The sequence below is a fragment of the Panicum virgatum genome, chromosome 2K (assembly GCF_016808335.1).
Source record: "Panicum virgatum strain AP13 chromosome 2K, P.virgatum_v5, whole genome shotgun sequence".
NCBI lineage: Eukaryota > Viridiplantae > Streptophyta > Magnoliopsida > Poales > Poaceae > Panicum > Panicum virgatum.
In genome coordinates, this window is record NC_053137.1 from 56,919,465 (window position 1) to 56,988,484 (window position 69,020).

At 47.1% G+C, this 69,020-nt stretch overlaps 6 protein-coding genes across 11 annotated transcripts; 3 read left to right on the forward strand and 3 right to left on the reverse strand.

The window, feature by feature from the left end:
* The first annotated feature begins 1,699 nt into the window (after positions 1 to 1,699).
* LOC120688438 (LRR receptor-like serine/threonine-protein kinase GSO1) lies at positions 1,700 to 6,257 on the forward strand. Its single transcript, XM_039970763.1, has 2 exons — positions 1,700 to 5,578; positions 5,683 to 6,257. Exons 1-2 carry the CDS (start codon positions 2,158 to 2,160, stop codon positions 6,033 to 6,035), a joined length of 3,774 nt encoding a protein of 1,257 aa, XP_039826697.1. The 5' UTR covers positions 1,700 to 2,157; the 3' UTR covers positions 6,036 to 6,257.
* Positions 6,258 to 6,446: 189 nt separating this feature from the next.
* On the reverse strand, positions 6,447 to 9,389 carry LOC120688447. Of its 2 annotated transcripts, none has more exons than XM_039970776.1 (3): positions 9,163 to 9,389; positions 8,535 to 8,672; positions 6,447 to 6,722 (listed from the first exon to the last, which is right to left on the reverse strand). In XM_039970776.1, exons 1-3 carry the CDS (start codon positions 9,251 to 9,253, stop codon positions 6,709 to 6,711), a joined length of 243 nt encoding a protein of 80 aa, XP_039826710.1. In that variant the 5' UTR covers positions 9,254 to 9,389; the 3' UTR covers positions 6,447 to 6,708. The 2 variants fall into 2 exon arrangements, with proteins under 2 accessions (XP_039826710.1, XP_039826716.1); XM_039970782.1 differs by lacking the exon at positions 6,447 to 6,722 and adding an exon at positions 7,539 to 8,058.
* Positions 9,390 to 16,659: 7,270 nt separating this feature from the next.
* Positions 16,660 to 18,344, forward strand: LOC120696166 (myb-related protein Pp2-like). The gene is made up of 3 exons (XM_039979306.1): positions 16,660 to 16,899; positions 16,989 to 17,118; positions 17,228 to 18,344. Exons 1-3 carry the CDS (start codon positions 16,770 to 16,772, stop codon positions 18,126 to 18,128), a joined length of 1,161 nt encoding a protein of 386 aa, XP_039835240.1. The 5' UTR covers positions 16,660 to 16,769; the 3' UTR covers positions 18,129 to 18,344.
* A 3,792-nt stretch (positions 18,345 to 22,136) lies between these two features.
* On the reverse strand, positions 22,137 to 30,174 carry LOC120688469 (peptide-N(4)-(N-acetyl-beta-glucosaminyl)asparagine amidase-like). 2 transcript variants are annotated; one of them, XM_039970807.1, is made up of 16 exons: positions 29,892 to 30,174; positions 29,609 to 29,779; positions 28,896 to 28,997; positions 28,719 to 28,805; positions 28,393 to 28,475; positions 27,419 to 27,532; positions 26,611 to 26,665; positions 26,419 to 26,505; positions 25,722 to 25,777; positions 25,576 to 25,635; positions 25,387 to 25,474; positions 24,527 to 25,264; positions 24,385 to 24,445; positions 23,501 to 23,603; positions 22,651 to 22,794; positions 22,137 to 22,561 (listed from the first exon to the last, which is right to left on the reverse strand). In XM_039970807.1, the coding sequence occupies exons 1-16, from the start codon at positions 30,051 to 30,053 to the stop codon at positions 22,477 to 22,479; spliced, it is 2,196 nt and encodes a 731-aa protein (XP_039826741.1). In that variant the 5' UTR covers positions 30,054 to 30,174; the 3' UTR covers positions 22,137 to 22,476. The 2 variants fall into 2 exon arrangements, with proteins under 2 accessions (XP_039826741.1, XP_039826748.1); XM_039970814.1 differs by having other exon boundaries at positions 22,651 to 22,782; positions 29,892 to 30,173.
* A 2,760-nt stretch (positions 30,175 to 32,934) lies between these two features.
* On the forward strand, positions 32,935 to 51,779 carry LOC120688456 (protein CHROMATIN REMODELING 4-like). Of its 2 annotated transcripts, none has more exons than XM_039970792.1 (11): positions 32,935 to 33,311; positions 34,513 to 34,758; positions 35,667 to 35,768; positions 35,863 to 36,546; positions 43,200 to 43,250; positions 43,416 to 46,061; positions 46,518 to 46,672; positions 47,326 to 47,440; positions 48,205 to 48,272; positions 48,392 to 48,998; positions 49,308 to 51,779. In XM_039970792.1, the coding sequence occupies exons 2-11, from the start codon at positions 34,540 to 34,542 to the stop codon at positions 51,372 to 51,374; spliced, it is 6,714 nt and encodes a 2,237-aa protein (XP_039826726.1). In that variant the 5' UTR covers positions 32,935 to 33,311; positions 34,513 to 34,539; the 3' UTR covers positions 51,375 to 51,779. The 2 variants fall into 2 exon arrangements, with proteins under 2 accessions (XP_039826726.1, XP_039826732.1); XM_039970798.1 differs by having other exon boundaries at positions 43,206 to 43,250.
* Positions 51,780 to 53,113: 1,334 nt separating this feature from the next.
* LOC120688484 lies at positions 53,114 to 56,652 on the reverse strand. 3 transcript variants are annotated; one of them, XM_039970837.1, is made up of 3 exons: positions 55,162 to 56,511; positions 54,103 to 54,436; positions 53,114 to 53,497 (listed from the first exon to the last, which is right to left on the reverse strand). In XM_039970837.1, exons 1-3 carry the CDS (start codon positions 56,207 to 56,209, stop codon positions 53,482 to 53,484), a joined length of 1,398 nt encoding a protein of 465 aa, XP_039826771.1. In that variant the 5' UTR covers positions 56,210 to 56,511; the 3' UTR covers positions 53,114 to 53,481. The 3 variants fall into 3 exon arrangements, with proteins under 3 accessions (XP_039826771.1, XP_039826764.1, XP_039826760.1); XM_039970830.1 differs by having other exon boundaries at positions 53,114 to 53,500; positions 55,162 to 56,209; XM_039970826.1 differs by lacking the exon at positions 53,114 to 53,497 and adding an exon at positions 53,522 to 54,005 and having other exon boundaries at positions 55,162 to 56,652.
* Positions 56,653 to 69,020: the final 12,368 nt, after the last annotated feature.

Sequence of the window (69,020 nt, forward strand, 5' to 3'; positions counted from 1 at the left end):
CTCTGGAGAAACTAAAGTTGAGTGATAAACTTAAGCACATATTAACACTATATATGCATATATAAAAGTTTTTGGGCCTTACTAAATTTTAACCTGCCCCATTAGCACTTTCGTTTGAACGAGATAGTGCTAAAGTTTACCAGTATCACCCATTAACACTTGGATCCAAACGGGAGACCTCAACCAACACCATTGTCGCACCTTCCTCCTCCTGTGTTTCACGATGCCATTTTATTGCACATTAACCTCATTCGAGTAGACGCCCTCATCCAGCCACCGCCTACCAATGGTACTTCACTTTGTTGTTGCCACGGAGGCCACCCCATTAGTACTCTCATTTGCCAACCACCTCTAGAACAACCTACCCATCATTTCTTTTCACCCAAAGAAAATCTGATCTTTATATCCCAATCTTGAAATCCTAATCTTTAAACTTAACCATAATTGACTGTCCGAGTCTCACTAGGGTTGAGGGAAACCCACCTTGACAAAAATTACAACAAAGATGAGAGAATTATTTCCTTGGCCCCCAAAAAAGTTGTTCTTAGTTTCTTGGCTCCTTTTCTCTTGAACTTGGCTATTTGGCCTCAAAACGAGTTAGTGATTTATTAATAACATTATCTACTTTTTCAGCAGCTCAAATGACATGTTAGTGTTTTTTGGATCCAACATGCTTAGATATGACTCCAGTGAATTTTTGGTTATTTTAACATGTACCTGTGATTTTCTATAATTTAAAAACTGAAAATAGATTTATAAATGGCAAGAAATTATTTTACTAGTGGCAAAAATACCAAAAATTCATGAAAAAAATCCTTCATGCTATAGTTTTCCTAGTTAAAAATATAAATGATTTGTTTGAATATAATTAGACTGTAGACCTAACTGCAACTGACGGAAGGGCCAAGAAACTAAACAAAACTCGTTTTTGTCAAATAGCCAAGTTCAAGAGGAAAAAGGCCACGAAACTAAGCATAACTTTTTTTAGGATCAAGGAAATAATTCTCTCAACAAAGATTGGATGGAGTGAAAATCTAACTCTAGAAATAGATGAGCACTGAGTGTGAATATTTTCTATATTTTTTTCAATCCAGAAATAGACAAAATAGTTCATTTTATAACTTTGACCTACAACCTCTATTTTAAAATGTAAGTTAAACTTCTATAACTTTGACTAGAGATACAATAGATGCATTGAAGCCTACAATACCATAGATGCATTAACTATACTTATATTTAGTGAAGATATAACAAAATCGATATGATGTTAACTTAGGCCGTTCTGGGTGGAGTTTTGTGGGCATTTAATTTTGCTTATGTGGCAGGATATTTATGAGTAGAAAGAAGGAAGAGTTTCATGAGATGTGATAAAAGTTTCATCCCATCACAATCATCCATCACATTCATCTTGCTTGGTTACCTAGTTTTTTTGCTTACTAAAACAATCCGTAAGCTTTAAAATGGATAAATATTTGTTTGTACAATTTTCTATGAAAACATATAAACGACTTGTATGCGATCCGTAGCAACTACTAACGCGATGAACATAACAAATGCTCCGTCGCAATGGCCCCATGCAGCAGATCAAATCGTTACCACAAGTCCCAACCATGGCGGGAGGAAGGCAGGAAGGATTCTGAATCCATCACCCATAAAAGGGAGGCCAACCACTCTCTTTCTACGAACTCCATTTCTCTCTCTCCTCCGACCCCATCTCCCTCCCCCGGCCCCAATCTACTCTGCCCTGCTCTACTCTACTCACTCCCCCAACTGCCAGCCGAATCCTCCCTCTCTCTCCTCCTCTGTTTATCGAGCTCGGCCGAGCAGCTCCGCCATTCCCCAAGCACACCAACTCCTTCCAGAGGCCGACGCGGTCGGCGCCATTCAATGCCCCCCTGCCTCCCCATGCTATTGCACTGAGACGGAGGGCGTCTCTGGGCTCTGGGCGCCTCTGCTCTCCGAGACACGACGCAGACACCGCCACCTCCTTTAACTCGCCCTGCCTCATCGCTTCCCGACGCTGACTCGCCCGGGAACCCATGCGCCCATGCACCCGCACGCCTGCCCGCCGCGTTCGTGCGCCGCCTCCCTACAAGTCGACACCTAGCGGAAGCTGTCGCTGCCAGTGAGGTTCGGTGCGGCGCCGTGGAAGCGGCAATGGCGGCGGGGCGGCGGTTCCTGGTGTCGGCATGGTTTCTCGTGGCGCTGGCGATGCTCTCCTGCGCGGCGGAGGCGGATGACGGCGACGTGCTGCTGGAGGTGAAGCGCACGTTCGCCGGCGAACCCGAGGGGGTCCTGGCGGGCTGGAACGCCAGCGGTGCCGGCGCCGCGGCGGGGTTCTGCGCCTGGGCCGGCGTGGCGTGCGACGACGCGGGGCTCCGGGTGGTCGGCCTCAACCTCTCCGGCGCCGGGCTGGCCGGGCCGGTGCCCCGCGCGCTGGCGCGGCTCGACGCGCTCGAGGCGATCGACCTGTCCGCGAACGCGCTCGCGGGCCCCATCCCGGCGGCGCTCGGCGGGCTGGCGCGCCTCCAGGTGCTGCTGCTCTACTCCAACCAGCTCACGGGCGAGATACCGGCGTCGCTGGGCAAGCTCGCGGCGCTCCAGGTGCTCCGCGCCGGCGACAACCCGGGCCTGTCGGGCGCCATCCCGGACGCGCTCGGGGAGCTCGGCAACCTCACCGTGCTCGGCCTCGCGTCCTGCAACCTCACGGGCCCGATCCCGGCGAGCCTCGCGAGGCTCGCCGCACTCACGGCGCTGAACCTGCAGCAGAACGCGCTGTCGGGGCCCATACCGCGGGGCCTCGCCGGCCTGGCGAGCCTGCAGGCGCTCGCGCTCGCCGGCAACAAGCTCACTGGCGCGATACCGCCGGAGCTCGGGGGGCTCGCGGGGCTCCAGAAGCTGAACCTGGGCAACAACTCGCTGGTGGGCGCCATACCGCCGGAGCTCGGCGCGCTCGGCGAGCTCCAGTACCTCAACCTCATGAACAACCGCCTCTCCGGCCGCGTCCCGCGCGCGCTCGCCAAGCTCTCGCGGGTGCGCACGATCGACCTGTCCGGCAACATGCTGTCCGGCTCGCTCCCCGCCGAGCTCGGCCGGCTGCCGGAGCTCACTTTCTTGGTGCTCTCCGACAACCAGTTCACCGGCAGCGTCCCCGGCGACCTGTGCGGCGACGGCGATGAAGCAGAGTCCAGTAGCCTCGAGCACCTCATGCTCTCGACGAACAACTTCACCGGCCAGATACCGGAGGGACTCTCGCGGTGCCAGGCGCTGACGCAGCTCGACCTGGCGAACAACAGCCTCTCCGGCGCCATCCCCGCCGCGCTCGGTGAGCTCGGCAACCTGACGGACCTGATGCTCAACAACAACAGCCTCTCCGGCGAGCTGCCGCCGGAGCTCTTCAACCTCACCGAGCTCCGGACTCTGGCATTGTATCACAACCAGCTCACCGGCCGGCTTCCGGACGCCATCGGCCGCCTCGGGAACCTCGAGGTACTGTACCTGTACGAGAACCAGTTCACCGGCGAGATACCGGAGTCCATCGGGGACTGCGCGAGCTTGCAGATGATCGACATCTTCGGGAACCGGTTCAACGGGAGCATACCGGCGTCCATGGGGAACCTGTCGCAGCTGATGTTCATCGACTTCAGGCAGAACGAGCTGTCCGGCATGATCCCGCCGGAGCTCGGCGAGTGCCAGCAGCTCCAAGTTCTTGATTTGGCCGACAATGCTCTGTCCGGGCCGATCCCCGAGACGTTCGGGAAGCTCCGTTCGCTGCAGCAGTTCATGCTCTACAACAACTCGCTCTCCGGCACCATCCCGGACGGCATGTTCGAGTGCCGGAACATCACGAGGGTCAACATCGCGCACAACCGGCTCACCGGCAGCCTCCTTCCGCTCTGCGGCACGGCGAGGCTGCTGTCCTTCGACGCCACAAACAACTCCTTCCATGGCGGGATCCCCGCGCAGCTCGGCCGGTCGTCGTCGCTCCAGCGCGTGCGCCTGGGGAGCAATATGCTCTCCGGGCCCATCCCGCCGTCGCTGGGCGGCATCGCCGCGCTGACGCTGCTGGACGTGTCGAGCAACGCGCTCACCGGCGGCATCCCGGCGATGCTCGCGCAGTGCAAGCAGCTCAGCCTCATCGTCCTCAGCCACAACCAGCTGTCCGGGCCGGTCCCGGACTGGCTGGGCTCGCTGCCGCAGCTCGGCGAGCTGACGCTCTCCAACAACGAGTTCACCGGAGCAATCCCGGTGCAGCTCAGCAATTGCTCCAAGCTCCTGAAGCTCTCCCTCGACAGCAACCAGATCAATGGAACAGTGCCGCCTGAACTCGGCAGTTTGGTGTCCCTCAACGTGCTGAATCTCGCACACAACCAGCTCTCAGGTTTGATCCCGACGGCGATCGCAAAATTGAGCAATCTCTATGAGCTGAATTTGTCGCAGAATTACCTGTCCGGTCCGATCCCTCCGGACATTGGCAAATTGCAAGAGTTGCAGAGCTTGTTGGATTTGAGCAGCAACAATTTCAGTGGCCACATTCCTGCATCGCTCGGCTCACTCTCCAAGCTGGAAGATTTGAACCTCTCTCACAATGCTTTGGTCGGAGCAGTGCCGTCGCAGCTCGCCGGAATGAGCAGCCTGGTGCTGCTGGACTTGTCCAGCAACAAGCTGGAAGGGAGGCTGGGAGCAGAGTTCGGCCGGTGGCCGCAGGGCGCGTTCGCCGACAATGCCGGGCTCTGCGGCAGCCCGTTGAGAGGTTGCAGCAGCGGAGGTGTCCGGTCGACGTTTAGCTCGGTGACCATCGCGCTGGTGTCTGCTGCGGTCACGCTGGCGATTGTGCTCCTGATCATCCTGCTTGCCCTGATGGTGGTGCGGCGCCATGGACGGCGGTCACGGGAGGTGAACTGCACGGCGTTCTCGTCGAGCTCGGGTAACACGAACCGGCAGCTCATCGTCAAGGGCTCGGCGCGGCGCGAGTTCCGGTGGGAGGCGATCATGGAGGCCACGGCGAACCTGAGCGACCAGTTCGCGATCGGGTCCGGCGGGTCGGGGACTGTGTACAGGGCGGAGCTGTCCACCGGCGAGACGGTGGCCGTGAAGAGGATCGCGCACATGGACAGCGACATGCTGCTGCACGACAAGAGCTTCGCGCGGGAGATCAAGATCCTGGGCCGCGTCCGGCACCGGCACCTGGTCAAGCTGCTCGGGTTCATCACGTCCCACGACGCCGGCGGCGGCGGCAGCATGCTCGTCTACGAGTACATGGAGAACGGCAGCCTCTACGACTGGTTGCACGGCGCCGGCGACGGCCGCAAGAAGCGGGTGCTGGGCTGGGACGCGCGGCTCAAGGTCGCGGCCGGGCTGGCGCAGGGCGTCGAGTACCTCCACCACGACTGCGTGCCGCGCATCGTGCACCGGGACATCAAGTCCAGCAACGTGCTCCTCGACGGCGACATGGAGGCGCACCTCGGCGACTTCGGCCTCGCCAAGGCCGTCGCCGAGAACCGGCAGGCCGCCTTCGGCAAGGACTGCTCCGAGTCAGCTTCCTGCTTCGCCGGATCATACGGCTACATCGCTCCAGGTAATCTCAGCCCCTGAAACAAAATGTGGCAAAGTTCAGACGCGATTGCAGATTAGCAGATGCAGTTCCTGACACTGTGGAACGCGTTCACGTTTCCTCTGCAGAGTGCGCGTACTCCCTGAAGGCGACGGAGAGAAGCGACGTCTACAGCATGGGCATCGTGCTCATGGAGCTGGTCACCGGCCTCCTGCCGACGGACAAGACCTTCGGCGGCGACGTGGACATGGTGAGGTGGGTGCAGTCCAGGATGGAGGCGCCGTTGCCGGCGCGGGAGCAGGTGTTCGACCCGGCTCTGAAGCCGCTGGCGCCGCGCGAGGAGTCGTCCATGGCGGAGGTGCTGGAGGTGGCGCTCCGGTGCACGAGGACGGCGCCGGGGGAGAGACCGACGGCGCGGCAGGTCTCCGATCTGCTGCTCCACGTTTCGCTCGATTACTATCGCGCCGGCGAGAAGCGTTAGGATTTCCAAGACTGGGAGGGAAAACTAGTTCTAGAGCTGCCTTTTCTCTGTATCGTGATTCAGCTAAAATGCCTAAATTAGCTTATTTTTCATGAAATTAGCAACAAAGGTTGTGGTTTCAAGGGTTCGCCATTGAATCAGATCAAGAATGCCCTTTGTTTAATCATAAATTTTACTGAGTATGGAAATCGCTTGAAAAATTATTTGAAAATGGTTGAGATCCCTTTCATGTTACTCATTCTGCAAGTAGCTGTAACAGTAATGTGATTGCGAAATGAGAGACGGCACTAGAGTGCTCATAGGACTGATATGGTTCTATAACCTTTAAATAGGAAAGATTGGCAAATAAAAATCTAGAGAATCATTATGTTTAACAAAGATAAGGAAACAAATGCCACCAGACAGGAAGAATGGCGGACATGCAAAAGCACAATCACTATAACTGAATAATTTTGCATCAGAGAAGGTAAGCCATCAGATTCTGAGGCCATGATTGACATTTCTTACAGAAGCAAACCATCGAATCCATTGTGAAACAACACTTATTACAAGGCCACAGCTGAAATGTGGAAGCTGAGACAACAACTAAGACGACGGGGGTCTGCAGTCCTGACCATGTGTACTGACAACAAAGTTGCAAAAATACAGGTTACTGGCAAACAAATTTGAACACCTATTCGTCGTCATCTGCACAAAAGGTGGAACGAAAAGTTGTTATGCCACATGGCTACCAAACAGAATGAAGACTGCAAAAAATAAAAGTGGTCAAGTTTGTTGTTCCCAAAGCTTTGTGTACACAAATAAGCGCCTGTTAAATGGTCAACTGCACATGTATTTCAGTCACCAAAATGGCAAAACATAGATTTTACAGCAAGAAATTAGCATCATCCAGATATAGGTTAGTCATGCTCCCCCATTGTTGCAGCTACTCCTCTTCACATTTTTTGGTAATAAAACCATCCAATCTGGAGTCATACTCCGAAATTTTATTCTAGCTTCATCGGGTTTCCCTTAGCAGCAATTTATGGATTCCATTATTTTGATTTGGACCTAAGCTTTATGAGATATTTTGTTGATTTTCCAAGTAATGCAGACTCCATTTAACATTCATAGTTTTCAGCTCCTATCACATCATCAGTTTGACTGTCAGATATGTAATGGTGCCACCAGACTTTTTTTCATAAAAATCGACTTATGTACAACTATCTTAGTGTGGCAAAGTTAGATCATGTAGTGCAACAGTTTACAGACATTAAAGAACATTATGACAAAATGAGATAAATATCTCAATCTATTCTGGTTTATTAAGGGCTCCACATCGATAGAATCAGAATGAAAACGAAGAAAAAGAACGAAAGCAGTGAGCTAAAATCCATCACAAATAAGGTTGATAACACTCTTGTCATAGTGACAGTAACACATACACGCAATGATTTTTTGGAGGTTTATAAGGGAAAACAAAATAAGAAAAAAAAATCAACAAAACACTAATGAGGCCGTGCAAAATCTCTATAGAGTATTAGAGTTAAAACAAGAATACAGAATTACATTTCGACCGAATGCATTTGCAAGTTAAGGAATGATGCCTAATCCAAGTACTGTATTAATAATAGATAAGGCCAAAGGTAGCAATGAACTCCTCTCTCCATCCCCATAGCGAATATGAATTTTTGGGATCCCAAAATGGTGTGGCCACTCAGCATGCTACTCGAGGATCAAGGCTACATCTACAGTAAATGTATTTCAAACAATTTGCCAAAGAAAAATACAGATTTGTTGAGTCCATTGGTTTGAAACATCTTGTGCGAATGGATACTGTGCAAAACACAGTAAAGACAAATAAGAGTAAATTGCCAATATATAACTTGTTTGTACTACATTTGCTATCCACATCACACAATAAAAATGGAAGCAAATTCAGTCATGCTCTTACTCCCTATATGTCGTCATGAAAATTCTTCAGGCATCCACTTTCAGACACAACAGGCGACAGTGTAGCAGTTTGGGTCAAATCAGCATAGCTCTACATGTTCCAGGATGAAGATGAATCAATATTTTTTGGGGGGAAATGTTTTAAGTCCATCATTCATCCCTGCTACCATCAATGAAAGTTTTTCTAAAAAAAAAATAAAATGCTTGAAATTCATATGCTTTTCCTCTGTTTCAAACAAAGCTGAAGGGAAGTTTGCCAACGTAGCTCCTGGATGATGCATTAGTTTGTCTGCCACTAGGAAAGCCAACTTATAAAATAGTGTGTCTGATAGTGCTTGAAAGGGTTCAAAAATCGACTGTAGGAATATACTAGTAATTCCTCAAACACTCTAACATCAGTATCCAGATCAGGAAGCACTACCAACTCTTCTAATAGCATTGCATAACAAGGAGCAGCAGTGTTAAGTTTTTTTTTTTATTGTAAGTGAGAAAACCTGGCAACAGTGTGGCAAAACAAAGAACACAAAAATTGCAATCATGAAATATCAGAGCAAGTAAGCACAGTACCAATGTAGCGCCGTTCATTGGCTTCCCTGGCGCGTTCAAGCATCTTGTCAAGGTCCTCCTTGAGCTTCTCATCAAACTTTACTAGCTGGTTCACAAACACTGCACCAATACCCATCCCCAACACATGCTCCCAGGGATCTAGAAAAATTATGAAAGACAACCTCATGAGAATGAATCATCATACCTAAACGGATGCTGATGCAAAGCAGCATAAAACAATCATCAATGGTAAGGGGGAATTGGAAATCAGACGGACTATCAAGTTGACAGTATGACCCGCTAAATCAAGTGATATGGTATCTCATAGCTTCATAAACTGAACTAAAGACCCAAAATTGCGTGCGTGCTTTCTAAATAATATCATAATATTTCGCCTACTTCAGGAGAAAGCCAACAGCTAGGTCAAATCTACAGCCCGCAGACCTAAATCGCATCTAGGACTCGGAGGACCCAGGAAGGCGCCCAAACCAACCGAAATACCACGGGGCAGGTGGAGCCGCCGCAGATCAGGCGGAATCAAGCGCCCGGACGGCGCACGGAGCGCGGGACGCAATGCGGAGACAGATCACGAAACGGAGAATCGAACGGGCGATGGGGAGAGCGGGGAGGGAAGGGGGAGGGGCTATACGGCGCATGTAGGGGAGCTTGCGGAGGGCGTTGGAGTACATCTGGGTGCCCAGCCCCAGGAGGGCGCCGATGATCGTCGGCGTCGCCGGCATCCTGCCGCTCTCCTGCCCTGTCGGGGCGGACGGCGCGGCTGCGGGGGGGGCTCGGGGAGAGGAGTGGACGGCGACTGCGAGGGTCGGGAGGGAGAGAGAGTGCTGTGGCGAATGCGTGAGCGGAGAGGGGCCTTGCCTGACCTTCTTACCTCAGTTCCTGCAGTGTGGGCCGAGGGTGCGCGCGGAAAGAAAGAAGCCCATGGGCCTAAGTACATGTTACCCCGATTTGAAATTATTTTGTGGCATTCACTGATTCACAGCTTCCTTTGTTTTGCGACTTCCTTACCATTTCTCAACTAGCTAGATTATTACTTGTCCCAAAAAAATAGCTGTATTATACCTCCCCCAAAATAAAAATTTGTACTATTATAACACAAACCTCGGGAAACACACGAAAAATACTCATGTGGTATGGTAGTGTGGTGTAATTCAGCCCTGGGAGCTGCTTTTGTCAGCAGGACAAATAAGGTCAGAGTAGAAAATTTATTTATTTTTCGACAACTAAGATATCTTATAAATTTAAGGAACTACTATAGTAAGAAAATTAATCTAAAATTAAAAAAACATGATGGTAGAATTAACATGTTCCGATTCATATGCTTTTTTCCCCTAAAAAATTCAACTGCATCCTGGTAAACCTGTAAATTTGCACAGGTTTATCTAGGAACATAGAGAATTAAAATATTTTTATTAAGTTTTGAACATATATTGTCACGGAAACAGTGTTGTTTGAGAAGTATCTGTGTTATTGATGTCCAGATGCGGCTTTTTGATTGTTTGGACACTTGGATTCAGGGGCGTAGCTAGGATTTTGGGTTAGGGTGGTCCAGAGTATATACATAATACAAGTTTAGAATTGCTTAAACAACTAATATTGTATTAATAAAATATTTTACCACTTCAAACATCTTAAAATCAATAAATAAGTCTGAATTTTGCATACATGTTGGATTGTTTGATGGATAATTACTATACTTATACCTTGAGCTACTAATTTTAAGGTGGTCCATGGCCCACCTGTCCACCTAGCTAGCTACGCCACTGCTTGGATTGGATATAAATAGAGCACCAGAGTCCAAACAGCAGCCTGCAGGTACAAACGAGATATCGACGTCCAAGTTAATAGAAAATGGGAACAGGTGCGAGGTGGCATGTGTTAACTACATTGTTACTCAACCAACAAATATGACTTTTTGTGATCGTAACGTATGTGGCTTAGCGTGGGACATTCGATGATACACCCCGCCGCTTCCGATCCATTTCGGTGCCGGTAAAATGGAATCAAGAAATCGTGACAGCGGCTCGATGCACATCTTGAGTTCTTGACACAGCTGTCACAATAATCAGCCGTGCCTTTTTTTTACTGCTTACCACGTAGTTAGTATACTTTGTGAATTATTAGTGGTGACTTTGTCACCTCCCCATCACACACATTGTTATCAATTTGTTATTGCGTATACAGGTCAATTTGAAAAGGTAATTTTTATAATCTTATTCACTGAACTCCCAATAGCTTCATCTTGTGAGTGTCTGAGTTATACTGTGTGTGATAGAAAAAAAAATCTCATGTTGTGTTTCCAAATGGATATTTTGTGGTAAGGCCCAACACGCTCACTTTTCTTGACCACCGGATCAAAATCACTTGGTGGATAAAGACTGGCTTGCAGCGTACGCGGCCGCGGCCTCCACGACAGCTCTCACGCATGCGGCACCACCCTTCAGTTATGCTTGTGAGTGTGATGCGTCATGACACGGGCGGAGCGGCCACCTTTTATTTTACCCGCACGAGACAAAGCTGCAGATCGCATAGGGGCCCGGCGCTGCGTGCTTGCAACAAGATGAGACGTTTTTAGTGACGCTGATGGGGAGAAGAAAGGGGTAACCCTTTTCGCTCCTTGCGCTGGCAGTGGCAGCTTAAAGCACAAGATTTTTGTTTTTGACTTTATTTATTAGCAAGGCTGGGACAGCAAGATATAGGGCTGCGGGGGCGCAAGAGGTTTCGTGTGCTGTGTGCACACACTGTTGCAGGATCCCGAGCAACCAAACCGTAATTCGTTTGACTTTTTTAATTCCAAGTTTGATCACTCGTTTTATTTAAAATTTGTGCAAAATATCACTTTTTGTTATCGCTTTTTTGTTATCGCTTGCTTTATTAATCAAATTCTTCAAGAATAACTTAAATTTTACTATATTTGCAATAAAAATAAACAAGATGAGTGATTAAACTTATGTTCAAAAAAATCAAATGAATTAAAATTTAGAACAGAGGGACTACACGCTGAGAAAAGTACTTGGAAAAGGAGGATAGAGAGAGTGAGGACTAAAGGGAGAACATCTGCTACTTGGCATGGCAGGTATTGGACCATGTTAGTGTTGCCGTCTAGATGTTCTTTTTTTCCAATTCTTGGTGTTGAGTCAAACACTAAAGCATTTTGATTTCTCCAGAAATGTTTTAAGATAAAATATTAATACTCGTAATCCTAATATTATTGAGTATATTTGTAATATATTTGAACTGACCGCCACAGGAATGAATGGTGGCCTTCGTCGTCAACACTTTCCATTCTTTATTCTTCCTCCAATCTATCGCTCGGTTGTTTTCCCTACGTTCCTCAATTGCTCTGATTACAACGCTCGCCCACCTGACCTCACCACCACTCTCAACCCACTCTCCTATTGTCCTGCACATCTTTGACGGCTCTCACCGCCAGATCTATGACCACCAAATCTCCTCAAGCTAATAATAAAAATCTTCAACTGGCCAGATCTATGACCACCAAATCTTCAACCTATTCCACCGACCATCCTTCATCACCTAGCCCTTGCCACCTCCTTTGCTGAAGAAGGATCGTGGGCCTCTCTAACCTAATAATGGAGCCAATGTTTGCTGCACATATGCAAAACATGATCAAAGCTTGCAGAGACGAAAAATGTTAGGGTTGTAGGCCACTTAAGATGAAGAAGGTGGAGTGAGATTTGGGGGGGGGATCCGAATTTCAATTAATTTTATGAAAAACATCCATATTTAATTAGTTTTTCCCGAATTATTACACTTCAAACAAGATCTAATATGTAATCCCATACTATTCTGCCTCTTTGTGAGGACTAGCACCACTTGTAAATTTTTCATCAAGAAAAAAAAAAGAGTGCTCCAAGATGGTGGAGTTTGTTTCTACTTCATCAAAATTGGTAAATAGATGCAAAATCCTCGTACTTACACCCTCCAAACCAAAATATATCTATATTTAGATTGTCTTAAGTCAATCATTTTTAACTTTGACTATGAATAGCAAAAAACAGATCATAAAGATTGGCATATTCATTATGAAACAAACTATCATAATATGTAACATTTTCTATTTAAATAAATTATTTAGAAATGTTGTTGGTCAAAGTTAGAAATGTTTGAACAAACCTAAACATAGGTATATTTGGATGCAAAGGGAGTATTATTTCATCTTATTTTTTTTTCAGAGAACTAGTGGAAGTACTCCCTAAGTGCCAAATTATATGTCATTTAGCTTTTTCTAAAATGACATATAATTTGGAATGGAGGGAGTATAATAAGTTATGTGAGGGGCCTTTCTTGATCTATTCACAAGTCTTATATGTTGCCCCTCAAATCCAGGTAAATGTTACATTAAGGTACAGACTTGAATAAAACACTTATCGAAAAAGACTTGGATAAAAGTTGCATGCATGCTGATGGCTATGCCACATAGGAGTAATGATCTGCATAACTACCGCTAATACTAATCTAATTCATGCAGCATAACTACCACTAATATTTCTAGTTCTTGATGACAAGAAAATGAAGATTATTGTTACTAGTTAGTTCTTGTGATCATTTGCTTAGTTACATTGACAGCAGCTGGTAGCCTGGTACCTAAATTAACAATGTGTTATGTAGCCATCAAAGTATGACCCAATTAGTCAGTGTGACAGAAATTCATAAGCTAGACAAGATTGTTGTCTGACCAGATCAATGTAATGTTGCATTCGACACCTGCTGCTCCGTTGCTGCCATCCACTCACACACCTTTTTCGTTTCTTACAAGCCATATACGAGAAACGCTGGAAGAAGTAAACTTTAGAGACACGGATTTTACTACTGAGTCGATCACCCTATATATAATATATACGAGCATTTGCAGACGCGTCCACACGGTCCAAGTTATAGGAAATTCTACCGTCTCCTTTCCTTTTCACCATACTCGTCGATGCGTCTCCAGACGACTTGCTGTCGTATGCAGAAAATTACAGGAATTTCACACGAATCAGTCCATATATCCCTTCACGGACTTTATGACCAGGATTCATGGAGGAACCAGGAATAATTAAAGCTTGGTTTGGGAAAAAAAATCTAATTGACTTTTTTGCACGCTATATTAGTACCAGCTGCGGAAACAGGCAGTCTCATCAGGCACTAAATATATCTGGAATAATTCTGAATTTTGCGTGGCTCTATGTCTCAGAACCCAAACTGAAACGTAAACCCGTGGGAAAAGCTATTATTTCTGAACTTTCAGAGAAAAAACAGAAACTGCTTGCCATATAGTATACACGTTCACATCTGAATCACACTGCAAAACCTCGTCAACGTACAGGACAGTTAAGGAACAAGGACACCCATACCCTATACTGTCACAAAACGGCAGCAGCACCTGCAGCAATAACGACCCAGTTGCACGTATGTATGGCACCGACGACCACTATGTAAAAAATAACATATAGTGACGTGCACAAAGGTGACATGTTGTTGTTGTACGTCATATTTGTTATTTGAGTGATGAGCAAAGATAATGCATATCACCTTTTATCTTTTGGTGGCCTCTCTAAAACGTTGCCCGTCACATTTGTTATAACATAGGTGACGTGCAACATCAAAGCACGTCATCTTTATTATGGCCCGTCACCTATAAGTTTGATATAGGTGACGGGCAACATTAAAGCATGTCACCTATAAGGTTAGTATAAGTGACGGACTTTGATAAGTAAAAGATGACGAGCAACATCAAAGCACGTCACCTTTGTGATGACATAGGTGACGTGAAACATCAAGGCACGTCACCTTTGCGACTTTTCTTAATATTTGAACATGCGATTTTTGAAAAATTCAAATTGTCTCAAATCAAAAATTGGTCTATACAAAAGTTGTAGGCCTCAACCAGATCTACAACTTTGTAGTTCAAAAATTTTTCAATTGAGGTTTTTTTGGCACCCAAATATATGGTTTAAATTTTGAATTTCAAATTTTCAAAATTTTCAAATGACCTCAGATGGAAAAAAAGTATATACGAAAGTTGTAGCTCGCCACCAGATCTACAACTTTGTAGTTGAAATTTTTTCCATTTGAGATCGTTACAGCTGTGAAACAGATTATATAAGATATTAGAAAGTGATGATAAAAGAAAAATATCTCATTATTGTTCACATGTGATGGTGTAGCCTAGTGGTAGTGGAGGGTACCCGTGAGGTTGAAGTTGTGGGTTCGAATCCTAGTAAGCTCCTAGTAACGCTTGAGGTTGAGAAAATTATTTTTTGATTTTTATTCACGCTGCAAATATTTATTTTAGCACGCAAAAGAATGATGCCCGACGGACTAAGAATACCATAGGTGACGGCTCATACTAGTGCCCGTCACCTTTTACGTATATAGGTGACGGGTTTTTGCCTGTTATTTTTCTGTTCTAATGAATGACGATGTAATGCGATGCCCGTCACCTTAGAGACAGTGATGGATGAGTACCTGAGCAGCAGAAGCTTCCGTGAGACAGTGGTCTCTTGTGCTTCAAGAGTCCATTCCGGCAGCTTCCCTGCAACGCATCCTCTCCCCACTGGGGACTACTGGTCTCACAAGTTTTAGCAACTGATTAGCTACGAGACTGCAATTAACATTGACCGTTTGGTACTCTTATATAGCTCGCTAGGGGCACAAAGGTTCAAGAATGGGAAGGTCCCTGCCGGTTTTCTTGAGTACAAACAATGCCAATGATACCCAGCTGCTAATTCAAGCTACTTCATCGATCATCAGCTGCTTCCTCCAATTCGATCTCGCGGCAAAACATTTATGGTCTTAAATTAGGATTTTATAGTACTGTCTAATAAGTGAGACCCAATATCATTTTCCACTTACAAAGAAGTTCAAAAAAAAATTCTTGAGTACAAAAATCGCGGCAAGCTCTCACATTCTATTACTAAATTGTGTCTCATAAAAAAGTTTTTTTCTTGTATAAAAGGCATTCGAAGATAATCGAACACAATAGAATTTCCTAAGTTGCTCTAAGAAGTCTCTCAGACTTAGTTTGCTGGTTCTTCAAATGGATCTTAGTTTGTTGAGGGATTGCCTAGGCAATAAAATTCCATCGGTATTCGTTATTAATTTCCTTAACGGTTTGGTACCGACATGGAAATTCCATTTTCCAGTTGCGGTTTGATCGTGTGACACTGAGTTTTCTTGTTCGCTAGGTGGTTTAGTTTGAATGTACTCCCTCTATATAGAAAATAGACGACGTTTAGGACAGCGACACGGTTTTCAAAACATAACTTTGACCGGTTATTTTTTATAAAAAATATTTGTTGAAAAGTGATATATGTATATTTTTATGAAAGTATTTCTTAAGATAAATCTATTCATATAATATTCACTTTTTCAAACTCAATAACTTAAAAGTTATTCATGATTTATATTCTCAATGTTTGACTCAAATCTTGTCCAAAACGTCATCTAAATCCTATATGGAGGGAGTATAATGCCAAATAATCACAAGATGCAGGTGATTTAGTATGAATGTATAATGTCAATTTATTTTGATGATATGCCTCTGAATTTAATGGTTTGCTAGGTTGTCAATAGAAGCGGAAATGAATCGCGAGAAGACAAAACAAGTTTAATAGCGAGAGATGCCACTGCGGTCGTCAACTTCCCTCCCTCCGGTTACAAATGAATGCCCTTTTTTTTAGTGGCAAATAAATGCTCTTTAACTGTGTACAGTAGACATTGACGCAATCTCCAAGTCGCAACTTTGACCGCTCAATTTTAGCATTCTATTCTATATTTACAAAACCAAACAAATAAATTTATATATGGAGGGATACTGCATCGTCGTCCTCATGTGTCCAATTAAAAGATTTTTTGAGGAGGAAAAATGGCATATGGCCAGAGAGAGAGAGAGAGAGAGAGAGTACAGTACAGTGACGACGGTTCCTCTCGGTTAAAAAGGAACTAGAGCTAGAGGAGTAGTATACTGCTTGCTTAGTTGCCTAATTACAATTAAGTACCCTTTTGAGAGAGATCACACGACTTTATTTGGTGTTTCCTTCTCCCACACATAGAGACACAGAGAGATGCATAAAGGTCAATTCACCAGCAAAAGGGGTGTGCTCTTGCGCGTGTGCTTCAGGCTTTACATACACTGTTGGGGCCGGGGAGGAGAGGAGGGGGGATAGAGAGACAAGATCGAGGAAACTGCTAGGGAGAGGGGAGGAGGAGAGGGGAGCGGTCGGGCGCGCGGCCATGGGGCACCACTGCTGCAGCAAGCAGAAGGTGAAGCGCGGGCTGTGGTCGCCGGAGGAGGACGAGAAGCTGGTCAAGTACATCACCGCCCATGGCCACAGCTGCTGGAGCGCCGTCCCCAAGCACGCCGGTACGGTCTGTCCTACTGATCCTCCATGGGAGGAATTATTGGATTTGCTCATGTCCTGATGCGCGTCGTGTTCTTGCCAAATCGGCCAGGGCTGCAGCGGTGCGGCAAGAGCTGCCGGCTCCGGTGGATCAACTACCTCCGGCCGGACCTCAAGCGCGGCACCTTCTCCGAGCAGGAGGAGCGCACCATCATCGACGTCCACCGCATCCTCGGCAACCGGTACGAGCATGCTCGCCGTCGTCTTTCTTGGCTCCGGCCGGTGAACTGGTTGGTGCATGGAACTCATCCGCGGCCGCCATGGCTGGTCTCTCTGCGCGCATGCTCACAGGTGGGCCCAGATCGCCAAGCACCTGCCCGGGCGCACGGACAACGAGGTCAAGAACTTCTGGAACTCGTGCATCAAGAAGAAGCTCATCTCGCAGGGCCTGGACCCCAAGACCCACAACCTCCTGCCGGCCTCCAGGTCTCTCCTCCACGGCAACGGGGCGGCAAACCCTAGCAATCCTGCCCAGTTCCACTCCAATGGCGCCATCGCCAACGGCGGCGCAACCACGCCGTTCACCATCAGCTCCCCGACCAAGGCCGCCTACGACATCGTCACGGCCCCGCCGCCGCCGGAGATGGCGCCGGCAATGTACGAGTACGACGACGTCCCCAACTCGGCCGGCATGCTCATGGGGCATGACCAGGCGGCGGCCGCGGCGATTCCTCCAGGATACCCCTACACCGACAACGGCGGTGGCGTGCTGATGAGCTTCAGGGATCAGAATAATGCCGCTGGTCTCCAGACCTCCATGGACTTCATGAACGGCTCCTCGTCGTCGTCCTCCATGGATCACGCCGCCGGCATGCCTAATGGCAACGGCTTTAGCCAAAGCATGGGCGCCGCCTTCGTGGACGTGACGGCGGGAATGTGGACCACCGCCGCCGTCGAGTCGGGCATGTGTGCAGGGATGGAGGTGGGCCAGCAGCAGCAGCAGCAGCAGCAGCAGCCGCTGCCACCACATGGTGGGCTGGTGCAGGGGGAAGTGGTGGTCGGCCGGCCGCCGGTGCTGAACGGTGGTGGTGCAGCTGCTGATAAGGGCATGGACATGATGGACGTCTCCTCGGTGTACGGTGGCGCCGGCGTAGCAGCGTTCGATCTGGAGCTGATGGAGTCGTGCGGGTTGTTCTGCGGAGGCGGGGGCGGCGCCGGCAACGCCATGGAGCAGCTGCAATGGGACTGCTAAGCTCACTATATATCTATCGTCCTCACCCCTAAGTAGTTGCTGTCTTAAATGCTTTAATTCGATGCCTTTTCTATCATATTTGATGTTCGATTTCAATTCCTGGGTTCTTCTCTTGATTCAGATCGTCCTTTTCAAGCAAGAAATGCATGCTGAGCTGAGTGACGAGAACTCGATCTAATTCAGATTTCAATAAAGTTATCTGAAACTTTATCTTGATACATACTTACAGAAGACATTTGTTTGATATCTTCTTCTTCGATCGTGTGGTGTCGAGCTCCCTCTTGATTAATTCATCTGACATTTTATCTCAGAAAGCAAACTGAGATGACGATGAAATAATAATGCAGCAGAAATCACATTTCTGAGCACGCACACCGATCCTTATCTTTCTGCAGTCTTTTCTTGCACTGCAGTCAACTCATGCAAGAGGAACAAGTCAGTTACCAGTTGGCAGCAGCACATACGTTTCAGCCTTTTAGTGCAAGGAAAGTTGTTGAATTTTGTCAATTTATGCAGAGGCGCACAAGTTTCTAGCGCCAACAAACAATGCACCTTGCATATGCCTGCCATAAATCCTTTTGTCTCCATGTATGCACAACATCCAAATTTGTAGACATTTTATTTCTGTCTTGCAAAGGATATGCATACCTTTGCACACAAGAAACACTGCATTGCATGCAGAGTCAGGGACCTTGCTGCAATAATAATAATCTTGCATCTAAACTAAATAACATTTCATCTCCGTTTATCGTGGAAATTGGTGGACAACCATGCAATCAATGCACACGAAACAAAGTTCTAAAGCTCACGTGCAAATGGAAATAGACGGTCACCCAAGTCATATTTTATTACAAGATAGATCTCCAGTTTGTCAATTTAGTTATGTATGTATATTGTGATATATTGGTGATAAAAGGATTGCATTAAAAGATAGAATTTCATGCTGATCATTTCTATTTTCGTGGATGCATGGAAAGCATCATTTTTCACACGCCTCGCAAAAAAAACACCATTTTCACGCATTCTTGAATGTATCCTATTTCTTTGAAAGAGTTAGATACAACAAATTGTAGTAAACAAATGTGTTGTTTTAAGTTATATATATATAGGGGAGAGGTGGTAATTTTCTAAAATAAAATAAAGAATATGTTGAAACTATAAGATGGTTCCTTACTAGAATGTGAACTAAAAGTTAAAGGAAATATGTTATGATCAAATTATGTATGGTTTGCCCATCATCAAGATATTCTATACATTATACAAAAGATGATTGTTTCGAAAGAAAATGTTGATGCCACATAAAATAGTATTGCATTCAGCATATCATATATAGTTATGCCTGTTAAAGGGTATTTACATTCATTAATCTAGGATTTCGATATATATTTCTTATGTAAAGTACAATTCTATGTGAAAATAGATAGATTTATGTAAAATTACTGTAGCCATGTTGCTTATGTTTCCAGAGAAGTAGAATCCAATGCAAAAGTGTAAGGGAACATATATAAGGTGCAAACCACATCTTCGTGCAAACCGTGAAAACTTCAATCTGGGTCATCTGATTGGTTTGCACGGTGGTCCAGATTGAAGTTTACATTGAGGGGTTAGTTTGCACCTGATATATTCCCAAAGTGTAATATGTGTGCACCACACACAATCTAAGTTTATCAGTGTATAGAAAGGTGTACTGTGCACATTCAAGACAAACATTTAGCAACTTGATCCTGAGTTATATAAAAGGTCAATTCAGTTAGGCAGATGAACTGATCATATATAGGATGGTAACTTGATATATATATGTACATCTCATTCGTTTTCGATTGCTTCAACTCCAGTTTGTATCCGAAGTTTCTAACTACTGGTCTTTTATTGCAAAAAGATGATAAAATAGAGGGGTTTTTTTTTCTCAGGCAGCAGGGCCATACAAAATGTTTAAAGATGATGTTGCATTGATTTAAAGTGTCGTCCGAATGTTAGCTCTATTTAGAATGGACCATAAATTGTTTCTTTAATCCATTCAGTTTCATCAGTTTCAATCTTACTAAATGAGGTGCTACATAGGCTAAACCGATGATATAGCAATATATTTATAAAGAGAAAAGGAATGTTTTTAATCTAGATGAAACTCGGTGTAAATGGTTACTTATGTCATGGAAACGAAATGGAATCCTCATTCTGACCTTATTGTTTCATCATATACATGGGAAATTAAACTGAAATCAAACCCTATATACTGTGACCAAATTGTTTCATAGCACGCATATGAAATTATGCATTGGAGGAGCTGTTTCATTCATCAAATCAAATCTCCTTAGATGATGTGGCACTATTAGAAATCGTGCATTGAAGCTCTTCACTGGAAATGGCCTCATTATTATCATATTCCTTTTTTTTAAAAAAGGCGGTATGCACATTTATTTACTGACATGCATGCATGACAAGCCAAAAAAAAATAAACGAACTCGTCATATACCATTAATTCGTTAGCATGTGACTTAGCAGTTAGCACCCTTCCTTATCTCGGTCTTCCAATCAAATATTGGGATATATCCCAATCAATTCACTCGATCGGTTGCAACATACCCAAGGGCAAGAATAAACCAACGTCAAAGGAATCACTTGCTGCTGAGGAAATGGTTTTCAGACCCTGAATTTTTTTTAGTGCACAAATTAAAGTTCCACTCTTCCTCACTTACACATCCTGGTTGAAAAGGTACGTAAAAACCATTTTACGAAGTTACGTTGATGGAGCCCTTTGGGCAACAAAACATTAAAAAAAGAATCAGGATGTACGTACCATTTTAACTAAACCACATATATATAGCTAGCTCACTAAAGTCGCAAGGAAGGACGGAGAGGATTATCGGAGAACAGTACAAGAAACAACCCGGAAACCACACGCCACGATTGTAACCACAGGAAGCCTCAAGAAACCTCCAGCAATAGGCAGCGGCCAGCCGTTGATGGAGAAGGCAGCTATATAAGCCGTACACTTCAACTCGCACCTATACAATTCTCTAATTCTCCCCATTTTAGCCTTCTAGGTAAGCTTTGTTACATACATGCAAATAGCTAATTAAGTAATTATTCGCTCAAGCTACAGATTCGAAGCCTCGCCATGATTGGATACGAAAGCGACGGCAGGATACAAAATAATTAACCACCACGTTTCAAAGAGCATTGTCCAACACTGCTCTCGATCCGTGCAAGCTGGGATATCCCCATCAAAGTGTTACTAGTATCCACAAGAGCAGAGCTTGAGGTAGCCATCCATGCAGATGAGAAAACTTTTTATCAGTCTCATTTTCTTGTGTGTGTATCTCAAAGTTCAGTGACTTGGAGAGCCCAGCTAACTGGGACAGCTTAACAGCCTTGAAGTGAAACAGCTGCTCGTCGTTAATTACCGATTGCCTGCGAAAAACTATGCGCTTTCTTGACCTAATAATTACAAGGTTGTGACGTGTGTAATATGTAGGTGTAAAAAGACAGATGATGTCGTTGCATTTTTACACTCCACCGACGGTTTTTCACTGCTCGTGTCTTGCATAAATGAGCAACTCCGATAGGTTCGCATGGTTTGGCGTAACTCTGCTGTACCAGGTCAGGCCGGGATTGTCCGTTCCGCTTATCCTCGCTCAAAAACCACGGAAGTCAAACCAACCATCAGGATCTCCTAACCCGTTCTAATTGCTTTGCGTTTCAAGCAACACGATATCAACTCTCAATCCACGCCATTTTGGATCAACTTAAGTGCTTTGTCCTAAAAATAATCACAGTTTCGCTGCTGCTTATAAGAAATTGAGCTGCAGTATATCTGATGAAATAGATGAACCAATTCTACAAGTATGCTGTAAACCACTAAGCCATTCAGATTTCAGAGTAATCAGATCAGCTAATGTAGCCCCCCTCCCCCACCCCACCCCCAAAAAAAAGGTTCCTAGAGGCTAGATCGAGCACCATATTTTAAGGGTCTTCATTTCGTTGCAGTGGTGGAGACTGGAGAGAATCTTGCTGCTCATCAGTCCCTAATCTCCATTATTTCTGTATCTGTTCTACATGGTCATCACGAAAATAAAACAAGATTGGTGATCCTGATGAGGAAGTCCTGGACGTACGTTCATATGTTCAAAACGCATTGAATAACACCAGAATAGATTATCGTGTCTTCATGTCCTTAATTACTCAATCAATCCCCAATCATTCTACCAATCAAAGGAAGGCTACTTCCAGAATAAAAACAAACTTCACAATCTTATGATGCACCTTCATGCTGCACAGGCTCGAGAAATGAGGAGTTTTGGAAAGCCATGAATACCACTTGCTCAGCTCTTTACAACTCCGGGAAAGTTCACACTGTTCTCCCATAGAGATCAATGGATCCTATCTGAAACCTTGGATTGGAATGAGATTCTCTTACACACAGAAACCTAAACCTGGCAATGGAAAAAAGAACAGTTCAGTCAAACAGGAGGGATAGCAATTACTTCAGAGAGTGTGAAATCAGCCAGTATATAAAACCTACCGGAAAGTGTTTGCTTTACATCTCTTATCCACTGTAAATGTTTTCCGGAAGAAACGGGTCTCAAATATTTCAGAACTACGAGTGTCAATTGTATTCCAGGTGGAGCCTCCATCCGCGCTCCCTTCAAGAACCCTGTGACATATGCTTGTGAGTTGCAAGTACATCGACCAGTAACTTCGATTAAAACATGTTGCCCACAACTTCTAGCTAGAAACATGATTAATTCTCAAACTAATGATCTTGTCAGCAAAGTTATATTGTCAACAGTTGTAACAAAATAAGGCAGCCTAGTCATTGAGTTAAGGAAAATGTTATGGGACTAGTCTTTGATTTAAGGACAATGTTACAGCAGAGGTTATATTCTGATTGTAGCAAGTTTAACAGCTACAATGTTAACCGAGAGATTTGTAAGCTAACAAGGGCCAATCACTCACCAAATGAAACATAAACAAAGCACAATGAACTCGTTTAGATGTAAGTGAGGCTTTTCATACAAGTTCAATTTTTTTTATCTCATAAGCTATTTTTTCTAGCCTAAAGATGGATCGTACTAGGACTCTGTTTGACACAATGGGTGGCTTCATAGAATCATTATGCAACCCAGTAAACCACTACTACTATGAAAAGAAGGAACAACATTGTGATTTCCTTTATGTGTTTCACGAATAGTATACACAATACAACTCCACATATATTAGGACTAAATAAGACTAGCAAGTGATCTCAACTTGAAGTTAACAAAAGATACTCGACAAAATAATAAATACCAGTGCCATATCAATTAATATATGCTGAATTCTGCTAGATGCAAGAAAGAAGTGCAACATTGCGAATAGTGTAGTTGCTTTACCAATGCATTGGATCCCTCTCTGGAGCATCATTAGCTGACATCAAATCATATGAGTCCAACTCACAAGTTTGGCCATCAGGCATTTTATAAATCAGCCAACAACCTGCAAAAACTCTTTTGTTAGCTTATACAGCAAATAGCTAATATTCTACATTTGCATGTGCGTGAAACGCTTTAAATAACATCTTTGCCACAAGATGAAAGATCTGAAAACACCAGTAGAACAACAATTGACCAGACATTACTGAAAAAGTTGACACATGGCATCAGGTGTGAAAACTTCGAAATGAATGCCAAATGCAGATATGCTGCAGGGAGCAGAAAAGGTCTACCATCTCACATCTCTGAATTAAGACATGCCAACAAATAACTTCTACAACAATTTAAAAAGAGTTAAATACTACTGAGTGTTTGAGAAAAGTTCTAATCTAGCAAACGAAAAATGGATTAACCATCAGGGAGACAATAGGAAGTAAAAGAAAATGTTAGGCAAACTACAGACTTCTTAATAGTTACTATTAAAAATGAATCAACCTATGCACTGAACCAGGTGTGCCCGCGCCAGTATTGTTGTTATTCGACCAAATTGGAATGGTAACAAAAATGTGAAACTATCGATACAGAGCTAAAAAGTTCAGATACATCCAAGTTTATAGCAGTATTACTTTATGTTTATATAAATTAAAAATACTCAGGGTTAAATGATATCCAATTAATCAATGAGTGCATGGCAGTTGACACAGTAGTGCAGAAGAGAACTTAAGAAAAAGGGATGGCTGCACTAGGGGCATCAATCTGGGTAGCTTCGTTTGAACAAAATAAACTATGAATAAAACATGGTATTAGTATACGAGATCTCTTAGTATACAGTGCAACCAGATAACCTTTAGCTCCATCAGGCTCTTCCCATTTTGATGAATGAATACCATCAAATGCTGCTGTTGCCTGAAACAATTTCAAACACACTTATGTAGGGCAAACCTTGATGAATGGGTACTAAAAATTCATAAGTTCGCCGTCACATACAATTCCGATCGGGAGCTGTTCCCTGCTTGCAAGGACTGAACCTGAGCATAGTCTGTTCCCTCTTGGGAATTGGTTACCTTCTGTGCAAAATATATTATTCTTATAATTACTCAATATCTCGTCAACTGCATCCAACACTACTGGTAATGCTAAGGATGAGTTTATTGGATTTCCAACCACAGTCACAGATTGGTGCCCATCAGTACCCAATTCTGCTTTCAGTGAAACAGCAGCAAACAATCTTTCAATGAAAGAACATATGTCCTCAAATAGCTGCTGTGTTTTCTTGTCTAATGTAGCTCTTCTACTCTTAAAGTTAGCATCTTTAAGATTTAGCATCATCATCTTCAATGCATGAAAAACTTCAATAATCCTTTCTTTAGGGACCTTTCTATCACAAAAATGCGAAAGAAGAGCAGACAGAGCCTCATATATATTTGAAACATGAGCATCAACACATTTCCGAACAGGGCAGGATGAACAACTAAGTGAATCTGCTTGGCCCAACTCTGACCTTGCTTTTCTCCATTCCACAGAACCACTTAGCCTTCCAGGTAAGGATAAAGTTGTTTCAACTTCAAGATAAGCAGCTTTGCTAAGTTCCTCAGACTCTTCCTTGTCACGGCTTTCTATGACTGAGAGAGCACCAGTTGACAATCCAGTGCGATACTTCCTTGTAATGGATGATAGAACAGCTGAAATGGTTTCTTCTGAGGTAATTGTTCGCCTAGAGAGAACCTGCAGGGCAGATAGGGGATACATAAAGTCAAACCAATTTAACCTAAAAATAAAGGTAACCGAGTTAAAAACAAGAGGCAGCCAACCATGCTGAACACAGGTTATAACCAGCAAAAAATTACCTCGTGCCATTTTCTGGTGTAGCGTTTTGTAACATCGTGTACTCCATCTTTCGAAATCGCAATAACATAATCTAACTTCTTGTTCCACCTACAAGAAAATGCCAGCAAGAACAAATGCACAGAATTTGCAAAAACGTCAGGTAGGGCAATGCAATATGCACAAACCAGTTGGTAGGAACAAATCTTTACCCTTTCTCATACAGTAGGGGATAATCATAGACTCCTTCACACGGATCTAGGTGCATCCACCTTGACATTTCAGAACAATAGCGTTAAAAATAAGGGTACAGAAATACCAAATCCAAACTTAGAAACAGTGGGAATGTTCAACTGACCTCCCATACAAGTTTGAAAAACATTCCGTCCACACATGATCAGCGAAATCCAGGGCCTGTAAATTATAAATTGGCAAGGCAGATTAATCTATTATACTTTGAGGAAAAATGCATTGCTTCATCTTCACGTATTTTACTGGAGTAAACAAGTTCAAGAACAAATAACCAGTGAAGTGCATAAATTTAGACCTACTAACAAGTGGCCAGCCACAATTAGACTACAAAGTTCAATTAGAGAAAGTAACTGAACTGCTTTTGGGGGGCAGCATTTTCTTTTTGGATTCAAACCTGTGAGGGAGTTCCCCACAAGCCACAATTATGAACACCATATGATAGGGACACAGGAATAACAAGAACAGAACCTGGAACCCCTTCATCTGAATACACAAATCACTCAAGTCATATGGAGTGTTCAATACCTAAGCGCTTCTATTTCGACAATATTCGCATAAGAACATCTGCATGCTAACAGACTAACCTCTTAGTTGTCATTTTTAGTGCAGCTTTGAAAAGATGTCCTGGCAACTTACCATGAAATGTCTAGACTCTAGACTAGGCAAGAAATCTGAATTAGGTCAAACAGATTCTTTAAATTTGAATAGGGATGGGAAAGGAATGAACAAGAAACGAAGTCAGCCCATGGTAGCCAAAATCCTCATTTTAGTTGCAGCGAATTCATAACCATTATTGAACTAACCAAACGAGCTTCGTATCCAAAAGCTCGACAGTAGAATGTGAAGCAATTGGCCCATTCTCCACAGCGACCCCTCCTAGTTTGTAGAAGCTTCCAAATCAAGAAAACCATACAACTTGATTATCAATTTTCAATTTTGGTGGGATATATTCAAAAGTAAACACCCAATTGAATTATAGGGCATGTTACTCATACCTTATGCGGATCGTTGTACCTTGGGAACCGGGTGATACTAGAACAATGGTTACACCTACAGATAGCATATGTCAGTATATGCATATGAGGCAAAGAAATCGGCCAAACATCGATACATGGGAGCAGCGATTTAATTATGAGGGATAATGGTACATCTGTTACCTGTATTTTAAGTTAAATTTCCCCAGTTCATAGGCACACAAAAAGCACAAGGATAAAAGGGGGATAAATTCGTCAGATTTATCATTGGCATAGTTGTAAGAAACTAGGCAGCACAAGCACAACACCTATTGTATCACTAATTGATTTAGTTTGGCGGTTATTCACAAAGTTGCTAGGGTTCCAATTCATATTGTGAATCTTACAATATTATTCCAATTCATCCGGCTGCTTTAACAGACTTGGACGCAGGTGAAGTCTGCTGAAGGGAGCTTGCCCTCCGAGCTGGGCATAGCACGTTCACGTCTTTGTCTTCTTTGTTTTGCTGCTGCGACAGCCCTTTTTGATGCTAGCTTTCCTTTCTGTCTGGAGTTGGCCGCTGGCCGGGCACTAAACTGTTGTAAGCTGGTAACCCCAGTAAACCTGGATCTCTTTTGCTTTCAATAGAAGCTGGGCCGAAGTTGGTCTTTGGTCTAAAATCTTACAATATTATTCCAAACAACATCAAATATGGAACTGCTAGCTAGGCTTCAGGTAGTAGCAATATGATTCAATAGATACTGAATTTGCAAGTCATGAATTGAGATCACACTTCCAAATTAATTACACGAGATGCAAGACAAATAGAAAACATTATACGGACAGCTACCTATATAGCTCAACACGCGAAGCACCAAATTCGATTTCTGAGGGCAGTGGGTTGCCCATTCCAACATTGGAGGTCTCACGGCCACAGCTGTCGCAAGGTGCTGCGTTAACCCATCTGCAAAAATGAACATCACTCGAAAGATGTGAGCACCACTTTTGGCTGTTCTATCATATATACAGACTGTGAATTGAGCATAGTAAACGTATGCAAATGTTTTTAGTAAAAAACATTACAGGTAACACCGTAATAGGGTCAAAGCTATTATGGCAAATTAGTATTATTTAAATCAATAAAATTGACAAAAAGAATAGAGTCAGCCATCAGTTTATGTCCCACGGTAGTATTAGCAGAAACCGTTTGTTCTAAGCATGTAATTGGTCACTCATACTCTTTGTTTCTCTAGGTGTGGCTTTTAATGTTTACAGTAGCAGTATTTTTCTAAATACAGATTAAAACTGAGGTTTCACAGTCACAGTAGATGATCACAAGTTTAGTTTACATAATAAAGGAGTAGGTCCATCCACCACCCTCAGCTATTGAAATATTCAATATTAGTGTAAAACTAGTAAGTAATGCTGATTATACTCATGTATTGACACTACTGATTCAGATTTGTTGATTCAAGTAATGCTGATAATAATTTGAAAAACCCTATTCAGCATCTGTACCATTGCAACCCCCCACTACTCAACTGTCTTAGCCAACCTCCTCACCATTTCTATGCCATCTGGCCTGTGTCTGAATGAGCTGTTTGCCAGTGAGGGGTGGTGTGCATTGAGCCCAGGCAATTATTTGCGTTGGTTTTGATAGCTAAGGGATGTGAGCGAGGAATGCAAAATGGACTTATCCCTCAAAATATGGTTAGGTAGCAGTATAAATTTGCGGAAATATGGGTGATATTAGACACGCACACATGCTCAAACATTTGCCAAAGTAATGACTGAGAAAAAAAGGCATGAAATTGTTTCAGTGACCTGAATGATTGCTTAAACCAGAAAAGCAATTGCAGCAGAAAGGCATGATTCTCTTCAGCTTTCGAAGGATGGAAATTCCCTTCCTACTAAAAGAATCTTTCATAAGAATTTCCAACCATTGATCTCTTTAAACATGGAATGCAATAAGAAATTTGTAATCCATACTTTGTCAAAAAAATCTAAATAAAACCATAGTAGTAAAATCAATAAGAGAATCATAAAATACAGTTTTCCTTGGAGTCAAACTTGTACCAAAGGAAACTTTACTAGTAATTTAGAGAGAGAGAAAAAGATCATAGTCAAGTTTAGAGGGAGGGAGGGAGTACCTTGGCCAGTGAAACTAATGCCTTCTCCTCAAGCTCATGTATTGGAACCGTCTTCCGTGCTGCTTCTTGTCGCGCTGGATCTTCATACTGCATCCAAATATATATTGAAGCACCAGATATAGAAAACCCATAACACAAGGCAACACTTTGTAAATGAAATGCGCTCTATTTCCATACCATCAGAACCTGGTTCATGTAAGGCTCAACTCTTTGTCTAAAAACCTCTCCACCATCATTTCGAACACTGTACTGTTGTAGGAGAAGTGCCTCTTCTTCCGCCTAGAAAATTCCAAGAAGTAAGCATAGTTCTGGTGGCAATGACAATAGCTGTTTATTTGGGGTTATTCCTTTCTTTTTCCCTGGAAAAAGTTGTGCTCAAACCAGCAGCCAAATATATCTATGGAGTTTAAACATGTGAACCTATTGTAGCAGCAATGAATAGCTATATCCAAACTAGAGTGCAACAGAATTACATGCTGTTTCTAGTTGAAACAGACCCAGCTAAAAGCACAAAGGTTCAAGAACTACCCAAGCAGTGATGGAGTGAAGTGAAATGTCCATGTATCACAGAATATATCTGTGTTTAACGACTTAAATCCACCTCACTCCCTGGTCGAACAAAAGCACCACGTGTGGCAACTACAAACCATGATTAGAGAGACCTACATTAATAGCTGTGTCATCCAAACCAGAGTTCAAGGAATTGCATGTCGTTTCTAGTTGAAACACACACTATTCCATGACACGTCCTCCAAACCCCGACCAATCATCTAACAAAAGTGAACCTGCCACCAACTGACGACATCTATGTACAATGCGCGTTGCAATCAAGCCACCAAAAGTCCAAAACCAAAGCAAAGCAGCGATCAGGGATACTAACGATGACGCACCTGAAGCATCCTCGCGAGCTCCTCGTCGGACTTCTCCTGCGCCCTGGCCGCCTCCGCCGCCGCCGCATCCTCCCCCTCACCCTCGCTGATGACCACGACGCGCAGGCGCTCGGAGAGGGACTCCAGGTCGGTGCCGTCGTCCACCACGGACCCATCCGCCTCCACCACGATCTGCAGGTGCGCACCGCGTCAGAACATAGAAGCGAGCGGGGCAGCGGCGGCCGGATCGCGGTCACGCCGTGGGTGGAGATGGGAATTGGGATTCGGGGGAACGAGGGCGAACCTTCTGGAGGTCGGGCGGGACGGAGGTGAGAGAGAAGATCTGGAAGCGGAGGATGTCGATGCCATGGTCCGTGTCGTACTCCACCTCGTGCTCCTCCGCCTCCCCCTCGCCGGAGCCACCGGCGGCGGGCCCCTGCCGGACCACGAACCGTCGAGCCACCATCGCGCTGTCCGCCTGTCCCTGGACCCGCGTGGACCTCTGCAGCGGAGTCCACCCGTTCGGAAGGATGCGCCGCGCGCGTAACAGGTGGGACCTGCTCTGAAATGGGGAATGGAGTTCGGAGCTGTGGGGGGCGGAAAGCCCGGCTGGTACTCATAGCACTTGTGGCAGATTGGTGTGACTCAAAAAAAAAAAGACAAACTACTTCAACTTTGCTCCGGAGTACAGTTGTTTCCTGACTTTTTTTTTTGAAATGCCCTTTCGTATTTAATTTAGTCTAGATCATATAAGAATAACTGCACATATTTGATTAACTTATTGCACCGCTGCTAAATATGCAAATTGTGAAGGAGAGAAAATAGCCAAAGGTAAAGATAACATTTTAGCATTAGTTTCATGGTATTATCGAGCATTACATCAGTATAAGGACAAATTTGATCTAAAAACAAAATTTGAGGGACCAGATTGATCTTTATAAAAGTTGAGGGACCAACTTGACTTTTGGAGCAAAGTTGAAGGACCAGAGTGCTTATTTTGCCAAAAAATAAAAACTTGTGGTAGATTTAGTACTGATTGGTTGTCTCTTCTCTCTCACCTCGTCTCCCTCCCTCTACCACGGCTGAAACCAGGGGTGAATCAGCCGAGTATGCCATCAGGGTCGGCTCCAACGTGGGGTCAAATATAGAAATCTACAGTAGTTCACATGGAATTTCACAGATTTGGTCATGGTCGCCGAACCACGATGAGCTAAGATAGCTCACCACAAGTTTCAGCCGCAGTGGAGGGAGGGAGGCAAGAACGCGGCGGTGGAGGGAGAGGCAGTGGGGAAGGGAGGGAGATGGGGGCGCGACAGCGGAGGGAGGCGCGGCGGCAACTAACCATAGTAGAAGAGAAGAGAGGAGGAGACATGTGGGGGCCACCACCACGTAAGCGAAACCACCGTGAAAACCAAGCAGGGGGTAATTTGCCTAATTTCAGCAGTTGAGTGACCATACATTTCCAGTACTGACTCCTTGACAAATTCAGATGAGTAAAATGAACTTGTTCCATTTATATATGCTTTTAACTCTTAGAAGGATTCTGATTTCATTCTGGCCTAACCGAACGAGCCCTTAAATGTGTTGTCATACATTTATATGCATATGTATGTTTTATCTTCGATTTTGTATTTCTAAAAATCACACACATCTTTCTTATATTTAGTTCCTCAACACACCTATGACATATCTACGATCGCATCCTCCTATCTTTATCTATCAAATCTTCTTAGCCTTTTTATCTACACAAAATATGAATTGGGTTTTGAAGGGAATAAACAATAGCTCAACAAAAAAAAACTATAATGCTAGAGTTGGATTAAAATGTTAGTTCCCTCGAAAAAGATTAAAACGTGAGCAACTTTTCCAAGATGTGTATATGAGTGTAAGCAGTTAATAACTTAGGTTGTGCACTTCATAAGTTTATATTATAATATAGCATTAAATTTCCACTTAAATAGTTTATGTGGATCACTGTACATTGCTACTACATGTCTACAGGATTGCATAATTGTTGTTATAGTCTCTTGCTGGCCCCCATCTAGGTGTTAATTGCTATGTTTCCATCCTTCTAGTAGTTGCCATCGCTGGCTGTTTTCCTACCATGTTGATTTGTTGATGCATTTGGAACAGAATTTTATCATTTTTTCATGGAAAGAAGGTGCCCTCCCATGTCTCCCTTATTCTCTAACTTGGATTTATGGTCTATTTGCATGGCATTGTCTTGGATTCTGCATAATTTTGGAATGATTTAGATTCTAGGATTTCATATTTACTCCGGTTAGGGAGGATTCAACGTGTAATATCTTCAAAGTTTCAATATGATTTGGATCATCCATGCTAAGGATGCATACAGTACGTATGCATAAGCGAATCTAAGTTGTTTTAGCGCTACCACTTGATAGTATGTTAATTTTCTCTCTCTCTATGATATGACATAACACGATAAGTTCTGATTATTGACATTGATGCTGCCCTCGTGTTTAGTTATAAACTTGCAAAGCATCACTTCAATAATTTTAACTACTTTGTTAATATACCTTAAGCACATTAGCTGCTTAAAGCATTCATCTTCTTGTAAGTACCTCATGCAAATGCAAATGAAGTGATAAAAAATTTCACATCTAAACATAATGTTTAAGCACTTTCATTGTATGTTCTAATAATCTAATACTATTATTTGTGTAGTCCTATTACTAGCATACACATGATATATCCTCGATCTCTCCACCAAGCAATGCCAAATAAAAGATATATACTTATATTTTAATTCCATGTCATACATCTTTTAGCATACTTAACAAACTATCAATACACAAGCGCTACCACGCCATCGAAACAAGTCTCTATATTGATGTGATAAATGCTCTCATATCCTGCAGTATAGACAGGTACTATGTATCAAGATCTCTAAGGGACGTCCCAACAAAATTCGAATTGGAAATAATTCCTTGTCTCTATTATCATTGCTGATATTATTATACAATTATAAAAAAAACACGCTAAAAGGCAAGAGATTCTAGAAGAGGAGAATGAAACAAAACAAAAAGTAATAAAGCCGCACCTACGGAGCCGAAGGAGTCATCTTCTTTTTGCCAAGCTCAAACGGTCTTGCAAACCTATAAAACCCCGGAAGAAATCGCGAGCTTCCCTCGCAAATGATCCACCCGCTCCGCCCAGCAATCCCCCGCCTCCCCCGCCCGCGGCCGCGCCTGGAGCGGCGGGCCGCGCGCGGCCACTCCACCTCCGCCCCCCTCGCCGTCTCCCGTCTCCACGCCACCGCGGCGGGAGCGCGGCGCCCCCACCCGCGCGCGGTGCGCACCCTCCCCCACGTGTCCCCCTGCCTCCCGGGGGCCCCGCCTGTCACCCACCGTCCCCGGGGGTGGGCAGCCGAAAGCGACGCGTGAAGCGCTCTGCCTTGCCTGCCTGTGCCCGCCTGCCTGCTGCCCTCAGCGCTCGCCCCTCGTCACGCGCCCCCTCCACAACCCCCGATGCGATGGGTGCCCCTGCCCCTCGATAGCCGCGCCGCTCTCCTGCCCCCGTTCCCCATTTGCCTCCTCGCCCGCCTCCCTGACCTAGCGCCGCCGCCCCCTCCCTATTCGCCCCAGCGCCGCCGCCGCCGCATCGAAGGCCTCGCCGCCGCCCTGCGGCCTCCGGAGGTGGTGCCGGCGCGCGATCCGCCGCGGCGTCCGTTGGTCCGGCTTCGATTCGTCGGCGCGGGGAGGTGAGGCGGATCTCTGCCGCGCGATTCGGCGCGGTTTTTGGGCGGGTTTATGGGGGTTCTGTATGGAATTTTGTTGCGAAATGGTTTGCCGGCGGATGGAGTTCGGGGGTTAGGGCGGAGATTCGGATTTGGGCGTGTGCGGCGGATGTACTGTATGAGGCTGTCGAGTTAGTTACCGGCGGCGAGCTAGTGCTTTTTGCGAGCTCTGATGCTTCGGCTTGCGCTGTCCGGTTGGGAGTTGGCCTAGTTGTCTCTCTATGTGGAGAGAGCTAGTTCTTTGGTTAGTTTGTTTTCTGTGCTAGGGTCTAAATGCAGTGGACGCCAAAATTAGGGAGATTCAGTGCACGAGGTGAAGCATGGGGTGTCTGGACTGAAAGTAGATGCTTGTTTTGGTGATTGGCCTCTAGTGCTAGTTGTGGTGTGTTAGATAATGGTTATAACAGCTTTATCATGTCAGTCTAAAGCAACAAAACATGGAAAAATTTGTAGCATCAGTTAAGTAGTGTATCATGCAGATGATTGATGCTGGCTAGTAGTGTAAAATGATTAGGAAGGAAGGGTTTATCTGATCTTTATGGGTTTTGGCTGTTTATTGTGTTCTGTCTTCATATGTAAAGTTCCAATCACAGTAACAGTGTCATGCTAATAAATTTACATGCAACAACCAGCAAGTTCTGGCTAACCTTGTTTGTCTTTTAGCTTTTACACATTTTTTTCTATGAGATTGGTTTGCTTTGCTCATTTAATGCTACTCTGTGATTTTTTTTTTAATTTTGCATTTGCTGCTCCACAACAATACAGTCCAAAGAGAAATGTGAATTCAGCGGAACCAAAATCCCAAGTGCAAGGAATATTGTGTTGCAATATGTGACTTTTTGTGTGTTTTGAGATCACATACCACTATGGAAGTTAGTTACTTTGAACTTTTGACTTCATGAATGCTTCATTTTGACATGAGAACATCATACAATACCTTAGTAGAGTCTTTTTATCGGTTGTTCTAGTGCATCAGCCCATAATATTCTTATACTTGAATACTTGTTTAAGCTATGCTTGACCTCACGTGAGATTTGGTGCGGGTACTGTGACGGCACATGTATTAGATTACAATGTACAATGGTTAGCTCATTTATTATGGGTGGTCTCATTTGAGTTCGGCTACTAATGAAAAAAAATGCATTGCTCCTCTTTCTGATTGCAGTATGCCTCTGATACAAGTGCGCTGAAGATGAAGGAGAGGAGCTCTTTATGTGATAGCGCAGCAGATGGAAACTGGGGTTTGAAATACAAAAGGAAAAGAAGCAAGCTAACAGTTACTCCATCTAACGAAAATGAGGCTACCTCACCAACATCAGACTCTCCAAGGGGCTATGGTTCCACCAAAAAGAAGCTGAAACATGACCCTAACATTTCTCCATCTGCCAAGAAGATAAGAGGGAATGATGGGGTGAATTTCTCGCTCACTACCTGTTCATTTCTAGTTTACCTTTAGTCTTTCATGCAGATATTGTTTGATCTTTGTAGTAGGATATTATTTGACATTAATATTTTACTACTTTTTCGTGCTGTGCTACCATGTAAGTACGAGTGGAAGGCTTAAACAATGATTTAATAATGTAGCCATTATAGAAAAGATATGCTTCATGAAGCAGACGTAGTACAGTTCTGGTGAAACCCCCTGGACCATGGTTCAGGTATTTAGGACACCTTTTCATACAAGTAAGCAAGCCGAGTGAAATAGGAGCCTACATGTTTTGAGAACATATCAGGTGCAAACCAACCCCTTCGTGCAAACCGTGCAAACTTCAATCTGGGCCACCGGATCAACATCCAAGGGGCATGGGGGGATTGGATAATTTTACAATTAACTGCCCTCCTCTAATCACACTTTTGCAAATCCCCCTTCTCACTTCCCCTGCTCATCCCCTTGGATGTTGATCTGGTGGCCCAGATTGAAGTTTGCACGGTTTGCGCGAAGGGGTTGGTTTGCACCTAATATGTTCCCTTTGTTAACATGCGAACTCTCTAACACCTATTGCCTGTCATACTTGTTCTTACTAGCTCGATATGCCTGAGCTCCCATGATGCTATTTTTTTCAAGGTGCATGCCTGGCCTGCAAGTATATTGAAATGACATATCTTGGTAAATTATACACGGCCTCGGGAAATCCTTAGTAACTCCAACTGGACAAATGGTTAGGAATAATGGCTGAGCAATTCTGTCTTCCTCCAGTTTTCAGCACGAATTATTTTTTTAACTTTGAGATTTATACACTTCCTGTTTACGAACTGCTTTGTATCTGAACTCAGTTGTGTTTTTCAAGTTTGCTTATACACATTACTTTTGTTCTTCAGTATTTCTATGAGTGTGTAGTATGTGATCTTGGTGGGAATCTGCTCTGTTGTGATAGCTGTCCGCGTGTTTACCACTTGGAATGCCTCAATCCTCCTCTTAAGGTTTGTATTGACTCTGTTGTTTGATTTGAAAGTTGTACATTTTAATTATAATGAGAATACTTTAATCTCTTACATTTTTCCATCCCCAATCTAGCGTCCACCCCCTGGGAAGTGGCAATGTCCAAGATGCCGTCCAAAAAAAGGTAGCTTGAAGCTGTTAGGTAATGCAGAAGCTGACACTTCTAAACATGAAAGAACTACAAGGACGCTCACAAGCACGACATCAGATAGTCCACCTTCCCACACAAAAGTCTCTTTTAAGACCCGTAGCTCCACACAAGACAAAATTGGATCAAATGAACAAGGAAAACTGTCATCTGGTGGCACATTGAAGGGGGGTGACCCTAGTGTAAAGAAGAACGAAGGTGAGAAAAAGAAGACACTGATATTACATTTGAAGAAGCGCTCAACCAAGGAATTATCAGAGAATGTTAAACCCTCAAAGTCAGAATTTGTTGGAGAACCTTCAGAAGAGAAAATTGTGAAACATGGAAGTGTTTTGAAACTGAAGAAACATCCACCACGTACAGACTCATCTCCAAATAAATCTAAAAGCAGGAGGCAAAATAGCCAGAGAGATGGTAAAAGATCCGGTACAAAAAAGCTTAAATATTCAACATCTGATGATGATGACAGCGTTTCCTCGACAGAACCATCGACATCTCTTGATAACAGTGAATCGCCACAAAAAAGAAAACCCTCAGATGGAAAGACATCTTCATCTAGTACCAAGAAAGGGAAAAAGAAAGTGAAATTTGTTGATAAAAAGCATCCTGAGGTACTGAAGCATACACCTTGTTATGTCCTAATATTCTGCAAGTAAATAAACTCTATGTCATTTTCTCACAAAATGTTCCTAAGTAACTTCGTTTCTGCTTTGGTAGACACATTAGTATGTTATAAGTTCACATTTAACATTTCTCTGCCAAAATGTACTGTATATGCTATGTTTTTCTTCTCTCTATATAATTTTTTTTCTTCTGTTAAAGTTAACATCTTTCCTGTTTTGGTGACTTGAGTCCTTTTTTTTTTGGTTCAGTTATAGCCCTTCTTTTAGCTTAGCATAATATTTTTGTAACACTGTTAGCAGCTCAATTTTCACTCTCATTGAGCTGAGAGGATGACACTCAAGTTGGGGAAGTTTTCTGGGTTTTTCTTCATTCACACTCACAATGCCATGCCTTCCAACGGGAGGGGTGGCCACACATATATACAGCCAGCCAAGGAGCTGCTAACTGCCTAGTCTAAGATGCTCCTGCTGTCCTAGAAAAGTAGATGCTAACTGCTGCTGTCCTACTAACTGCAGCTGTCCTAGCAAACTACTCCCTCTATTCACTTTTGATAGCTATATTTCAAAAACTTAAATGTTCAAAAATGATAGCTATATTTACTATTAGCATGGGTATTGGCAATAAATAGCACTAGTTACAAGGAGTTCCTAGTTAAAACATTGGATGACCAACAAAAAAGTCTGTGGCATTTATTAGATTGATAAGCACACTTGTGGTGCCCTTGGTCATTGTGTCATATGGAAATATATCTATCAAAACTGAATGGAGGGAGTAAAAAACAGTCCAAGATGCTGTCCTCTAGGGGCAGCACAAACCCACTGCATGCTGCAGCAAAAAGGAGATGCTGCAGCCCCACAAAGACCAAGAGTACAAGATTTATTCCCTTCATTCTCCCCCTAAGCCTTGTGCGTCGTCTTGTGGGAAAGTTGGACTATCCCGGTCCTGGAGCAAAGCTCAAGGAACTTGATCCTCCCAAGGGGCTTGGTGAGCAGATCCGCAAGCTGATCCTTGGTGTTGATGTAGCTCGCCTTGATGCTCCCTTCCTCCAAGCAGCCTCGGATGAAGTGATACCTCACCCGGATGTGCTTGCTCCGTTCGTGGAAAACGGGGTTCTTCGCCAAGGCCAGAGCGGACTTGCTGTCCACCTTGAGCTCCACTGCTCCAGTGTCTCTGCCGAGTAGATCACTAAGCAGTCGAGCGAGCCAGAGCGCCTGAGTCGACGCGGTGGAGGCCGCTATGTACTCGGCCTCGCAGCTGGACAAGGCCACCACCTGTTGCTTGACCGACTGCCAGCTAATGAGGCACTCGCCGAGGAAGAAGAGGATCCCGCTCGTACTCTTGCTGGTGTCGATGTCGCCGGCGTGGTCGCTGTCGCTGTACCCGAAGAAGTGTGCCGCCCCAGGGCACCTCGGGTAGTGGAGACCGTGGTCGAGAGTCCCCGCAACATAGCGGATGATCCTCTTCACGGCCTGCTGGTGCTCCGTCGTCGGTCGCTGCATGAACCGACTGACGTAGCCGACGGAGAACGCCAAGTCCGGCCGTGTGTGGGCGAGGTAGTGGAGGCTCCCCACAAGACGCCGGTACTGAGTAGCGTCCACCTCCTCCGCCGTGCTGTCACGGCTCAGCTTCAGCCTCTCCTCCATCGGAGTGAGGGCTGGGTTGCAGTCGGTGAGCCCAGCGAGCTCGACGACGCGCTTGGCGTAGGCGGTCTGTCGGAGTGTGATCCCGGAGTCGTCCTGGTGCACCTCGATCCCCAGGTAGAAGGAGAGAGACCCCAAGTCGCTCATCTGGAAGGTGGCCTTCATCTCCTCCTTGAACACCGCCACCTCCGCATCCTTGGTGCCGGTGATCACCAAGTCGTCGATGTAGACACCCACCAGCAGGGCATTGCCTCCTTTGCCCCGCCGGTAGATGGCCGCCTCGTGCGGGCTTTGCTCGAAGCCCATCCCCTTGAGCGTGGAGTCCAGCTTGGCGTTCCACGCCCTCGGGGCCTGCCGCAAGCCATAGAGGGCCTTGCGCAGACGTAGCACCTTACCCTCCTTGCCGGGGATCGCAAACCCCGGCGGCTGGTGCACGTAGACCTCCTCCTTCAAGTCGCCGTTGAGAAACGCCGACTTAACGTCCATGTGATGGACACGCCAGCCCTCCTGGGCAGCTAGCGCAAGGAGGAGTCGCACGGACTCCATCCGTGCCACGGGAGCGAAGGCATCGTCGAAGTCGACTCCCTCCTGCTGCACGAAACCTCGTGCCACTAGGCGAGCCTTGTGCTTGACGACGGTGCCGGCCTCATCCCTCTTCAGCTTGAACACCCACTTAAGGGTGATCGCGCGGTGACCGCGAGGGAGATCAGCAAGCTCCCAAGTGCGGTTCTTCTCAACCGCGTCCATCTCCGACTGCATCGCGGCACGCCATGCTGCGTGTCCCTCGGCCTCTGCAAAAGACCGAGGCTCGCCGTCGTCGCACGCGAGGTGCAACTGCGCCTCCAGGTCGTGAGGCACCAATCCCGGCACCGGCTGATCGCCGAGAAGGTCCTCCATCGTACGGTACCGCAGCGGCTCACCGTCGTGGTACGCGTCGATGCGCTCCTCGTCGTGAGAGAGCGGAGTAGCGAACTCCACCGGGCTGTGAGCAGGTGCTGGAGTAGGCGTGCCCGGAGGAGTGGCTGTCGGTGCTGGAGTGCGCGGCGTCGCCGGCTGTGGTGGTACAGCTGAGGAACTCGGCGCAGTCGGAGTCGTAGCTGAAGGGCGTGGTGCCGCCGGTGTGGCGGGCGCCGGAGTCGGTGGAGGCTCGGGGACCGGGGTAGGCACGCTCAGCGAAGAAGAGCTGCCTACTCCCCCAGCTCCCTCGAAGTGGACGTACTCGACGGTGAAGTCGTCGTACGTCGGAGCCGAGCCGTCGTCCACCGCCTTGTCCCACGCCCATCCTCGCCCTTCGTAGAACACAACGTCGCGCGCTGTGCGCACACGCTGTGTCTCCGGGTCGAGAATGCGGTAGGCCTTCGAACCCGCCGCGTAGCCGATGAACACTCCCGGAGTGCTCCTGTCGCCGAGTTTGCCGATGTGGCCAAGCTCCTTGGCGAACGCGAGGCAGCCGAAGACTCGCAGGTGGGAGACCGCCGGCTTGCGCCCATGCCAAGCCTTATACGACGTCATGCCGTCGAGTGCCTTGGTGGGCGAGCGGTTGAGGATGTAGACGGGTGTCACCACCGCCTCTCCCCAGAAGACAGTCGGCATCCCCCTCTGCTTGAGGAGGGCCCGGGCCATCCCCACAACCGTCTGGTTGCGCCGCTCGACGACGCCGATCTGCTGCGGGCTGTACGGCGCGGAGTAGTGGCGCTGGATGCCCTCATCCGCGCAGTACGCCGTGAACTCGGCCGCCGTGAACTCGCCGCCGTTGTCGGTGCGCAGCACGTGCAACTTGCGGCCGCTCTCCGCCTCCGCAGCAGCCTGAGCACGCCTGATGGCGTCCGCAGCCTCTCCCTTGCTGCCGAGGATCATCACCCACATGAAGCGGGAGAGGTCGTCGACGAGCAGCAGGAAGTAGCGCCGTCCTCCTGGTGTGACCGGTGTCACCGGGCCACACAAGTCCCCATGTACGAGCTCGAGCCGCTCCTTGGCTCGGAAGCTCGCCTGCTGGGGGAAGGAGTGCCGCCTCTGCTTCGTCAGCACGCAGACGTCGCAGAGCTGCTCCACGTGGTCGAGGCACGGGAGGCCTCGCACCATCTCCTTGGCGCCGAGCCGCTTCAGGGCCTCAAAGTGGAGGTGCCCAAAGCGCTCGTGCCACTGCCATGCCTCGTCGTGCCTGCGAGCTGCAAGACAAAGAGGCTGGGCCACCCCGACATGGAGGATGTAGAGGCGGTTCTTCCCTCGAACCACCCTGGCGAGAAGCTGGCGACGGTGGTCCCAGATGCGGAGGACCCCGCTGTCGATCACCACGCGGGAGCCGCTCTCATCGAGCTGCCCAAGGCTGATGATGGAGTTCCGCAGCGCCGGGATGTAGTAGACTCCGGTGAGCATCCGGTGCTCTCCGGACTTGGCGGTGAAGATCACGGAGCCCACGCCCTTGATCTCAACGGCGGAGGAGTCCCCGAACCTGACGGAGCCACCTACGTCGGCGTCCAGGTCGGAGAAGAACTCCCGCCGCCCGGTCATGTGGTGCGTGGCGCCGGAGTCGAGGTACCAGCCATCGACCCTGTCGTCGTCGGAGCCGTTGCCGAGGAGAACTCGGGCACGCGGCTCGTCGAGGTGGAGTAGAGCGGTGACAGGCGGTGCCGCCGGCTGCGGCTCCATGTCCCCGTGGAGTAGGAACAGAGCCGGCTCGTCATCCGGCTGGGCCTCCGCGACGTGGGCTTGGCCCCCACGCCTCCGCTGCGGGCAGTCCCTGGCCCAGTGGCCGGGCCTGCCACAGTTGTGGCAGGCGTCGTCTCGTGCCGCCTTGGGCCTGTCAGCGGCGCCGCCCTGAGCATCTCCGCGGGCGCCACCCTCGGCGCGCCCTCGTGCCCCGGCTTGGGCACCTCCGCGCCCCTTTCGCGGCCACCAGTCGAGGAAGAGGGCTCCCCCCTCCTCCTGTCACCGCGCCGAGCCTCCCACTGCTCCTGAGTGAGGTGGAGCTTCCCACCGATGGAGATGCCTCCCGAGGGAGGCTGTGGCTCGTCGCTGTCGACGACCTTGAGGCGACCTATCGCCTCCTCGATCGTCATGGTGGAGAGGTCTAGCAGAGACTCGATCGAGCGAGCGGTCTGCCTGTACCTCTCGGGGACGCAGCGGAAGAGCTTCTCGACGGCTCTCTCCTCGTCGTAGGTGTCGTCGCCGAACTGCACCACCTTCTGCAGTAGAGTGTTGAGATGGAGGGCGAAGTCATCAACATCCTCACCTGGCTTGAAGGCCAGGTTCTCCCACTCCTTGCGAAGTGCCTGGAGAGTGGTCTTGCGGGCGCGGTCGCTGCCGATACGTGCCGCAGCGATGGAGTCCCAGGCCTCCTTGGCAGTTCGCTTCTTGGAAAGCGTGAACTGCATCTCGGGCGGGGCTGCTGCGATGAGAGCATCCAGCGCCCGTCGATCCTCATCGTAGTGGACATCGCCGTACCGGACTGCCTCCCACATATGCCGCACTTGGAGCTTCACCTCCATGATTGCGGCCCACTCAACGTAGTTGGTCTTGGTGAGGGTGGGCCACCCACCACCGGGACCGACGTCCCTGACCACCGCCTGGAGGCCGTGGTAGCCGGGGGCGCCACCGCGCGCACCCCAGCCAGGAGCTCCGCCACCGCCCTGCGCGCCACCGCCAGGGGCGCCGCCTCCGCCGCCGGGCGCGCGGCCCCCTGGGCCGCTGCCGGGCGCGCGGCCCCCTGGGCCGTCGCCGGGCGCGCCGCCGGGCGCGCGGGCCCCTGGACCGCCGCCGGGCGCGCCGCCGTCCAGGCCGCCGCCGCCGGGGTGGACTGCTGCCCACCGCGCGGTCCGCTCCCGCGCTCTCTCCCTCTCCAACTCCTCAAGGTCCTCGTCGGCGGTGGCGTCGCCGGCGATGGAGCCGCTGAGGCTGCCGCGCAAGGTCTCAACCTCGACCTCCGCCGCACGCGCTGCATCCTCCGCCGCCTCTGCTTCCACCTCCGCCCTGGCCGCCGCCAGCTCCGCTGCAGCCAGCCTGGCCGCCCTCGCCGCTGCTGCAGCGGCTTGTGCCGTCGCTCGCCTGCGCTCCTCTGCCGCGGCGAGCTCGGCATCTCGCTGACGCCGTGCGCTCGAGGCGACCGAGCGCTGAGACGGTGCGTCTGACATGGCGCGCCTCCAGGGGGCTGCTGCGTGGAGAAGACGCAGCCTCAGACGAGCTGCCGCTCGTCTGCTCGGGTGAGGAAGGTGGAGTAGAGGGTGCAGCAGGTGCTGCTGCGCTAGCCGCTGCTGCTGCTCTAGCTGCTGCTGTGCTAGCTGCTGCTTGGGAGGGAGAAGTGCAGGAAATGTCTAACCTACAGGAAAGTACGGCTCGGATACCAGATGTTAGCAGCTCAATTTTCACTCTCATTGAGCTGAGAGGATGACACTCAAGTTGGGGAAGTTTTCTGGGTTTTTCTTCATTCACACTCACAATGCCATGCCTTCCAACGGGAGGGGTGGCCACACATATATACAGCCAGCCAAGGAGCTGCTAACTGCCTAGTCTAAGATGCTCCTGCTGTCCTAGAAAAGTAGATGCTAACTGCTGTTGTCCTACTAACTGCAGCTGTCCTAGCAAACTAAAAAACAGTCCAAGATGCTGTCCTCTAAGGGCAGTACAAACCCACTGCATGCTGCAGCAAAAAGGAGATGCTGCAGCCCCACAAAGACCAAGAGTACAAGACTTATTCCCTTCAAATAAACTCTATGTCATTTTCTCACAAAATGTTCCTAAGTAACTTCGTTTCTGCTTTGGTAGACACATTAGTATGTTATAAGTTCACATTTGACATTTCTCTGCCAAAATGTACTGTATATGCTATGTTTTTCTTCTCTCTATATAATTTTTTTTCTTCTGTTAAAGTTAACATCTTTCCTGTTTTGGTGACTTGAGTCCTTTTTTTTTTGGTTCAGTTATAGCCCTTCTTTTAGCTTAGCATAATATTTTTGTAACACAAATATATCATAGGATGATTTATACTTGTAAACATTGTGCAGGAGCAGGGCGTGGTAGAAGGCAAAATAACAACTCCTCAGGAGGATCAGCAGGTTGGTTATGACAGTTCTCTACTTGCAGATATCAGTTGTGCTATCTGCACATTATCTATATGCTCAACATTACAACTTCATACAATCAGTTTTAGTTTTCCTTTGTTTTGTCCTATTATTTGTGTCATGTAATCTGAATATCGTAATACGTTACCCTTTACTTAGGTTGATCGCATCCTGGGCTGCCGGCTTCAAATGGATGATATGGTTCCTTGTGCTTTCGGTGGACCAGAAAGTAGCCATGACATTTCTAATATATCTCATGATGGAACCCGGTCTTCTAGCAATGGTACAGCGGAGGATGTATGTGCTGATGAATCGGCAAATCATGATGATGAAGATCATCCGCACAATTTAGAAAAGCAAAAGGAAAGAAACAGTAAATCCTGTGAAAATAAGGAGCCACTAAAGCAAGAACAAGTCACGAAGACAGGATCAGGACGTTCAGCTGATCAAACCAATATAATAAGAGATGACCAAGTGGTCAGAGAAGATGTTTCAGCTTCAATAAATGGTGAAGATGAGACAACATCTGATTTACCAGAAGAAAAGGATGATACCAAACTTCCAGTTTCGGGAGCTGATACAATGGTCCAGACCAAGAAAGAGCATACAGCTGAAAGTAAGTTGCATGGAAAAATAGAAGAAATATCTGGAAGGGGCTACAGTGGTGTTGGATATGAGTTCTTGATCAAATGGGTTGGAAAATCAAATATCCACAACAGCTGGGTTTCTGAATCTGAGGTAAAAGTATTAGCAAAAAGGAAACTAGAAAATTACAAAGCAAAGTATGGAACGAGTCTGATAAACATTTGTAAGGAACAGTGGTGCCAGCCACAACGAGTTATTGCTCTTCGTACTTCCTTAGATGATGTAGAAGAAGCTTTAATCAAATGGTGTGGTCTTCCTTATGATGATTGCACTTGGGAAAGATTAGATGAACCTACCGTGATGAAATATAGCCATTTGGTCACCCAGTTCAAAAATTTTGAGTGCCAGGCTTTGGATAAAGATGTGGCAGATAATAATGCAAATGCAAGGAACCGACTGGATCTCAATGTGTTGGTTGATCAGCCAAAAGAACTTCAAGGAGGCATGCTCTTCCCTCATCAACTGGAAGCATTGAACTGGCTACGAAAATGCTGGTACAAGTCAAAAAATGTTATTCTTGCTGATGAGATGGGTCTTGGAAAGACAGTGTCAGCTTGTGCTTTTCTATCATCCCTGTGCTGTGAATTTAAGGTTAATTTGCCATGTCTTGTCTTGGTTCCTCTTTCTACAATGCCCAATTGGATGGCTGAATTTGCATCTTGGGCTCCTCATTTGAATGTTGTGGAGTATCATGGTTCTGCACGGTCAAGATCCATCATTCGCCAATATGAGTGGCATGCGGGTGATGCAAGTCAGATAGGTAAATCCAAGAGGCCGTACAAGTTCAATGTTTTGCTCACCACTTACGAAATGGTGCTTGTTGACGCTGCATATCTGCGATCTGTCTCATGGGAAGTTCTTATTGTTGATGAGGGACATCGTCTGAAGAATTCTAGCAGCAAACTCTTTAGTTTACTCAATTCATTTTCATTTCAGCACAGGGTTTTGTTGACCGGAACTCCCTTACAGAACAACATTGGTGAAATGTATAACCTATTGAACTTCTTACAACCTACTTCTTTTCCTTCTCTTTCATCATTTGAGGAGAAGTTTAATGACCTTACAACAGCAGAAAAAGTAGAGGAGCTGAAGAAACTCGTAGCTCCTCATATGCTTCGGAGGTTGAAAAAAGATGCAATGCAAAATATCCCTCCAAAGACGGAGCGAATGGTGCCTGTTGAATTGACATCAATCCAGGCTGAATACTACCGTGCTATGCTTACAAAGAACTATCAAGTATTGCGCAACATTGGGAAAGGCGGTGCTCATCAGTCTTTGCTGAACATAGTAATGCAGCTTAGGAAAGTCTGCAACCATCCATATCTTATTCCTGGAACTGAACCGGAATCTGGTACACCAGAGTTTCTGCATGAAATGCGCATAAAGGCCTCAGCAAAGCTAACCTTATTGCACTCTATGCTTAAAATATTACACAAGGATGGTCATCGTGTCCTTATTTTTTCTCAGATGACAAAACTTCTTGACATCCTTGAAGATTACCTAACTTTAGAGTTCGGTCCTAAAACATTCGAAAGAGTTGATGGTTCGGTGTCTGTGGCAGAGCGCCAGGCAGCGATTGTTCGTTTTAATCAGGATAAGACACGTTTTGTCTTCTTGCTTTCTACACGGTCTTGTGGACTTGGCATTAATTTGGCCACTGCAGATACAGTTATCATATATGATTCAGATTTCAATCCACATGCTGATATACAGGCAATGAATAGGGCGCACAGGATTGGACAATCGAACAGACTTCTGGTTTACAGGCTTGTAGTACGTGCTAGTGTTGAAGAGCGTATCTTGCAACTTGCCAAGAAGAAATTGATGCTTGATCAACTTTTTGTCAACAAATCAGAATCACAGAAAGAAGTGGAAGATATCATTCGCTGGGGAACAGAGGAACTCTTCAGAACTAGTGACAATGCAGATGGTAAAGATAACAGTGAAGCTTCGGGTGCTGTAGCTGATGTTGAATTTAAGCATAGAAGAAGAACCGGTGGCCTAGGCGACGTTTATGAGGACAAATGTATTGATGGCTCTGCCAAGCTTGTTTGGGATGAAAATGCTATCATGAAGCTGCTTGATAGATCAAACCTTCCGTCAACAGTTGCTGAAAGTACTGATGGGGACTTGGACAGTGATATGCTTGGTACTGTGAAGGTAATTTGATCTGTGTGCTTTCTCCTATAAAAATGGCGATTATGTATGCAATTGCATTTCGTAAATTATGGTATAAGAATATGTACGTCTCTGTGTGTCAAAATTATTGTTGAAATTATAGATTCTGTTGTCGGTATTCTGTTGCAAAGTCTCTCCACAAAAGTTTGGATCTTTAGTTCTTGGCACCGTAACTAGCACATATTTACATTTCCTGGTCTCCCAGTTGCTGCCTGTGTGCTAAGAGATGCATTCTGCCACACCAGTTTATCCTGCCCAGACATCCACCTAGGTCCACCTGGTTGCTGATTAGATGCTAGGCTGCTACCTGAAGAGTGCCTAGGGGAGCACTTCCATTATCCCTTTTTTAGGGTGATGTAGATTTTACTTTGAGCTATTGATAGCATGTTTCTGGAGATGTTCCTAATACTTTTCTCTTTACTTGCCTCTGTTAAGCAGTCAATAGATTGGAATGATGAGCTGAATGATGACCCTGGAACCAATGAGGATATTCCAAATATCGATAATGACGGGTGCGAGCAGGCATCTGAATCAAAGCAAGGTGCTGCTTCTCGTGCAGAAGAAAACGAATGGGACAAACTTTTACGTGTCAGGTACTCTGCAGTAATGTACAAACTTGTATTTCTTGTTTTGAAGAGTCCATAATTCAGAGGGTTAAGTAGGTGTCAGGTGATGATCTTATCGATGTACTGAAAACTTTTACCTCATTTTTAAAAGCATACCTTCACTTGATTCTCCTTGCTCTCCGTATTTAGTTTATAGTTTATAATCTATCAAGTGAGCAATAAAAAATTACTTAGAAATAGCCAGAAAGGACAATAAAATTGCAAGAACGCATACTCCAATGCTGGCATGCACGCACAATAGAAAATTCAATGTTGCAGCTTATCAACTTTTATGCTTTATGCCATCACAGTGGAGCCAAACTTTGTGTCATTGCTTATTAGGGGAAACAAATGCTCATACATGCGCCATTCCTTATTTAGGGTGGAAATTGCACCTCAAATTTTGTAGTTGTACTGAGTGAACTGGATTTTGGTGCCCGTATGAGCTCATTCAATCCTAGGAAGCCTTTTGCAGTGAGAATCTATCTGCTTATATATAATTGGTTGAGTCAAGGAAAGGCCTAGGTAGTCTAGTTACTCCAATGATTGGTGTGCTTGCTTAGTGCTCTCTTTCTATTGCTCGCATTTTGACCGTGGTGATTGTCTGATTGATTATAGATACTAAAATAATATTATTTCAGATGGGAGCAATATCAAATTGAGGAGGAGGCATCTCTTGGTCGAGGCAAACGTTTAAGGAAGGCTGTTTCTTACAGGGAAACGTTTGCAGCACTTCCTAATGAAGCTTTAAGTGAGGTACATTTGTGTTACACTGACCTTTTTGTGCGTATTTATTCAGTTCTCATCAGGGAGCAAAGATGCTTCATTTACCACTTCGCTATTAACTATATGAAAAATATATGACTAGTAAAAATCATATAGATCGGTCCTAGCTAGTGAATACTCCCTCTGTTTTCAAATAGATTGCACTTTGACCAGGGACATTTCGTATTTGGGCTATGAATTGAAAAAAATGCCCTCACCATAATACTATAAATGCGCACAATCACTCCCTCTGGTTGCAAATAAAGCCATTTAAGCCACAAGATCTTGTCTGTAAATGTGTTGTCATACAATGTCCATGTTCATTTCACTCCATTCTTCATCAATGCTGTGACTGATATATTTATGGTGAATGGGAATGTGTAGGTGCAAATAAGTCAGCGATCTTGTAAGTTTTTAACTCAAACATGTCGCCAAACTTGATTTCTGTGTGTATTGGTGCCTTGGGCTGGTGTAGAATGTTATCCGGGCGACCATGTGGAGCTTACTAGTTAGTAGGCTTCCATATAAATGCTGCTCTAGGAATGAATTTAGAGAAAGAGTAATCTAATTACTTGAATGTTTATGCTTTCCTCAATATCTCATATGGCTACATATACTTGAGTTGTGTCCTGAGTATTTTGCACATTGCATAGATGTTTGTCTGCATTATCACTTTTCTTTTGCTGCTGCCCTTTCATGCTTATCTTCCCACTGTTTATGTTATTATGCAACAATTTGCTGATATTGGTATGCAGGACTCTGATGAGGGAGAGGAACCAAAGAGAGAATATACTGCAGCTGGACTGGCGTTAAAGGAAAAATAGTATGCCCTCCTCCCCACTCTTTCCCTTGCTTTCTGTCACACTGCAGGGTTGGTCATATGCTACCTTGCACAGGTGCAATTTTAATCTTCAGGCACTGATCTACCTATGCTTTTTACAGTGGAAGGCTCCGAGCTAGACAAAAGGAAAGGATTGCTCAGCGGCACATAATCAAGAACTATGCTGATGATAAACTTGAAGAGTTTATGACGCCATATGACTCCATTGCTAATGAACATGCCGAAAATCCTTTGATAATAGTAGAAGACCCAAATTCTTCACAGCTATCTGGGGCTAAACGTTTCATTGAATCAACTGCAGAAATGAGGCAATCCTCAAAGAAATCAAAGAGATATGCTGAAGTCCCTCAAGATCTTTATGCCAGAATTCCTGGTAATGCTGCTTCATCAAAACACCACTCAAAGGGCGCAGATGTCTTCAACCCAGGGGCCCCAAATCACTTGCTGCCTGTACTTGGTCTTTGTGCTTTAAATGCTGATCAGGTGATCTCAAACAAAAACTCAATTAGTGGGGCGAGCATAAAAGAGCATAAAAAGCCTAGTGGCGACGTAGCCAACAAACCACTGTCAACTGCTGCTGACCATTCTAGTGAGCATAGAAATGAAGCTCAATCAGTTTCTGATAAGGCCATCTTTCCTGGTGCATCTGAGGAGGCTTTGAGAAGGCTAAATAACATCATTCCAGATAGTTATTTTCCCTTCACTCGTGTATGTCCTCTTATCTGTTTTGGCATTGTCAATTGTTTTGGAACTTAGTCTACTGAATTATTCAATTAATCAGTTCTTGCTTTATCATTCCTCACATTTGATTAGTTCCTCACTTCATATTTTTACATGCCAAAAGTTTAAAATTAGTTCCTCACTTTCATATATACAACATAGCTCTGGTTTTGATATTTGATTTTATAGATATAGTGTTAACAGTGTGAAGAAATCATTCTCGAGAGGAGTGTACCATTTTTTTAGTTAAGAGCAGCATTAAGGAGCATGAAAAATAACATTTGTTCTCATGTGCAGATTCCTCCTATGTCAGGGAAGGGGGTTGATCCTGTTGAAAATTCTGGACCTTCTGTTGCTTCATTTCAAGGGAAGCTGGGTCTTCCGAACTTTGGTCTGGATGACAACATTCCACTTAAGCATATGAAGTCTATACCTGATATGCTTCCCAACCTGTCACTAGGTGCTCAGAAGGATTATATTCATAATTCTGTCCCTGAGTTACCAGACAGTTCATTGTTACCGAACTTCATGGCAGATATTGCTGGTACTTTGAAGCAAAAGTCATTTATGTCTGGCTTGCTTCCAGGGCTGGGTCTAAGCGGAACGCAACCAATCCATTCAGTCATGCCTGATAATCACAAGAAGGTATTGGACAATATAATGATGCGTGCTCAATATGCCTCAAACAAATTCTTGAAGAAGAGATCAAAACTAGATTATTGGTCAGAAGATGAACTTGACGCTCTGTGGATAGGAGTCCGTAGGCATGGAAGGGGTAATTGGGATGCCATGCTTAGAGATCCAAAGCTAAAGTTTCTGAACAACAGAACTAGTGGAGAACTGACCTCAAGATGGATTTTGGAGGAGCAGAAACTTTTAGAGGAACCAATGTCTACAGCAACTAGACGTCCCAGCTCTACACCATTTCCTGGAATATCGGATGCAATGATGTCCCGGGCAATGAATGAAAGTAATTTCTCAAAACTGAGGATGGAGCAACCTAAGTTACAGTCCCACTTAACTGATATTCAACTAGGGTCCAGTGATATCCTGTCCAGACTTCCTCATGTTGAAGCTGCTAATTACATGAACTCAGGTGAGGGTGGCCCAGGTCCGATACCATGGCAGGATTTCAAGCATAGATCAGGTTATGGTGGGGATTTTCCTGGCAGTGCATTTGACAAGTTGGAGAAGCCTGATATTGGGTTGATCCCACCATTTATGCCAAATCCTTTTATGAATGATAGCATTGGTTCGCTGCCCATAAACAGAAAAAACAATAGTACCATTCTGCCAAACGAAATTGGACCAAGTTCTCATGAGAGCATTCCCCTTCATGGTGTTTCAGATGGGCAGATCAACTTACTTCATGAGATGCAGCGTCGTGCGAGGTTAGGCAAACAGCCCATGGAGATGAATCTCAACCGCACAGACCACTCAAATCCCCAGTTTGATAATACTAGCGACCTCGGAGGTTTGAAATCAAACAAGTTACCTCATTGGCTTCAGGATGCTGTACGTGCTCCTTCATCTAAGCCACATGAACGTGAGCTACCTGCATCTGTTTCAGCAATTGCTCAATCTGCTTGCCTTCTTCTTGGAGAACAAGAACCGACAATACCTCCATTCCTGATACCGGGAACCCCTCTTTCTCGCCCAAAGGACCCAAGGATTAATTCAAAGAAGAGGAAACTACGCAAGCTTCAGCAATCATCCTCCAATGTAGAGCATTGCAAAACTGAATCTGGCCAAGGTGATCTTGATGCAATTCCCACACCCCCATCCATTGAAGCTTCGCCTGCCCCTCCTACTGTTGATTGCAATGATGGTGCCCCATCACTCTTGAAGTCTTTGTCATCATCTTCCGCTAGCAGTCAGGGTAAAGATGAGGCGCCTCCCACATTTGAAGAATCACACCCAAACGTGGAAAGTTCAGATGCCATTGAGGCCACCTGTACATCGAAGTCAGAGGTTCCTGAAATTAGTTGTCAGACAACTGGATTCTCTCTGGTAGATGACAAGGTTAGCCAATCTCATGGATCACCAATAAAAGATATTAGTGACACTGCAGCCAGAATGCCTGAATCAGATAATTCAGCTCCACTGGCATCTGAAATGCAAGTTGTGGGTGACACTCCTGGTACGAGCAGCAGCAGAGCAGCTGACTTGTCCGTACCATCTGATAACAATGATTTGAAACAGAACAATCCACTTGGCAATGCTGGGAGCAACATGAGCCTAGAGGAGCCAATGGAGAAACCGGCTCCTCTTGAGGAGACCAGGGACTCGAATGCATCACATCCTGCTTCGGCTCAAACAGTCGATGAAGACAGAGTGGAGGAAATCACCTCAGATGAGCATTAGGCTCGTGCTATTAGCACGATATTCGTTTCTCTTACGTTCAACAGAACGCTGGGATTTTCCCTCTCCCAATGTTTCCTGTGTGGATGATCTCGTGTTGTGTAATGCTGTAGGGCAGATAGAGCAAAAATCCAACGCCTAGTCGTTAGCAGTAGTAGTTGGGCGCTGGTCCGGCTGGAGCAACTCTCGGAAACCTGTATACAAGAAATGTATATTTTTGCTAACTTGGTGTTGGGTGTGTAGACTGTAGACCGCTATTCATTTATTTATGCGTATATGGCTTAGTAAAGTAGGTTGTCTGTCGAGCGCAGTGGCTGTAAAACGCGATGTTATTGCCTTGCCTGAGAGCGGCCTTAAAAATGGGGCTCATGTTCCTCGGCAGTTACTCTGAAACTGCATTCGAGATCAGATGCTTTCATAGTTCGCCTGGTGCGTCGGTGCCAGTAAAAGTGGTCACAACTCACAATGCAACTTCTTTCGTTAACATCTTGTTTTTTGCTTCTCTCACGACACAACATGCACAGAGCGTCTGTTCTTGATTAGTTGCAGAAATTCCAAGCTTTGACACATTCAAAATTGGACTCCAGTTCCGCAGTTTCACTTCAGTGTTCAGCCTTCACGCTCTTCACTGCACGAGCTTCATTCACCGTAGCTGGAGGTAGAAGGCGATCTCACCCTGCACCTCGCGGAGCTTGTGTCGGCGTGGCGCACCCCAATGAACTTTGAAGCACCGGCATATGCAGCAAGGGGCGAAGCTAGACGAGAAAGCCGTTAGCAAGGGCATATGTAGCAAGGGGTGAAGCTAGACAAGAAGCACCGAAATACGCTGGGATCAGCCACATGAATGAACAGTGCCAAACAGTGATTTTTAAATTGATTTTGGTAAATTTCATCCGGGTCCGGTGACCCCGGTGGCTGCATGCAGCGCAAGACCTGATGAGCTAATACGTTCGCCAGATCATCTCCAGTTATTCAGGGACTCATCGTGGAGGTGGAGCCGCACGATGAGGCGGCCGATCATCTCGTTTTGCCTGATTCTCTCGCGAGAAGCAGGCAGGTGGTTCTGTTCCTCCTGACCGTGTGCGCGGTGCACCGCGTCAGCATCCACTCCCACGAGGCCACGAGCTGCGCCGGCGACGGTGGCGACCTGGCGTCCGATCCGGAGTCTGGATGGACACCTGCCATGGTCCATGGCAACCGGAGCCCTCGGCTTTGGCGACGGAAGCATGTCCGCCGAGGCCGAGAGACCGTGGCGTTTCTGAAAACAAGCTTGCCCACCACCTCAACTTCTGCTTCAACCCAAGAAACCCTTCACGTATCAATTGAAACTTTTGTATCTACCAAGCTGTGGTGTTGAGCAGACGCGATGGCAATTGATCTTGTTTTTCTCTTCTGAAACAAACTAATCTTTGTTTCTTTTGTTCATCCTCTGCCCATCTCTTTTCATTGTCCAATCTCGTTGCTTACCCTTAAATCTTCATGAGAATAATTTTGCACAATACTCAATATTATTCATATTTGCGGTACAGGATAACTGATTCGCAATGGGACTCGCGTTCCTCGGCAGTTACTCTGAGACTGCATTCGAGATCTGATGCTTTCATGGTTCACCTCATCGCCTGGTGCTGCTCTTATCTCAGGCCTAGAGAAAAACAGGGGATGCTTCAACATGCTTCCGCGAATGGGGGCATTTACTGATTTACTTGGTGAAATAAAGTCACTCACCAAAGCAAATGGGGCATGGGGAAAAAAGTTTATCTAGCAGGCCTATATTTTCAAGCCGAATGACACAAACTAAAGGTGGGTTACAAAGCAATTTACATCTTTGAGTAACTCCGCATTGTAGATAACTCATGAACTATTTTCATTTTTTCCCGATGTTTTCATCCAGGAAAATCCATTAAACAGTAAAGAATAAGTTATTACAACTTGAAACATGGTAACTGGTAACCACAATTAACAATCTACAAAGTAGATGGTTGCATCTCCATTGCTACAGTAATAGGTGTGACTGTGTGTACAATGCTGCTTCCTCAACATGAAAGGGAAGGAAATTGCCGACCAGCCTTGGCAATTTAAAACATGTCCAAGGTTGGTAATACATCAAAATTTACTGAGGCTGGCTCCTGCTGAAGGGAGTTCATTTAAGCTATGTTAGTACAGCGGAACATGTAAAAAAGCACCGGAAAATGCAAAATTGTTAAAATGCATGACAACAGTGCACAACAGTGCGACCGGACATCTTGATAGCTTTGTAGCTCGAGAGATTGTGTCAAACTTTAAGTGCAGGGGCCATGGCTGACGATAGATGGGTCAAAGCTATTGACTTGACTGGGGTGAAATGTAAACAGCAGAACGGTGGGAATCAGAAACTACAAGGAGTTTACACTTTACAGAATGTGCATCACAATGCAAGGGGCTGACAAAACAAAGAAAAACCTGGTCTCAGGTTGCTTCTGCAAGACGTATGCACCTAATTGGATAGCTTGGAAACGTGGCAAATTCAGAGGCTCACAACCCCATGTTGTGCTGCAAAATATTTCCCTCATATGCATATATGCAAAATATATATTTCCCTATAAACCAAACCAAGCAGACCTGCTTGTATGCTGTACCTCCAAAATGAAAACGACTCTGAAACATAACAAGAATTACAGTAACTTCGCCAATACTACCAATACCATGACAAAAGTTGACGAGAATGCACTTATTATGGTCAGTAAAACTTAACTCTATTTCTTGCTGGGAGGCAGTCCATCCAGGTTCATAAGCTTCTAGAAACCCAAGCTTTGCCTTGTTTGGGAGATCGTGTGGATGGACAAAAGGAACCCCTTGTGGCCACCCAATTTCAGTTCTGATATTCTCACAGGGACTATCCAATGACCGGATGTGGCTTTCACATTCTTTGATATTGCAAAATCTCAGTTTGATGCCTTTCTTGTCTGCAATGTCCTGAACACGCTCCTTGAGCACCCTCTGCGCCTCTAGGCGAAGTCTTTTAGAAGGAGGGAGTGGCTTTGTTCTTATACTTCCATTCTTTTTCTTCATCAGAGAGTTAAATGATGCTGAATCAAACAATTCAATAAGCTATAAATATATAACACTCCAGTAAAAAGAAAGTTTCATGAGGTCCAGACCCCAAGATTCATATACATAAACAATGAAAATTGAATCAACCAGTATGGTCCGATAGTATTATCAAGATGTCCTCCCAAAAAAATTTTACACAGTTGACATGCCCTTGGATTCAAGTCCTCTAGCATGAATAGGTAGCAGTGAAGATAGAATAGCAGAAACCATATCTAGTAATACACGATGATTAGGCTAATAATACATAGAGTTCGCTCAGTTCCAAATTTTGTGATATTTATGAGGGGCAATATTTGTTTGTTTTTGTTTTTTTGTTTATTATTTTTTGGGGGGGGGGGATGACGTGTTCATTTACCAATATATATTAGTGAGATGTTGCACTATATCACTATGCAAAGAAACTTGACATAAACTAGATCACTCTAAACCTAGTCATGGTCTAAACGACTAGACCTAGTGTATTTAGAACATATTCACACAAAAGCGCACCTAAATACAAAAGGTGTTGGCTATACAAGTTGTTCCACATAAGGCAGGAGTAGTTTGTGACAGTAAGTAGCTTTTTTTTTCTTCTGAGCCATGTAACCAACAGATGGTAAACTCATATTATCATTCACTCTAATATAATGTGAATGGCTTGGAGGAGAGAGCATCCTGACATGAGGCACATCAGGAGCTTCATGTAGAGGCACTAAGTTACCTGAATCCTGTTCTGCATGTGATGATGGTTCAGTATCCTTGGGAAAAAGTTGATCAACATAATGACCTGTCTGCATGAAATCATTAACTGGTATGGGGACCTGAAACTGAGCATCAACACCGTGGCCAGCAGCTGTCATCTCTGAGCCACTCAGCCTTGCAACTGATTTAGGCATGAGCTTGAACACCAAAGAACATCGCCCAAACATACATCCCTGCAAGTTTCCAACCTCTGTCTTGCATACAGCTGGATTCACATAGCCAGCAGTTTCCTGATAAAGCGCAAGGCCAGGATAAACAACAACATCATTTGGACCAAGATCCCCATCAACAAGAATCCAGTGTCCATGCATGTCTTTGATATATAGACCTGATCTATCTGACCTGACTAGGGTAAGGAAAGTCTTATCCATCTGTTGATCCTGGTCAGAAAATATGAGCAACTGGCCATCATCTTGAGAAGCAATGCTATGCTGCCGTGCTCCTACAAATGATGGCCTTGAATGGCAACATGCTGAAAGAACAGAAGATGACACCTCCTGGCTTCTCAAGGGTATGTTGTCGAGTATGTCAGTAAATGCACAGCTCCTTAAATTCAATGAGAAACTGATTGCATCCAAAATATCTCTTGAAACTTTCCCCAGCACTGCAAATATGTCAGGTAGGCCCGATGGAGGCAATTCCATGGCACCATTGGGCTCTGTTGCAGTAACACCAGGCCTGTAATCATACGTTTCCAGCCACATCTGATGATCAACATAGTAACCAGAGGTCTTGCACCACTCGCGGGCATCATCCAAGTGGACAGCCTCGCCGGAATTGTACCCTCGCTGATGGAAGAAGAGGCCAGCAGAGTCCAAGCCGGACCTCAACAAGGCACCCTCAGCAGGAGGCAGCTGAATGATGGCTGCTGAATACTGAGCCAAGGACTGCATCAGGGTCGACACACATATCTTATAGTTGTCCGTAGGGAGACCCTCGCAGGCCGTAAGGTCAACGAGGCGCACGCGGCCGAGGGACGCAAGAATGCTTCCCGCCGCGTCCTCCATAGGAGCCGGTGACTCTTGAATGGGCGAGCTCAATACAGAGCAGGGGCGTGAGCCATGGTGGGTTCAATCGAACCCAGCGGCGGACCCGGTATAGGAAATGGGTGTCCAAATGTAACCGGATAATTTTTTTTGCAAACAGGAAAATCGAAGTTAGTAGGTATAATCAATGCATAATAAATACCTGTAATTGGGGGGTCAGATCCGAATACAGATAGCTTACTTTAGGGTTTGCGGCTCTCCGTTTCGCAGAGCAGGAAGGGGAGAGAGCGGGCAGGCGTACCTGGTGGGTGCTCGCCGGCGAAGACGTGTCGAACCTCGAAGGCCGTGCCCGCTCGCCCCGTCGTCGCCGCCAGGAGAGAGAGAGAGAGAGAGAGAGAGAGAGAGAGAGAGAGGAGAGGGGGAGCTGATTAGCTGGACCGCCTGGACGGGGCGAAGGGGGAAAAAGAAGAAGAGGGGTGAGGTGAACGCACGGCTAGGGGTGGTAATGGCCCATGGCCCTAGTGGCCTCTTTACAGCCCAATAAAGCCCTTAAATTTTTTAGTTCAAAAATACATATGTTTAGAGCCCGGTCCTTTTAGGGCCCGATCCTTAGATTTTCTAGTTCAAAATGTTGGGCCCTTTACCACCCCTACGCACGGCAGCGACGCGCTCGGGCCGTGGCCCTTGCTATTTAGGCCATGGGAGGAGACGTGGCCTGCTTGCCCGACGGGATTTTTTTCTTTTTTATATTTTTAAAAAATAAAAATTTCAAAAATATATGTCCGTTTTGAAATATTTCAAAAATACCCCCGTCGCCCTCCCAAAGGGCGACAGGCTCTAAGTGTAATTTTTTTCCTTTAAATTTGCAACGAGGTCCCCGGAAAAAAAGGGGCCTGTCGCCCCCCCTCGGGTGACTGCTGGGCCCAGCCCACGGGCGCGGCAGGGGGGCCTGTCGCCCCCCGCGGGCGACAGGGGGCCCCCTCGGGCGACCGGGGTGTGCCCCCTTATATAAGCTCCAACCCTCCCATTCCCTCCTCATTTGAGCCCGAAAATTCCACTAAAAATCTAGAAAAAAAGAGAGAAGTGAGGAGAAAGAAAGCGGCGAAGCCCTGCCGGATTCAGCACTTGTGATCTGCAGGTTAGTACATTTAGTTTATATATTGTTATATTTAAGTACTACATATTTAAGTATGAGTAATTTAAGTAGGGGTGAGTAATTTAATTTAATTAGTGCTATAGTAGAATCATTTAAGTAGGAGTTTAATGATACTTTAGTTTGTAGTTACGTAGTAGTAAATTAGTTTAGAAAATTAGTACTACGCATTTATTATTACAATTGCAGTACTATTAGAGACGTGTTTATAAATTAATTATGATTTAGAATAGAATTTGGCATATGCAGTATAGAATTTGAGTGTCATCACGTAGTTATGAATACTTATACGTTGTAGTTGAATTTCATACTTAGTTTTTACGGATTATTGAATAAGGTAGTGAAGTAAAGAGTATAACTCGATAAGTATTATGTGATATACAGATATATCGAGCAAGATGCAGTTTCAAATATTTTATGGTGAATACAATGTTATGTATGGGCCAAATGGAGTAGATCTTTCTGCCTTTAAGCGCACATCTAGCGGCATAGATAAACCTCTGGAAAGGAGTTTTGGTTCCATATGTAAATGGCTGCAGCGTGGGTTCCATGTTGATCCGTTGACACATGTGATCACTGTCCAGTCTCTTGTTAATTGGGAGGTAGAAAGTGAATTATGGGAATTGATGATGATACACAGCACTGATGGCTGGCAGAAGTACATACAAGCAGCTCTAGAGCGTGGGTGACCTCTGGCCATTCTTGTTCAAATTCGGGAGAAGACACAAAATGAAATCCAACATTGTGCAGATCAAGGAACTCCGAGTATTCGAAGAGAGACCAATTATGTTGAGCAAGATGAGTCAGAAGAGACAGAGAACCAAAACATGGGACCACAGGGCCTTGCTGATGAGGGAGAGAGGATACATAGCATTGTGGACGAGATGGAGGCAGAAGACCAAACCGCAATAGAGATGGAAGAATATGAGGGCTCATCTGATGACGAGCAGTACTCATTGCCAAAAGAGTAGAAGGAGCATGGTTTTGGCAGTCATGTCGCAGAAGATGTACGAAATCAGGAGTGGGAGTACAGAGGGAATGAGGTAGTGCAAGGTGCAACATATCCAAACATTGAAGCCGTAAAAGATGCTGTGAGACTATGGGCAATATCATTGAAACGAGAATTCAGAGTCGTAAAGTCTGGCAGTAAAGAATATGAGGTGAAGTGTGTGAATGCTGGATGTCCATGGCGAGTACATGCATTCAAAGGAAAATGGAAGTCAAACTGGAAATGTTCTATTGTCACAGAGCACACTTGTTTGCTGTCAGAAGTTCTTTCCTCGCATCGCAATATATCATGCGACTTTGTTGCAAAGCAAATGTATGGGTTTATTATGGACAATCTAAATTATGAGCAAAAAATGATTGTTCGACACATTGAGCAGACTTACCTGTACACCATCAGTTATTTGAAGGCATGGCGGGCTAAACAAAGGGTGTTCGAGATGCAGTTCAGCACATACGAGGCATCATATGATAACCTACCTCGTATGTTATCCCAGGTTGCTGCTAGAAATCCAGGAAGCTTTTATGACACATACCTTGTCCCAGCCTTGACTAGGGGACAAAGAATTATGCAACGAGCCTTCTTTTGCATAGGTGCTTGTGTTAGAGCATTTCAGTTTTGTCTTCCGGTGATCTGCATTGATGGCACATTTCTGACTGGAAGGTATAAAGGTCAGATACTCACCGCAATCGGGGTAGATTGCAACAACCAAATAGTTCCGCTCGCATTTGCATTTGTTGAGAATGAGAATTTAGACAGTTGGTATTGGTTCCTTGAACGAGTGAAGATTCATGTTGTTGCTGCACGTCCAGATGTGTGCCTTATTAGTGATAGACATGCAGGTATCCTGCAATCAATACTGAAATTGCAACGTGCAACTGCGACAACTCCTCCATTATGGCCCGATGTCCAAAACAGGTGGTGCATTAGGCATATGGGTGCAAACTTCTATGACCATTTCAAGAACAAGGATATTAAGAACTTGTTTAAGAGGTTGTGCACCCAAAATCAACAGAGAAAATTCAATGCATTATGATAGATGCTTGATCAGTTGACTGCAGAGCTAGTAAAGGTAAGGTCATCAGGAGCAGGCACGAGTCAGGCTGCAGAGGCTAGGGATTCAATTGAGAAGCCATTTTCACACTGTATTCGAGGTGCACCTAAGGAGAAATGGTCATTCCTTTATGATACCAACGGAATACGGTATAGTATTCAGACAACGAACCATGCAGAGTGTTTCAATATGGTTATGCGTTCTTGTCGTGCCTTTCCTCTTGTGGGAATTGTTGAGTTCATCATGTATGGGTGCATGAAGTATTTCAGAGAGCGTTACACGGCTACAAGCATAAACATCAGCAACCCCCAAATTCAGTTTTGCAAAAGAGTGACACAATATATGCATGAGAAGATTGAAAAGGCCAAACTGCACCGTGTCATATCCACAGGTACAATGGAGCATAGATTTGAGGTTCTATGCAAGGATAGAAGTGGTCGTGGTATCCGTAGAGATAGGGTGGTACAGGAAAGTTTGATTACAGTTGATGGCAAAGCATTCTGCTCCTGCATGAAGCCTAAGTTATTGCATATGCCATGCTCCCATCTCATTGCGGCATGTGCAGAGTCTGCGTTGCAGCCAGGAGTATTTGTTTCACCGTACTTCAGCAAGGAAGCAGCTGTATCCACCTGGGGACATGAGGTATACGGGATTGGAATTGTGGGGTCTTTCACTCAGGATAATGAGAATAAGATGTTTATTCCTGATCCAGCCAGTAAGAAAGGCAAAGGCCATCGTCAGACACGTCGTATTCGGAATGGTATGGACGAGTCGGAAGCAAGCAAGGCACAAAAGCGTTGCAGCCAATGTGGAGCATTGGGTCACAACTACAAGAAGTGTCCTCAGAATGCACTTCACGATGCTGCTGACGTCGGTCCTTCCGGAAATCCCAGAGATGGAGCACCTCCTACGTTCAGACGAGCATCGGCAAGAATTGCTCGTGGAAGGCATTCGGTGTCATGATCCACAATTGTATTTCATTATTTGTAATATGTAGTAATGAAATATTACAGGTATGTAATGAACTATTATTGTACCTATCGTTGACAGATGGAGGCCGGAGACACACACACGTTCCACCTCCCGTGTGGGGAGATGACTCCTACGCTGCAGGACGTGGCCTACCTCCTCGGCCTCCCTATCATCGGGGAGGCTGTAGGTCCGCGTGTGGTGGCGGCCTCGTGGAAGGATGACCTGGAGGCCCGTTTTGCCCTGGTTGACCGCGTGGAAGAAGCATATCCGATTAACCCGCACCCGCGAGCAGCAGGTCCTTCGAAGACCTGATTCCTACAGTTTATAGTACGTATTCATTCCATATTTAAATTTAATTGTTATAATTCACATGTTCCATTGTCAGTTGAAACCATTAATCTTAATTGTTTATGCAGCCTGCCCTGTTGGCTGCGGATGCCAACGAGTACAGTGTGACCAGATCGCTGGAGGCGTACCTACTTTGGTTGTTTGGTTACATCATGTTCAACAACACTCATGGCAACTCGGTCGATAGGATTCTCCTTCCGTATGCACGGGAGATTGCAGATAGGGACGAGGACGTACCGCCCTACAGCTGGGGTGAGGCGGTACTTGCAGCCACTTACCGTGGACTCTGCGACTGCTGCATGAAGACACATGGGAACGCTATCCTGGCAGGGTGCCCACTACTGCTACAGCTTTGGTCGTACGAGAGGCTAGCCGTTGGTCGGCCCATGGTCAGCCACGAGCCTTACCACGGGGCCATGTACGGCGACGAGGAGGACGAGAGGCCCACTATGGGAACTATCTGGATCTGGCATCAGGTACGTTCGCAACAAATCTAATTTTGTTATTCATTGTTACATGATGCATTAGCGCACTTTTAATTTTACTTATTCGGAATGCAGAGGTCCTGGGCCCATGCGCAGGTTAGACGCGCATATCCTGAGTTTGTTTCGGAGCTCGACATGCTGATGCCCGAGGACGTTGTCTGGGAGCCTTACAGCCCAGAGGCTGTGGCTACCCGTGCACCAGCAGGCCTGTCTTCTCACTGCTCCGCGAATGCGAGCCTGTGGCTTACTACCGCCGTCCTGGTTTATGACATCGCGGTTGAGGCATATTGCCCCTGGAGAGTCAGGAGACAGTTTGGGCAGCGCCAGGAGTTTCCGGTGCCCACCGCGTTGGAGCTTGTCAGTCGCCAGGACCACATGTAATTATGAATGAACTTGGCTCATACATTCGTGTCGAATCTAACGATTCTTCGTGGTCCACTTTGTAGGTTGTCAAGGAGTGGCTTGCCGTGCTCTGATGATTGGCTCACCAAGATCCAGCCGTGGGTGGACCAATGGGAACAGGCAGACGAGCACTTGGTCCATCCAACATGTCGGGTGCCACAATTAGGGACACCCTAATTGGGGCACTAAGATCGCTTTAAAAACACACACACACACACACCTGTAAAGACAACTGGGCCCACGAAGACCCACGAAGGCCCACGGCCTGCTCCCTATTCGGAAGAAAGGAAAGGACTCAAAGAAGCCCGGCGTGTGGCCCATTCATGTCCCCCTCAAGCCAGTGGAACGACCTCCGCCTCGCTCGAGGGTCCCTCTCGGGCCCGCAGGGCAATCTCCGCCTCGCTCGAGGGTGGCGAGTCTACTCTCGAGCGGGTAACCAATCTCCGCCTCGCTCGAGGCTGTCTCTCGGCACAAGGGACAAACGGCCCCGCCGCCCAACCGACCGCCGTACGAAGGCATTAAAGGCCAGCCACTCCGCCACGGCTCAAAGGACGGGTAGCGTCAGTCTGCCACTCCCGCAGTGGATGTGACCGACGCCCCATCCACTGACCCCGGTCACCGCTCCGCCACCCCGATCGCTGTAGCAACACTGTGGGCATTCAATGCGGGACAAGACAAGTTGGCGCCGCCCCCGTTGCTGTTCTGCCGACATCAACCATCCGGACTCACCTCCTGCTGGGGAAGGGGTCCGGCGATGTCACGTGTCCTTCTGAGAGGGGCACTCTGCACGCACGGGCGGGACCCTGGATCTCCCCCTTGTGGGGTCCGGGACTTCCACGCGCTCCCGGACCTTCTAGTGTGCACGCTCACACTCCAACCAGGGGGTCCGGGACCGTCCCACGCCATTACTACCGCCGGGACACTGCAGGATGACCGACGCAATCTTCGCGGGACCAAGGACGGAACCCAGGACGATAGCGACGCGCGCCGCCTTCCCACAGTACACTTTCTACGGTGTTCGACCACTGTACCCCCGCAATTTAAGGGAAAACGACGACTTCCATACCCCCACTCATGTGCACCGCCCTTCCTTGTGACTATAAAAGGAAGAGGTGGGCTTCCTTAGGCCGGGTTGGAAGCGGGCTCTCTGGTTTTCCCCCTCAGAGAACTCTCAGCACTACTGAGCACTCATCTCAACCGACTCCACTCCTAGCAGAGACTTGGGAGCTTCCCTCCCTCTCTCGCCTCGCTTGTATCCCCTACTACAAGCACCCCGGGTGCAAGATAATATAGTACCCTCGCACACCCCCTTTGCTGGACGTACGGCCCCGCGGCCGGAACCAGGATAAAACTGTGCGTTACTGTGATTGCCTCTTGCATCATCATCTGGGACGAGGAAACACGCAGCATTTACTAGTTGGGATCCAGGCCCCCGGGTCGGGACACCGATAGTTGGCGCACCAGGTAGGGGAAGCTGCGTGACATTTCTCTCTTTTTCCCATTTGATCTCCAGGAATGGCGAGCAGATCCAACCCATACCCTATGGGTGTTTCAGATCCGTTCCCAGCGGGACGCGTGATCTCGTTCGGGAGTCTCGAGTTCAAGGCAACCGGCGACGGTTACCTTATGTAGCTCCTCTCTCCCGGACGCGACTCCATCGCTCCGACTTCGCCAGCCCGGCGCAACAGGCGCTCGGGTCAGCGTTCGCGATAAGCACGCGCGGAGCGGCGTCGCGCGGCACGCCACAGCTCCCCCACGTGGGTTGAGGCTGGCATGTCGCAACTCAGCATCACGGCCAACGGGGCCCCCGTTTCGTCATCACGTACCTCAGCGTCATCTGCGCCGACATCGTCACCTGCTGCGGCATTCATGCCTCCCAGGGGGGACTTGACTTCGGCATCGCCCTTCCCCTTCGGGATGCGCAACGCTGCCGCCCACGCCTCGTCAACCAGCGCTAGCTTCATCGAGCGTGAGGATCTGCCGGGTCATCATCTTCAGTCGATTCGCAGCCCCATCGCGTCATCTCTTGACGATTCCTACCCCGAGACGGCGAGCTCGATCGCCGACGACATCGACTTCTTCATGAACAACTTCGTAGCCGAGGAGGCCGAAGACTACTCCGGGGTCCGCGACCCCGACGCTCTCCGCGCGTTCCAGCTGGCGACGGCCTACTGCCTCACCTGCTCCGAAGACTCCAGCGAGGGGGATTTCGATCCTTCAAGGGAATGCTTCATGGCGGACCTCGCGGACGATCAAGACGACAATGCCCCAGCCAACGACGAGGATGGCGGGGCGAACGTACGGGCAAAGCAACCGGTGGTCCCGCCTGCAGCCCCTTCCTCGTCAAGTTCAGCGGCGCGACAAGCTCAACTGGCACAGCTCAACGAGCTTCAAGCCAAGCTCGACGAGCAGCGTCAACAAACCCAGGAGCTACGCGCCGCACTCGAGCAGCAGCGTACCGCGCCTGGTGCACACGCCCAGGCGGCGGGACGTGTTGCCCGGGAGCGCATCCTGGCCGACGACAACGTCGACAAATCTCCAGAACTGAAGACGGTGGGCGAGAAGCTCGTCGCTGCGGCTTACCTACTCCAAGCTATGCCCGAGCCATCGACACCTTCGGGCCGTAACCTGCGCCGCGAGGCACAGGAGCTCATCGAGCAAGCTGCCGTGCAGCAGGCCGAGAGTTCTGCGTCTCGTATGCGCTCGAAGGCCCCGGAGCAGCATGATGCGACTGCGCATCAGAACCGTGAGGTTTTTGTGCACACACCCCCAGCGGGAAAGGGCAAGGCAGCCGTAGCGCCAGGCGTGAGGGCACCCTCGGTGCACGAGCGCATCGGAAGAGTTCCCGTAAGGGAGCGGATCCGTGATACTCGCGGGCACGCTGGCGACGGCGACGCCCGCAACGTCATCAACGGCAGGAGATACACCCCTCGACGGGGTGGACGCTTCGACCCCGAGCAAGACGGGTGAGTCACCGGAGCCTCCGGGCACCCAGGTGTTCAGCCGGGAGATTCGAACAGCATCTTTTCCCCCGCGCTTTCGACAACCCAACACCCTCGTCAAATACTCGGGCGAGACTGATCCTGCAGTCTGGCTCAATGACTACCGCCTAGCGTGTCAACTAGGCGGCGCGACGGAGGATGCGGTCATCATCCGCAACCTTCCTCTTCATCTTGCGGACGCCACACGAACGTGGCTCGAGCACCTGCCTGCGGATCAGATCCATAACTGGGCCGACTTGGTCCACATCTTCGTGGGCAACTTCCAGGGCACGTACGTGCGCCCTGGGAATTCCTGGGACCTCAAGGGGTGTCATCAAAAGCCCCGCGAGTCCCTGCGTGACTACGTGCGACGCTTCTCCATGCAGTGCACCGAGCTCCCTAGTGTCACCCACGTCGAGGTCATCAACGCCTTCCTCGAGGGTACGACGTGCCGGAACCTGGTGCATGAGCTTGCGAGAAGCCGACCTGTCAACACCAACGAGTTGTTCGACGCTGCCACCAACTACGCCGCCGGCGAGGAGGCTGTTGGTGCCATCTTCGACGACAAATCGAGCAAGCGCAAAGATGATGCGCCCGCGGAGGGCAGCAACGTCAAGCCCAATGCCCCCGCCAAGAAATAGAAGCGGGGGAGGAAGGGCAAGAAACCGGTCCCACCGAACCAGCGCGGGTCGGGGCAGGCAGAGGACTCCGAGGAGGCCTTTGCAGCCGCCCCAAACCACAAGGGACCTCGAGGCCCCCCTCGAGGCGGTGGTGGCCAGTTCGACGACATGCTCAAGAAGCCGTGTCCTTACCACAAGGGCTCGGTCAATCATACCCTCGAGCAGTGCGAGATGCTCAAGAAGAACTACAATCGCGTCGCGCATCGCGACGAAGACAAGAAGAAGGATGCGGGCGACAAAGGTGGGGATGACGAGTTCCCCCCAGTGGAGAACGCCTTCTTTATCTTTGGAGGAGCAACGACGAATATGACTCCTCGGCAGCGCAAGCGTGAGCGCCGCGAAGTCTTTTCCGTCACCAAAGCCACGCCATCCTACCTCGACTGGTCGAAGGATACCATCGCCTTTGGCCGCGAGGACCACCCCTACTACGTCCCGCATCCGGGACGGTATCCGCTCGTTGTCGACCCCATCATCGGCAACACCCGCTTCTCCAAGGTGCTCATGGACGGAGGCAGCAGCCTCAACATCATGTACGCCCCCACCTTGGAGCTCATGGGAATCGGACTGGACAAGCTTCGCCCCAGCAAGTCGCCATTCCATGGCGTTACGCCGGGAAAGCGAGTCCAACCCCTCGGCCAGATCGATCTGCCTGTGTGCTTCAGCACAGCAGCCAACTTCCGCAAGGAGGTACTCACTTTCGAGGTGGTGGGATTTCGAGGGTCCTATCATGCCATCCTTGGTCGTCCTTGCTATGCCAAGTTTATGGCTGTCCCCAACTACACCTACCTCAAGCTCAAAATGCCGGGTCCGAAAGGCGTCATCACCATCGGCTCTTCGTTCGAGCACGCCTACGAATGCGACGTCGAGTGCGTTGAGCGCGCGGAAGCTCAAGCGGAGGACGAGGCCCTCGCAGCCACCCTCGACAAAATGGCGAGCGAGGCCTTGGACTCCACGCACCGACACGCCGGGAGTTTCGAACCCGCCGAGGGTATCAACAAGGTGCCCCTCGACCCGAGCCACTCCGACGACAAGGCGTTGCAGATCAGCGCCACCCTCGACGACAAATAGGAAGTGGTGCTCGTCGATTTCCTCCGCGCCAACACAGATATCTTTGCGTGGAGCCCCTCGGACATGCCTGGCATACCGAGGGAGGTCGCCGAGCACTCTCTTGATGTCCGACCCAACTCCAAGCCGGTGAAGCAACGCCTGTGACGCTTCGACGAGCTCAAACGCCGGGCGATCGGCGAGGAGTTGCAGAAACTTCTGGCGGCCGGATTCATCAAAGAGGTATTCCATCCCGAGTGGCTAGCTAATCCAGTATTAGTAAAGAAAAAGAGCGGAAACTGGAGGATGTGCGTGGACTACACTAGTCTAAATAAGACATGTCCGAAGGTTCCCTTTCCTTTGCCACGAATTGATCAGATTGTAGATACTACTGCGGGATGTGAGCTCTTATCCTTTCTTGATGCTTACTCCGGTTACCACCAAATCAAGATGAAAGAGTCCGACCAGCTCGCGACCTCTTTTATCACACCTTTCGGCATGTACTGCTACGTTACAATGCCCTTTGGCCTCAGAAACGCCGGAGCTACCTATCAACGGTGTATGCTCCACGTTTTCGGAGACCATCTCGGGCGGAGCGTAGAGGCATATGTCGATGATATCGTTGTCAAATCCAGGAAGGCGGACGACCTGGTTGCCGATCTCAGGATCGCATTCGATTGCCTACGGGCCAAAGGGGTAAAACTTAACCCCGAGAAGTGCGTATTCGGGGTGCCTCGAGGCATGCTCTTGGGTTTCATTGTCTCCCAGCGGGGCATCGAACCCAACCCTGACAAAGTCTCGGCCATCACTCGGATGGGACCGATCCGAGACTTAAAGGGGGTACAGAGGGTCATGGGATGCCTAGCGTCCCTTAGCCGTTTTATCTCGCGTCTCGGCGAGAAAGGCTTGCCCCTGTATCGACTCTTGAGGAAAACCGAGCGCTTCACATGGACCCCCGAAGCTCAAGAAGCCCTCGAAAGGCTAAAGGCATCGCTCACCCGTGCTCCCATTCTCACACCACCTACGGACGGCGAGCCCCTCTATCTATACGTAGCTGTGACGAGCCAAGTGGTCAGCGCGGTGATCGTGGTTGAAAGACAAGAGGAGGGCCAGGCTCTGCCCGTCCAGCGGCCGGTGTACTATATCAGCGAGGTGTTGTCTGAAACCAAGACACGCTATCCGCAGATTCAGAAGCTGCTCTACGCAGCAGTGTTGGCTCGACGCAAGCTGCGCCACTACTTCGAGGCCCACCCCGTCACCGTAGTCTCGTCTTTCATTTTGGGAGAGATAGCCCGCAACCGGGAAGCCGAGGGTAGAATTGCCAAATGGTCCGTGGAGCTGATGGGAGAGACACTCACCTACGCCCCCCGCAGAGCGATCAAGTCCCAAATCCTGGCTGACTTCGTGGCTGAGTGGACGGACACTCAGCTACCCCCATCACAAATCCAGGGCGAATGCTGGACTATGTACTTCGATGGGTCGGTGATGAAAACTGGTGCCGGTGCCGGACTTCTCTTCATCTCGCCCCTAGGAGAACACATGCGGTACGTGATCCGCTTGCATTTCCCTGCTTCGAACAATATGGCGGAGTATGAGGCCCTCCTCGGTGGCCTCCGCATCGCCATCGAGCTCGGCGTCAAACGCCTCGACGCGCGCGGTGACTCTCAGCTCGTCGTCGACCAAGTGATGAAGGAGTCTAGCTGTCATGACCCGTAGATGGAGGCATACTGCAACGCGGTGCGCCGCCTCGAAGACAAATTCGACGGCCTCGAGCTCAATCATGTCCCGCGCAGGTACAACGAGGACGCCGACGAACTAGCCAAAATAGCCTCGTGGCGGACCACCGCCCCCCCGAATATCTTCGCCCGCGACATCACCAAGCCCTCCGCCGAATTCAAGGACCGGTCGGAGCCGGGCCCCTCGTCCACCGGGTCCCCCGACGGGAACCCCCCGGCGGACGGGGTCGAGCCCATGGACATTGACTTCGGGACCACCTCCGCGGACGAGGCCGAAGCAATGGAAGTCGACGTGGCCCCCACTTCGCGAGACTGGCGCATCCAGTACCTTGACTGGATGATTCGAGGGATCTTACCCTCGAACCGTGCTCAGGCGCGGCGCCTCGCCAGGAGGGCCAAGTCCTTCATTCTAATCGACAATGAGTTACACAAGCGCAGTCCCTCGGGTATCCTGCAGCGATGCATCCCCATCCCCGAGGGCAAGGAGCTGATCCGCGACATTCATGCTGGCGTCTGTGACACCTCTGATGTCAGTTTAACCAAAGCTAGTCAATTAACATAACTTCACACACAAATGAGCTAAGAAAACTTAGATAAGAACCCTATGTCTAGTTCTTGCAAACTTGTGTGTAAATGTATGTGTGCATGTGTTTGAGTGCAATGTGTTTGAAAAACAATAATTGGTACCCTTTTAAACTTGACTTGACATGTGTGGTAAATAAGGCAATAAAATACACTTTTCATAATGAGCTATAAACTTGCTATGCAAATCAAACCCAAACTGGAAAGCCCTCAAATGCAAAGATCAATGGAACCATTATTTGATTTATGAAGAGCTACTAGTTTAAACAAAATAAAAATTCGAACCAAAGGGTTAAACATTCCATTGGCTCATGATAACAAAGTTTTATACAAAACAATAATGCATCCTTGTATATGAGTATGTGTGGATATAAACTTGTTCCTTTAGT

Excerpts from the sequence above, each read along its gene's own strand:
- LOC120688438 (XM_039970763.1), top strand. The coding sequence starts at position 2,158 with ATGGCGGCGGGGCGGCGGTTCCTGGTGTCGGCATGGTTTCTCGTGGCG. Across the intron at positions 5,579-5,682 it reads ATACGGCTACATCGCTCCAG|AGTGCGCGTACTCCCTGAAG; the intron begins GTAATCTCAGCC and ends TTTCCTCTGCAG.
- LOC120688447 (XM_039970776.1), bottom strand. The coding sequence starts at position 9,253 with ATGCCGGCGACGCCGACGATCATCGGCGCCCTCCTGGGGCTGGGCACC. Across the intron at positions 8,673-9,162 it reads CAAGCTCCCCTACATGCGCC|ATCCCTGGGAGCATGTGTTG; the intron begins GTATAGCCCCTC and ends TAATTTTTCTAG.
- LOC120696166 (XM_039979306.1), top strand. The coding sequence starts at position 16,770 with ATGGGGCACCACTGCTGCAGCAAGCAGAAGGTGAAGCGCGGGCTGTGG. Across the intron at positions 16,900-16,988 it reads CGCCGTCCCCAAGCACGCCG|GGCTGCAGCGGTGCGGCAAG; the intron begins GTACGGTCTGTC and ends CAAATCGGCCAG. Across the intron at positions 17,119-17,227 it reads CACCGCATCCTCGGCAACCG|GTGGGCCCAGATCGCCAAGC; the intron begins GTACGAGCATGC and ends GCATGCTCACAG.
- LOC120688469 (XM_039970807.1), bottom strand. The coding sequence starts at position 30,053 with ATGGTGGCTCGACGGTTCGTGGTCCGGCAGGGGCCCGCCGCCGGTGGC. Across the intron at positions 27,533-28,392 it reads TGGTTTAAGCAATCATTCAG|ATGGGTTAACGCAGCACCTT; the intron begins GTCACTGAAACA and ends TCATTTTTGCAG. Across the intron at positions 25,475-25,575 it reads CCCCTACTGTATGAGAAAGG|GTGGAACAAGAAGTTAGATT; the intron begins GTAAAGATTTGT and ends ATTTTCTTGTAG.
- LOC120688456 (XM_039970792.1), top strand. The coding sequence starts at position 34,540 with ATGAAGGAGAGGAGCTCTTTATGTGATAGCGCAGCAGATGGAAACTGG. Across the intron at positions 34,759-35,666 it reads AGATAAGAGGGAATGATGGG|TATTTCTATGAGTGTGTAGT; the intron begins GTGAATTTCTCG and ends TTTGTTCTTCAG. Across the intron at positions 43,251-43,415 it reads CTCCTCAGGAGGATCAGCAG|GTTGATCGCATCCTGGGCTG; the intron begins GTTGGTTATGAC and ends CCCTTTACTTAG.
- LOC120688484 (XM_039970826.1), bottom strand. The coding sequence starts at position 56,209 with ATGGAGGACGCGGCGGGAAGCATTCTTGCGTCCCTCGGCCGCGTGCGC. Across the intron at positions 54,437-55,161 it reads ACATGCAGAACAGGATTCAG|CATCATTTAACTCTCTGATG; the intron begins GTAACTTAGTGC and ends TGTTTGATTCAG. Across the intron at positions 54,006-54,102 it reads GCCTCCCAGCAAGAAATAGA|AGTCGTTTTCATTTTGGAGG; the intron begins GTTAAGTTTTAC and ends GTTATGTTTCAG.